Source organism: Lathyrus oleraceus, chromosome 7 (assembly GCF_024323335.1).
Source record: "Lathyrus oleraceus cultivar Zhongwan6 chromosome 7, CAAS_Psat_ZW6_1.0, whole genome shotgun sequence".
NCBI lineage: Eukaryota > Viridiplantae > Streptophyta > Magnoliopsida > Fabales > Fabaceae > Lathyrus > Lathyrus oleraceus.
The window spans coordinates 27,904,740-27,965,687 of record NC_066585.1 but is presented as its reverse complement, the minus strand read 5'-3'; the positions used below and the strand labels follow the sequence as shown (position 1 = coordinate 27,965,687).

At 37.2% G+C, this 60,948-nt stretch overlaps 5 protein-coding genes across 5 annotated transcripts; 4 read left to right on the top strand and 1 right to left on the bottom strand.

Annotated features, from left to right (window-relative positions):
• Window positions 1-2,277: 2,277 nt before the first annotated feature.
• On the top strand, window positions 2,278-5,089 carry LOC127102164 (2-oxoglutarate-Fe(II) type oxidoreductase hxnY). The gene is made up of 10 exons (XM_051039568.1): window positions 2,278-2,428; window positions 2,542-2,830; window positions 3,002-3,053; window positions 3,270-3,391; window positions 3,516-3,616; window positions 3,701-3,759; window positions 4,027-4,083; window positions 4,233-4,278; window positions 4,364-4,443; window positions 4,544-5,089. Exons 1-10 carry the CDS (start codon window positions 2,342-2,344, stop codon window positions 4,632-4,634), a joined length of 984 nt encoding a protein of 327 aa, XP_050895525.1. The 5' UTR covers window positions 2,278-2,341; the 3' UTR covers window positions 4,635-5,089.
• Window positions 5,090-8,180: 3,091 nt separating this feature from the next.
• On the top strand, window positions 8,181-9,077 carry LOC127101831 (uncharacterized). Its single transcript, XM_051039272.1, has one exon. It carries the CDS (start codon window positions 8,181-8,183, stop codon window positions 9,075-9,077), a length of 897 nt encoding a protein of 298 aa, XP_050895229.1.
• A 7,330-nt stretch (window positions 9,078-16,407) lies between these two features.
• On the top strand, window positions 16,408-17,163 carry LOC127101829 (secreted RxLR effector protein 161). The gene has a single exon (XM_051039271.1). It carries the CDS (start codon window positions 16,408-16,410, stop codon window positions 17,161-17,163), a length of 756 nt encoding a protein of 251 aa, XP_050895228.1.
• A 495-nt stretch (window positions 17,164-17,658) lies between these two features.
• LOC127102162 (NADP-dependent malic enzyme) lies at window positions 17,659-22,542 on the bottom strand. Its single transcript, XM_051039566.1, has 19 exons — window positions 22,053-22,542; window positions 20,966-21,086; window positions 20,790-20,864; window positions 20,426-20,577; window positions 20,237-20,342; window positions 20,075-20,140; window positions 19,882-19,977; window positions 19,734-19,805; window positions 19,556-19,639; window positions 19,375-19,473; window positions 19,240-19,287; window positions 19,087-19,140; window positions 18,915-19,013; window positions 18,738-18,827; window positions 18,562-18,639; window positions 18,387-18,461; window positions 18,212-18,302; window positions 18,000-18,128; window positions 17,659-17,898 (listed from the first exon to the last, which is right to left on the bottom strand). The coding sequence occupies exons 1-19, from the start codon at window positions 22,202-22,204 to the stop codon at window positions 17,810-17,812; spliced, it is 1,776 nt and encodes a 591-aa protein (XP_050895523.1). The 5' UTR covers window positions 22,205-22,542; the 3' UTR covers window positions 17,659-17,809.
• Window positions 22,543-28,443: 5,901 nt separating this feature from the next.
• Window positions 28,444-29,094, top strand: LOC127102163 (uncharacterized). The gene has a single exon (XM_051039567.1). It carries the CDS (start codon window positions 28,444-28,446, stop codon window positions 28,912-28,914), a length of 471 nt encoding a protein of 156 aa, XP_050895524.1. The 3' UTR covers window positions 28,915-29,094.
• The last annotated feature ends 31,854 nt before the right edge of the window (window positions 29,095-60,948 follow it).

Here is a 60,948-nt window from a genome sequence, read left to right as displayed (position 1 = left end):
AAAACCGCATTATAATTACAATATCGTTAAAACCGCATTTTAATACCTATTAATTCACAATGTTTTCAATTTGGTTAATCTGATATAATTACATAGTAACATAGTAAATAATCCTAACGTCTTTCTCCCTTTGAAAGGTTCGTCTTTCTTCATTGGAATTATTTCAGAACTCCATTTCCACTTTGCATGAACTCATTGCTATAGTTTTGTTTTTCAGTTTTGTGACAACAAAAACAAAGGATTTCAAGAAGGAAAAATTGCAGTTTTTTCTTGTAGTCCCAAATTATGTGGTGGTAAAAAGGTGATATTGAAAGGTGTTTGTGGTACAAGTCGTCATTTGTGGTTCTTGACATTGAACATCATGTTGGTCCGCATGTTTAACTTAAAAATATGTTTTTTTAATAAATATAAATCTAGGATTTACCATTTGTGTCATAATCTATATATATTTTTAATGAATATTAATCTAAGGCTTACCATTTATGTTGTAATCTAGCTTTTATTTTGTTGACTTTGGTTAAAATGTTGGTTTGTAATATCAATTTTAGAATGGGTTGACTATAATTTGTCTGTTGTTGACCAATGTTGACTCAATTTACTCCACTTGTTATGTATAGGGATGAGTTTATTTGAGGTAGTATGATGAGGGGGAAGTTTATACATTCAGTGAATAAGATCATGATTTTTTGTCCTTTTCTGAGGCATGTGGTTTAATAAAGAGGATGGATCAAAATAACCACTGGATTTTTTTGGATCTGGCCCATTACTCTCGCTGAGGGATCTGGCCCATTACACGACACGTTAGGAAATGGTCTCAATCAAAATAATCACGGGATTTTTTTTGGATCTGGCCCATTACTCTCAATCAAAATTCACATAGTTTTACACACATAGATAATCACACTAACATACTTCCTATTATAGATAAATAGTATGATTTCAAAGATGAAGAAAGTCAAATATGATACATGATACAGTTCATATGAGAAAGAGTGAAAGAATTACGACTCTCAAAACAAAATACATCGTGGGGCCTGGAAAAGATCCAGAAGATCCACTTGTAATTCCTGAAGAGGATACCTCAATAGGTGCAAGTGGAAGCGTTAGGAGAATGAAAAGTTGAAATAAAATTAAAAAAGCTTAACTCAATGAAGACGATGAGGGAAATTGAAGCAGTGATGATATTATGAAGTTGTATTTTGTAATACACTTGTTATGGTCTATTTTGTCTATGCAATGAATAAAATAATTTAGTTGGTTTGGAACAACTTATTTGTATCTTTGCATCAACACTATGTAGGGTGACTTGTTTATCATATCACAAATGAATCATATGGTGCAATTTATTTTAAAATTATTGTCAAATGTTAGCCAAATGAAGGCAAAATTATGCCATATTTTATGTCAAATATTAGCACAGATGAAGGCAAAATTATGTCATATTTTCTATCAAATGTTAGGCCAAATGAAGGCAAAATTAGCCACATTTTATGTTAGGCCAACCATTGTCAAATTTGTGCCACACATTATGCCATCCTATGCATACTAAAGTAGGCAAAAATTATGCAAAATTATTCAAATTTTAAGATTTAGTATGTCACAAACACCAACATTCCCTTAAAATAACAAAAACTCACCATCAACCTTACATAACACTAGCATACATCTACTTCAATAATTACACTTAACTATAATTACTCTTAACTATTAGATACATGTTCACTACAAAACACAACAATTTGATTTTCTCAGCATAAGTCTCTGAATTCAATTTAATCATTTGTTAATAATAAATAAATACGTGTCAAATAATGGTCAAATACCATAGTATGCATCATTCGTCATTTTTTTTTTAAATTATCATCTATAAGTCACGCCAGCTTTCATTAAATCAAATAAACGGCAAAGACAAAAAATATGAAAAAAAATATAGAATGATCATTTTTAAAAGAATTATTTATGGGAACTAAAATCAAATTTTGAATTATTTATAAAAGTGATTAATTACTATGCACTTGTCAATGTAAAAAGATTTACATTGTCGATTCATCACCATCATCCATTTGCATTATTTTATAGATTTTTAAAACAAAAGTCAAACTTATTTCAATATCCAACATCTAGGATTAATTGACAGGGTAAAATCTCTTTACACTGTCGGTATATTTTAATTAGATCCTTTATAAAAACCGCAAATATATTTAAACTTTAACAAATAGAGTTTAATTGTTAGCACTGTGAATATAATTAATACATGGTAATCATTTAAATATATTGCATACAAACGATGTTATTGTCACAGTGTCCCTAACATCAATACACAGAAGAGAGAGAATAGAATATGGAAAAAGAGAGCGCAGAAGCAGTCCTCAATTGTATTGACCTCTCCAAAGTCAATATTCAACAATCCGTTAATTTGCTCAAACAGGTAAAAAAAATCTAAAACAACACATTCCTATTCTTTCACTTTGATTTTACATAGAAGAACCAACTCTCATAACTTTTTTCTTCTCTATTTTCGCTCCAATTTTCAATGAAAAGTCTTGCACCGATTCTGGGTTTTTCTATATTATCAATCATGGAATTAGCCAGGAGTTTATGGACAAGGTTTTTGACCAGAGCCAGAAATTTTTCAACCTTCCACTCAACGAAAAGATGAAGGTTCTCCGGAACGATCACAATAGGGGATACACTCCTCTTCTCGATGAAATCCTTGATCCTCAGAACCAATTACATGGTGATTTTAAAGAAGGCTATTATATTGGAGTTGAAGCTAATGATTCACTTGATCACAAACCTTTTCATGGTCCAAACTTATGGCCGGCATCAGGTAATAATTACCTCGGTAGCACTGACACCTCTGAAAAAAGGCGCGTCAGTGTGTATGTGTATGAATATTGTGTTCGGGATGTCCGTGTTTCATAAAGAATTAGTTGACTCTAGGTTCTTTGGTTGAACAATAAATTTTGGTTTCTCATCAATTATGTCTATGGTCTTTTAGATGTTCTCCCAGGATGGAGGGAAACTATGGAAGAATACCAACGCCAGGCATTGTAAGTTTTGCTTAACTTGTATATTCCATAGCACCGACACTTTTGAAAAAACTGTATTCATGTTAATGTCGCACACCGACACGATACTGAGACTTGTGATTAAGTTAAATTTATTTATTTAGTTAAATTACTACTGGTGTTGATGTGTCAATATCGGTGTATGTCTAGCTTGTTCTTCATTCATTGTTTGTTTATGGTTATTTACGAGGTATTCAGAGAAGTGGGGAGAGCAGTTGCAAAGATAATAGCTCTTGCACTTGATTTGGATGCTAATTTTTTCGATAAACCAGAAACCCTAGGAGATCCCATTGCGATTCTGCGTTTGCTACACTATCAAGGTATTGAAATTAACAGTTTTTATGTGCCTTAATCCTTATAGCTGGTATAATTACAAACTACACAAACACAATTTTGAGTAGTGTCTTCATAATTTCATTGTTTGTATGTTGTCATTCCGCGAAGATAAAATCTCAGAGCCGTCGCAAGGTTTATACGCAGCTGGAGCTCATACTGATTATGGCCTGATTACTTTGTTAGCAACAGATGATGTCCCGGGTCTTCAAGTAAGAATGCAACTGATTTTTTTATCTATACTAGATCACTAAAATTCACCAATAGTTGAAGATTAACAATTTGTTTTTGTGAAGATATGCAAAGATAAGGAAGCTAAACCTCAGATATGGGAGGATGTGACACCATTGAAGGGGTTAGTCTTTGTGGTACTCATTTGAATTTTGACTAATTTGCTATGAAGCACGGACACCAGAAACACGACACATAGATACTGGTAATAATTTGGAAAAATGAATAAATTAAACATAATCACAGATGTAGGTTTCGGATACAGATACAGACTGCCACAGATACACATTTTTTTAGAGGTGTCTGTGCTACATAATTAATTTATGAAATTTTCAAATGTAATCTTGCTTTCTTTGATGGTTTACATTATTTGTATTGTTTATGTTTGTAGAGCATTTATAGTTAATCTTGGAGACATGTTGGAGCGCTGGAGCAACTGTAGTTTCAAGTGAGAAACTTTTCCAATGCAGTTATAGTAGTGCTTTTTAAGTAATGTTGTGTGCACTTGTACAAATATTAGTCCTTTTTTTCAGTGCATCCTTTTTAATTTATAGTGTTCATTGCAAAATTCATAACTTGTTTTACATTTAAACTCAGGTCTACATTGCACAGAGTTATAGGAAATGGTCAAGAAAGATATTCTGTAAGCTACGATTTTTAAGCTGTCTCTTAAAACCGAGTTCGATTTTCTAATGCTGTCTACATGCTACTATCTACAATTTTTACAGATTGCATATTTCTTGGAGCCTGGTCATGATTGTCTAGTGGAATGCTTGCCAACCTGCAAATCAGATGCAAATCCTCCTAAGTAAATGAACACTATTATCTGATTTAACAACATGTACAATGATCTTTCTTTTTAGCATTCTTTATAAGTCTTACTTACATCATTGCTTATGTGTTTTCAGATTTGCCCCTATCTATTACCGGGACTACTTGAGCCAGCGCTATAAGGAAACACATGCTGATCTGCTGGTATATGACAAACAACAATCTTGAGCACATGTGATAGGGCACCAATTACATTTGAGCTGGTTGATGAGATGTTGATTAATCCTAAGAATAATAGGGTGTGATAAAAAGGGCGCGGCACCCTTGAGTTGGTTATAAGAAGTGAGTGGAGAAAATAATGGGTAATGTTGAACATTTTTGTTTGAAAATTGTAGACTGAAAAATTGTTCCATGTGGAGTGTAGGTTGGGTCAGTCTTGTAAAGGGTCTATTTCATTATTTCACAATTCCCTTTCACTTTCACATTTCATTTCATTATTTCAATTGGTTCTGATGGGTCATTACGAGGGGAGCATCCACATTAGATCGAAGACTTTTATTCTGTTAGAAAGCTATGCTTGCATTCTCCATTGATTTAGTTTGTAACTAACTTTTGATTCACTTCATTGAATGAACTCAATGTACAACTGATTGCATTTATAGTTACAATCAGGTAACGTGCAATAGCAGGTTATAAGCTATACACATACCGACAACTGTCAGTTATAATAGTCCAGATAGGTTATAAGTTATACACATACCGACAGTTGTCAGTTATAACAGTCCAGACTAATCAATTTCCATATGTTTTGTTGTTGTGTGTATAATAGGATTGTGGCCAAGTAGAACTGCATATTTGATTCTCACATAGGGTGAAGGATTGCTGAGTGGACACATATAATTCTTTGAGCAAAGTTTGTATCCAAAGCAGATCTGCAGTGAATTATTCTAGGCTCCTATACTCTAAGAACATTCGAAATATAAATAAAATATGCTCTTCACCGAACTTTATTTATTTTAAAAGAGGAAAAGGGAAAATATCGATAAAACCAAAAAAAAAAAGAAATGGTCATCACAACCAAATAGGATTCAGGAATCGGTTATGCAAGGGGAACATATTAGCACCCCTCACATCCGTTGTACTCAACGAGACTCATTTAGTTAGTTTCGTGTTAGAGGGTTAGCATGATATTGTTTGCGATCTTCTAGTTATCGAGTGAGAAAAGAGAAAAGAAAAATATTTTTTATTAAAGGAGTGTCAAACAAGATTTCTCAATCCTGCTCCTACGTATCTCCAGGTGCTATAAAGTACTCAAGACTATGTAGTTCTACTAAAAGAGAACTAATGGATTGATTGCTTTTAGAGAGTGATGTTTAGATCGCATTTGAGCGGTTAAACCTTTACTTGTTGCTCTCTCTTAGAGGTTGAGGACTTTGTTTGTTTCGCTTTGAAACTGATGTAGCATACTCGTCTCTGAAAATATTTTTTGGGTCACACAAAGGCGGAAAACAAGTTTGATGAGTTTGAGTTAATTTTAAGCGGAGACAGGCATCCAAACAGGGAGTTCTACTGCAGTGCTCAAATGCCGGAAAAGGAAGAGGCCTAAGCCCAATCACTCTATTTTTATCCAAAAGTTTGTTATGAAAATGTGTGACGAATTAGGTCAAAGTTTATTTAACGAAAGAAGATTATTCAGACAGGGAGTTCTACTGTAGTGTCCAAATAATCGGAAAAGAGAAGGTCGATATCCAATCAATATTTTTCTTCTATAAGAGAAATAACCTAATTCTGGTAATTATCGGGTTTTAATATGGAAGATGAATGTTTAAACATGGAACTCTACAACACTATCCTAACATTCGAGAAAGAGAAAGTCTAAACCCAATCAGATTCTTCCATTTTTATTGCGAAAAAGCTTTAGAAAACAGGGGGATGACTTGACGTTGGATCAAGTGTCAGAAGTTTACTTATGAAAAGAATTTGGATGTGACGGGGGTAGATACTTGACGTTGCATTCAATTTGGATTTAATTTGAGAAAAAGACTCGATGTTGGATCACCCTATCTGAGGCTGGTCAACAAAACTCTATGCGCTTTAGAATTTCTGAAGTTAAATTGAATTTTTAACTCCGAAATTTCAAGGCTTCCAACAAGATTCAAATATGACTTAAACTTGATCAAGATTGTTAGATAATAATTTCAAAATGGTCGGTGGTTGGTGAAAAAATTGACATCATCATCACTTTAAAGTCAAGGTGGAGAATTATATAAGTATGCTTTTAAACCTCAAGTAATGAAGAGAAGGAAAACATGTTTTGAGATTGTCAAAAAAATTAGAATGCGTAAAAGTAATAGAAAAGTCGATGGAGGATGATAGAGCTACGAGGCGGCAGTTTGTGAGCCGTTTTGTTCACGACGACAGAAAATGACGAAGGCAGAGTCTAGACAATAGCGACGAGAGACAGTGGGTGGTGGAGGGTCTGGTCCGTCATCCAGTAGGTCCGATTTGTGAGGTTAGCGAGTATTGAACTTGATCATTTTAGTTTGCGGATCCATTCATTAATAAGTTGTGTTTTTGACTTGTTATAGATATGTTGTATTTCAACCGTTATGAATATGCATCTCTATCATTCATTTGCTACAACATTCAAAATATAGTATATATACCGAGAGAAGAGGTGACAATCCTAATAAGAAAACATATAAAAACAATAGTAGATTTTTTTTTGAAAATCATCGAATTTAAAAACCTAAAGAAATTGAGCACCACTTTTAAACACATTTTATTGCGTGATTAAGATGATTAGAAAGATTGAAAAACATTTTTGTATAAAATAGGATAATTGATTTTTAATATTTTTTTAATAATGATTAGGATAATTTATTATTTAATATTTTTTATATAATTAATTAATAATTTTAGTTAAGTCTTTTTAAAAATTAATTAATTAAAATTTTGAAAAGTACTTTGAGTCTTAAACCCATCTCATCAGCACTAACCAAATATTCAAATTTGTAAATAGTAGTATTAATGAAATATATATATATAATAACTACATTTATTAAAAAAATCAATGTGGAACTTTAATGAGAAACAATTATATGGTTTGGACTGTACTATCATTTGTTTTCTATTTTCTGGGAAATGGTTTAAGCTCATGTGGGAGAATGTGTTAGAATATTTCCAGCTGCAACTTATTATGCATTAGGTTATTAATTAATTAATATAGTCTATTATTTCCCTTTAAATTAGAATTAGTCAAAGTCTGTTAGTTTGTGCTTGCAGCACGTTTAGGAGTGGGCTAGTGGTCAGTTAGAATCAGCCTAAAATTGTGGGATGGTTGTTTAGCCTGTGGCTATTTATTCTGTCATTGAAATTCAATAAAAAATGTCAGTTTATTTCAAGATATTACACATTGTGGTATCAGAGCGAGGAACAAACTGTAACCTAAAAAAAAGAGTGATTGAGAGGATTTTCATCATGACTGAGAATAGTCATTTTGCACAGGTATGCCTACCTAAGTTCGACGATGATTACGATCACTATAGCTTGTTGATGGAGAACTTGCTCAGATCTAAAGAGTTCTGGGGAGTTGTCACAGATAGTTTCATTGAGCCGGCGCAGGGAGATACGCTTACTCCGGCTCAAACAAAGGCGCCAGAGGATATGAGGCTGAAGGACTTCAAAGCAAAAAATTATCTTTATAATTCAATCGACAAGACTATTCTGAAGACGATCACCAAGAAGAGTACTGCCAAAGAATTGTGGGATTCTATGAAGAACAAATATCGAGGCAATGCAAGAGTCAAGAGAGCACAACTGCAGACTCTTAGGAGAGATTTTGAAGTGTTCGAAATGAAAGACGGTGAGTCGGTGAATGACTATTTTGGAAGAGTCATCGTGGTGGCAAATGCTATGAGGAATTGTGGTGAAACAATGGATGTTGTGAAGGTGGTTGAGAAGATTCTTCGCACCCTAACAGAGAGATTCGATTATATTGTCTGCTCTATAGAAGAATCAAAAGATATTGACACCCTAACGGTTGATGCACTTCAGAGTTCATTGTTGGTACATGAACAGAAATTCAACAGGAAGAATGGTGAAGATGATCAGGCCTTAAAAGCTACTCATGACTATGGTGGAAGAGGTGGAAGAGGCAATGGTAGAGGAAATTTTTGGGGCAGAGGAAGAGGTAGAGGAGCAAGGCCCTGGAATCGTGATACAGTGGAGTGTTTCCATTGCCACAAACTCGGACACTTCAAAAATGGATGTCCTGATTGGAATGCTCAAGCAAATTATTCCAATGCAGGATATCATCATGATGATATGACAGAGGAAGTGCTCCTTATGGCGACTATTGAAGAAGTGCAAAGCAGGAATGAAGAAGTGAGCTTAATGGTTTATGGAGATCAAAGCTTTGAGAGTCAGCAGAGCTGGTGGTTTCTAGATTCTGGGTGCAGCAATCACCTGAGTGGAACCAAGGAATGGTCACTCTTGATGAGAAATTCTGATAGTGCTCAGTTTTTAAGGACTGAGCAAACCTCCTCAAGCAGGTATAAAGAGAGAGAAGAGAGTTTTCTTAACAGAATTTCATTTCATAATCTGCTCCAAGAGCAATTACAGCATATAAGGAAATGCAATAGAGAATCTAGTGAGAGATCTTACAGCTAAGCAAATCCTAACAAACTTGGTTGAGTCACAGCCTTCTAGAAACATACTAGGAATAAGGGAATAAAATGCAACTAGGAAAATATAGTATTCATTAATAAAGCAAGTGGTCATTGTACTTAGAAGGAATCCTCTTAGTACGATTGGGCCTAACTTCAGCAATGTTGGGCTGCAAAACAGTGGGCTGCTCATTACTAATTCCACCACTAGGAGTTGTATCTGTATCAATACCCATCCCTTCAAATTCAACCTTGTCCTCAAGGTTGTAAACTTCTTGCATCGTCTGCCAAGCTTCCCATGATGCCTCCTCTGGTGCTAAACCAGTCCATTGCACCAGAACTTGTTGTTGAGGGCTGCCATCAACTATAACGATCCGCTTATCCAATATAACCAGAGGAGTGAGTATAGGATTATTCCCCAAAGAATCAGCAGGAAGCTGTCCACTCTCAGCAGGTGGTGGACCAACATGAGGTTTCAAAAGCGAACAATGGAAAACATCGTGAATCTTTGAATATGAAGGGAGCTCTAATTTATAAGCTACGGGTCCAATGCGAGCGAGCACACGAAAGGGACCATAATACCTCTTATGCAGCTTATTGTATTTGATACCTGAAAGAGAGACCTGTCGATATGGCTGCAGTTTGACATATACCCAGGAATCAACCTCATAAGCAACATCTCTACGTTTACCATCAGCAATGGACTTCATGGTAGACTGAGCTTTAGTCAAATTCTTCTTAAGAAGGTCTAGGATAGCGTCACGTGAGCTCAACAACTCGTCAGAAGCAGCCAAATCAGACGTGCCAGCCACGTAAGAGGGAATAGAGGGGGGTGGCTTACCATAAACCGCCTCATATGGTGTCAGACCAGCAGCGGAATGGAAGGAGGTGTTATAGTGCAGTTCTGCCCAAGGAAGGAATCTATGCCAAAGAGAGGGTTTGTGGTGAACAAATGCCCTCAAATATTGCTCAATTGTGCGATTAGTAACCTCCGTTTGGCCATCCGTTTGAGGATGGTAAGATGAACTCATGCGAAGGAGAGTGCCACTGAACTTAAACACCTCAGTCCAAAATTTGCTAATAAACACCGGATCTCTATCCGAAACAATGCTCCTAGGCAACCCATGTAATTTGCAAACAATATGGACAAATAAATCAGCCACCTTATATGCAGTGAAATTAGAAGGCAATGCTCCTAAGTGAACATACTTGGAGAAACGATCCACCACAACAAGCAGAACTGTAAACCCATTAGAAGCAGGTAACCCGGTGACAAAGTCAAGGGAAATGTCTTCCCAAATACGTACCGGAATGGGAAGTGGCTGGAGTAGCCCCCCTGGTTTACTTGTCACATATTTAGTCTGTTGACAAGTGGCACATTCACGCACAAACTGTTTGATGTCTTGGCGCATTGCAGGCCAGCAAAAATTAGCGGAAAGGCGCTTGAGAGTCTTGACAACCCCTGCATGGCCTCCAATAGGAGTTTCATGGAATTCCTTAAGCAGCAGGGCCTTGAAACGAGACGTAGAAAGGATCCAAATGCGCCCTTTGTGCAACAATAACCCATTAGAAACAGTGTAATCTGGAGCAAGAGAGGGATCAACAGCAACTTGCTGACACTTAGTCTGATAGTCAACATCCGAACTCAATTCTTTTCGCAAATCATCGATGAACAAGAACTGAGGGGTGGAGAGCACATTCAACTCAGCAACATGGGGTTCTTGACAGCGAGACAGGGCATCCGCAACAGTATTCGTCTTCCCGGGCTTGTACTGAATGTCATAATGGTACCCCAACAATTTAGATAAATAAAATTGTTGTTCTGGGGTTTGTATCACTTGAGTAAGCAACTCCTTCAAGCTACGGTGATCAGTTTGGATTATAAAGTAATGACCAAGCAAGTATTGGCGCCATCTTTTCACGGCACAAGTAATGGCATGAAGCTCTCGGATATAAGTTGAAGCTTTAGAGAGACGAGGACAAAACAACTTACTAAAATAGGTGATAGGGTGTTCATTTTGTAACAAAACAGCCCCCATAGCATACCCAGAAGCATCCGTTTGCACTGTAAAAGGCAATGAGAAATCCGGCAACACAAGAACCGGTGATGTGGCCAAAGCAACCTTCAACTTATCAAAAGCCTGCTGAGCAAGATCAGACCACTCAAAGGAATTCTTCTTAAGTAATGAAGTTAGTGGGTGAGCCAAAGTAGCATACCCCTGCACAAACTTCCGATAGAAACCAGACAAGCCAAGAAATCCACGCAAACTCTTCACTGATTTAGGAGTTGGCCAATCTACCACTCCCTGTATCTTAAGTGGGTCCGGTGCCACCGTGCCCTCAGAAACAATATGGTCCAAGTAAGCAATCTGACTTTGACAAAATGAACATTTTGTGGGTTTCAAGTGAAATTTGTGATTAGCCAAGATAGTAAAGACCTGCGTCAGATGATCCAAATGTGTATCAAGTGAAGAGCTGAAGACCAGGATGTCATCAAAGAAGACGATGACAAATTTACGCAGCAACTCACGAAATATGTCGTTCATCGTAGCCTGGAAGGTTGCCGGAGTGTTACACAAGCCAAACGGCATAACACGATACTCATAATGGCCGTCGTGAGTGCGGAAGGCGGTCTTAGGAACGTCGCCCGGAGCCAAGCGTATCTGATGGAAACCAGAAGTAAGGTCTAACTTGGAAAATACCATGGCCCCACCCAATTCATCCAATAACTCGTCGATGGTTGGCAAGGGAAAGCGATCTGGGACTGTAATTGCATTCAGGGCACGGTAATCGACGCACATACGCCAAGAACCATCTTTCTTTTTAAGCAGAAGCACTGGAGATGAGAAGGGGCTTGTGCTAGGTTGTATCCACCCTGTCTTCAAAAACTTGGCCACTTGGGATTCAATTTCTAGTTTTTGGGAATGGGGGTAACGGTAGGGTCGGACGTTTACTGGTGTGGATTGAGGTAAGAGGGGGATAGTGTGGTCAGTGGGACGATATAGGGGGAGGGTGGAGGGTTCAGTGAATAGGTGGGAGTGTTTAGAGAGGAGAGAGATGAAATTTGGGTCAAGGTGGTCTGTATCGGGTAAGGAAGGTGAGTGAGTGGGTGTGGGTTGAGTAGGTGTATCATATGGACTGGTGATATGAAGGGAGAATAATTGGGCTTCTGGGTCAAGTCTCGTAAGCCTTTGGAAGTGATGTAAGCCTACAGTAGGAGTGGGTGAATCTCCTTTTAACTCGACACAAGTATTGTTGTGAAAAAAAGTCATAGTAAGGGAATTATAATTCATTAAAACTGGGCCTAACCTTTTCAACCATTGGGCTCCCAGCACTACATCAGCACCCCGCAAACCCAAAACAAATAGGTCCATGGAGAATGAGTGGCCTTGCATTACTATTGACACCCCCTGGCAAATATGAGAACACAACAACTCTTGGCCACTACCCACCAAAACCCGGAATGGATCAATTGGGCTCAACTTCAGGCCTAAAGCTGCAACAATAGTCTCTTTAATGAAATTATGGGTACTACCCCCATCAACAGGAACATCCACCGGTTCCAAAGAGATCCGACCCGAAAGTCGAAAAGTGTCAGCAGCTTGGTCGCCAGAAAGAGCGTGCAAGCTCAATTGTGCGGCGTGAATCGAGGTGTCCTCCAGCGTGACGCCGCCGTCAACCAATTCAGCCGCCGCAGCTTCTAAATCACCTGTCACAAAAGAAAAATCATCATCATTAGCTACCATCAAAAAAATACGGGCACCACATTTGTGCTGCTTAGACCAAGGTTGGTCACAATTGAAACATAACCCTCTGCTACGTCTATCATCCAATTCCGCCCCAGAAAGATGCCTAAATCGAGGCTTAGCAGGTGGGGGTAGGGAGTAAGCCTTGCGAAGACGTCGTCGTGGAGGGAGGGTCGGAATTAGGTTTTGGTGAAGGACGAGAACCAAACGTAGAATGCCACGGTGGTGGTGATGGCCGTGGACGAGAAGAACGAGCAATGTCCTGGAATTTATCCTCCTGTAATCGTGCGAGACCGGCGGCCTGAGAAATAGTCGTTGGTTGTTGAGCCAACACTTCACGGCGGACCTCAATCTTCAACCCAGAAATGAAACAACTGAGTAAATCAGCCTCAGATAAACCCTCAAGACGGTTAGCAAGAGCTTCGAACTCGGTGAGATACGCCGTCACTGACGACGATTGGGTGAGCTTGAACAGTTTGCCACGAGGATCATCAAATGCCGTTGGAGCGAAACGAATCTCCAATTTCTTCAGAAATTGATCCCACGACGCGATCTGGCGATTCCGGTACATCCACTGGTACCACGCCAACGCCGGACCATCAAGGTAAAAGGATGCAATGGTGATGCGTTCCTCATCTGGAGTTTGATGGTAGGTGAAAAACTGAGAAATCTTAAAAATCCAGCCATGTGTATCAGTACCGTCAAAGCGAGGGACATCGAGTTTGAGACGAGGACGGTGTTGCGAATCGGCGCTGGAACGAGAACCACCGGAAGGAGCGGTGTCGTCGAAGCGTTTACGCATAGAATCAAGCTGAGTGGTGAGTGTGGCAACTTGACGAGTGAGATCAGCGACGGGATCTGGTGGTGGAGTCATGGAAGAAGGATGAATTCAACACAATGAAAGCACCAAATGATAGTGCTCAGTTTTTAAGGACTGAGCAAACCTCCTCAAGCAGGTATAAAGAGAGAGAAGAGAGTTTTCTTAACAGAATTTCATTTCATAATCTGCTCCAAGAGCAATTACAGCATATAAGGAAATGCAATAGAGAATCTAGTGAGAGATCTTACAGCTAAGCAAATCCTAACAAACTTGGCTGAGTCACAGCCTTCTAGAAACATACTAGGAATAAGGGAATAAAATGCAACTAGGAAAATATAGTATTCATTAATAAAGCAAGTGGTCATTGTACTTAGAAGGAATCCTCTTAGTACGATTGGGCATAACTTCAGCAGTGTTGGGTTGCAAAACAGTGGGCTGCTCATTACTAATTCCACCACTAGGAGTTGTATCTGTATCAAATTCAGGCGATCTGTCAAGTTGGGAAAGGGCGACAAACTTGAAGTTGTAGGCAAAGGCAGTGCAAGGCTGGTAACAGAACAAAAGGTACTTGTGGTTCAGGATGTTTTCTATGTACCCGGTTTGACAACAAATCTGCTTAGTGTTGGCCAAATGCAGGAGAAAGGACTCACCTTTCTTATCAAGAACAATGTATGCAAAGTCTTTCATGAGGAGAAAGGACTTTTACTGCAAATCAAAATGAAGACAAACAGAATGTTTGTGCTTCACACTATGCCAAAGAAAAGTGAGAAAAGCAGCTTAGATCAATGTTTGCAAATTACAGGTGACAAGGAAGATTTGTTGACTCTATGGCATCGTAGATTTGGACACTTAAGCTATCAAAATTTAATGAAGTTAGAGAAGAAGAAGCTGGTTACATCTCTGCCCAAGCTAATCGGAAATTATGAAATTTGCTCAACTTGTATGGTAGGGAAGCAGCAGAGAAAGGCTTTTCCAAAGTAAAGCAAGTGGAAATCCACCCAGAGGTTGCAGTTGCTTCATGCAGATCTATGTGGCCCTATCACTCCTCAATCAAGCAGCGGGAAGAGGTACGTTCTTACAGTGATTGATGATTTTAGTCGAAAGCTATGGGTTTTTTTCTTGAAAGAAAAATCAGAAACATTTGATGTTTTCAAGAAATTCAAGGCTCAAATTGAGAAGGAATCAGGGTCTGCCATTACATGTCTTAGAACAGATAGAGGAGGAGAGTTTACTCTTACAGAGTTCCAAGACATGTGTGCTAAAGAAGGAATCAGAAGGCAGCTCACTACAGCTCTCACTCCACAACAGAATGGAGTAACAGAAAGAAAGAATAGGACCATTATGAATATGGTCAGATGCATGATGAAAGATACCAAGGTACCTACTACTTTCTGGCCTGAAGCAGTTTCCTGGACAACCTACATTCTCAACAGAAATCCCACAGTTGCTAACAAGGATAAAACTCCTCAAGAACTTTGGACAGGTAATCCACCTTCAGTCGAGCATTTTAAAGTCTTTGGATGTGTTGCTTTTGTACATGTTCCAGATCAGCAAAGGAAGAAACTTAATGATAAGAGTTGGAGAGGTTTCTTTTTTGGAATGTCTCAAGAATCAAAGGCATATAGACTGTACAATCCCAACACTAAAAAGGTGGTTGTTAGTCGAGATGTTAGCTTTGATGAGCAGAAGGGATGGGATAGTGAGCCTGAAAGTAGTTCTTCATCAACAACACTGATATGGGAAGGATGTATTGATGAAGTTTGTGATTCAGATGCAGATGACAGCGAGGAGGAAAGTAATCAGAATCCTACAAATGAAGCGGAGGATCACCTTGTGCAGAATGACCCAAATGTGACTGCTACAGATTTGGAACCGAGGCAAAGGAGACTTCCTTCGTATTTGGAAGACTATGATCTGAGTTTCAGTCAAACAGATCTATGTGCAATGCTAGCTTTAGCAGAGGATCCTTTAATTTTTGAAGATGCGGTGAAGGAGGAGAAATGGAGAATTGCTATGAAGCAAGAAATTCAAGCAATTGAGAAGAACAATACATGGCGTCTTACTGAGCTACCATCAGGTGTGAAGCAGATTGGGGTGAAGTGGTTGTTTAAAACAAAGTTGAAGGAGAATGGTAGTGTTGATAAATACAAAGCAAGATTGGTTGTGAAAGGGTACGCTCAGAAGGAAGGTATAGACTACACTGAAGTCTTTGCTCCTGTGGCTAGGTGGGACACAATTAGAGTCTTCCTAGCTTTTGCTTCATACCATGGCTATCCTGTTTGTCAGCTAGACGTGAAGAGTGTTTTCTTATACGGTGAGCTTGCCGAGGATGTTTATGTGGAGCAACCACAAGGGTTTGTGGTTGCTGGGGAGGAATCAAAGGTTTATAAGCTTAAGAAAGCACTTTATGGGTTAAAACAAGCTCCAAGAGCTTGGTACAGTAGAATCGAGAAATACTTTCTCAAGGCTGGTTTTGAAAGGTGCACATACGAGCACACACTATTTATCAAAAGGAAGGGAGCTCATGTGTTGCTGGTAAGTGTATATGTGGATGATGTGATGTACACTAGCAATACTACTTCATTATTGGAAGAGTTTAAGTCATCAATGAATGCTGAGTTTGAAATGACAGACTTAGGAAAAATGAGGTATTTTCTGGGTGTGGAGGTATTTCAAAGTAAGAGGGAATATTTATCAGTCAACAAAAGTATGCAAAGGAGATTCTGGAAAGATTTCAGTTGCTGGACTGCAATTTTGTTCATAATCCGATGGTACCCGGTGTTAAGTTATCTGTAAAAGGTGATGGTATCTCTGTTGATGCAACTCAATACAAGCAGCTCATTGGCTGTCTGTTGTATATCACAACCACAAGACCTGATATAATGTATACAGTTTGCTTGCTAAGTAGATATATGCAAGCCCCAACAAGACAACACATGTTAGCAGCAAAGAGAGTTCTCAGGTATCTGAAGGGGACACTCACTTATGGTATATGGTACAAGAAAAATGCTGGGAATGAATGTCTATTAGGTTACACAGACAGTGACTATGCAGGTGATGTGGATGATAGGAAAAGTACAAGTGGGTATGTGTTCGTTCTAGCAGGAGGAGCTATTTCATGGGCTTCTAAGAAGCAGCCTGTCGTCACTCTCTCCACATCAGAGGCAGAATTCGTTGCAGCATCTCAATGTGCTACTCAGTGTGTGTGGTTGAAGAGAATTCTGGAGGTGATGGGATGGACATCAAGTGTGAAGGAAGGTACAAAGATCTGGTGTGACAATAGTTCCACAATTAAGCTTTCTAAGAATCCTGTTCTCCATGGAAGGAGTAAACATATTGATGTAAGGTTTCACTTTCTAAGAGACTTAGTTAGAGATGACATAATAGAATTGGAGCACTGTGGAACACATGAACAAGTTGCTGATGTAATGACTAAGGCAGTCAAGTTGGATATTTTTCAGAGACTCAGAGGAAAGCTCGACATGCGTGACTTAGCAGAGTTCAATCATGAGGAAGTGAACTGAAGATCTTGGATGAAGAGGCTTCAGTTCAGGGGAGGATGTTAGAATATTTCCAGCTGCAACTTATTATGCATTAGGTTATTAATTAATTAATATAGTCTATTATTTCCCTTTAAATTAGAATTAGTCAAAGTCTATTAGTTTGTGCTTGCAGCACGTTTAGGAGTGGGCTAGTGGTCAGTTAGAATCAGCCTAAAATTGTGGGATGGTTGTTTAGCCTGTGGCTATTTATTCTGTCATTGAAATTCAATAAAAATTGTCAGTTTGTTTCAAGATATTACACAGAATGGTGATCACAGGAAACAAACAGGAAACAAACAACATGGGAAATGGAATACATGCCAAAACCGCATCTCTTACGCAACATGTTGATTCTACCAACAAGTAACATCTTGACTATAAATGGTGTTAAACATGGTTGTGCAGGATATGATAATGCTAGAAATACTTCGCTGGAGCCTTATCTTTATACTCCAAAGAAAAAGCTAGGAAAAAACATAATGGAAATAAGGATATCATAATGGAGAAAACATTGGTTCAAGTAAAGCATAAAATCGTTTATTTTTGCACAAACATAAACAGACACCATACACCCAAAACACCCTTAACAGATCCAAAAGCTTCAGAGTCAGTAGTAAACTGCTCCTGTTCATCTATAGTTGCGGTACAAAGGCGAATACATGCAACTCTCAGCATACTTGACAAGATCCTGAGGACGAGGAAGATGCGTAGCCAAGCCTGCAATGAAAGTCGAAGCAATTTGTTTAGTTTAAAAGGTTAAAACATATCTCCGACCGAGATATTTTAACTAGTGTGAATGAACAAGTTTGAGTTCAGACCTAGTTCATATGCCTTGGCAGCAACATTTGCAGCTATGTTGGCTGAGATTTTTCTGATATCAGAGAAAGGTGGATAAGTCAAGCCCTTTTTGTAGTTCTCTTCTGTCACTTGCTTCGCCAACGCTTCGGCTGCACCATTGATGAGAACATTTTAGTGTTATGAATACATGTTTGTTGGATGTATCGTGCAAAATTCGTCAGTAATAACTTACATGCTGCTAGAAGCATGTCATCGTGTACTCGGATCGCTCCCGACATTACTAAACCCAAACCAAAGCCTGGGAAAATGTAAGCATTGTTGGCCTGTATTGACAAGCAATGAATCATATATATAAAGATTTGGTTAAAAACGAGAAATTGTAATGAAGGCGAAGAAGAGTTTAGAACCTGGCCAGAATAATAAACTTTGCCTTTGTATTCAACAGGATCAAATGGACTTCCGCTAGCGAAAATTGCACGACCCTTTTTTCGTGAATGAGCAAACAGATTGTGTAAGAGATATGAAGCATAACTTGAACCGAAGAAAATATAGAGAAAAAAACGCGGTCGTCTGGTATTTTACCTCACTCCATTGGTATGCCTCTTCGGCTGTACACTCGGACTGTGAGGTTGGATTGGAAAGAGCCAAAATGAGAGGAATCTGCAGGCCCGACATGATGGAGATATAGTTTAAAACTTTCTATTTGAAAGTTATATATATAAATACTCGTTATAAGAGAGAGTAAGATAAGATTTTACCTTATTGTTTGCTGTCATAGCCTCGACTACTTCCTTCGTAAATGTTTTCCCCACTCCTGATGATCCAATCAAAACTGTAGGCTTGATTACCTGAAAGTGTAAAGTGATTATGGATAAGAACGCGTCGAAAGGCAACCTATTGCGTATTGCGAGTCATGAGAAGACATATTTTGATACCTTAACGGCCTCAATGAGAGTGCTAACAGGTTCGTGTTCATGAGCCCAGGGCTTCTTGAAGTGTTGAAGTGAATTCACCCGCGAACTAACAATTAAACCCTGTAAGAGAAGAAATAAGCACTTTAGAACAAATGAATTTTCAAAATAATAAACTTGTCATGTTTTCCACTACCTTTGAATCTACGAGCCATATCTTCTTACGACTCTCTTCAATAGGTGCTTTAGTCTGCCGCAGAAATAATAGAAAAACATCACCAATTAAAATGATCTTGATCTTTCATAAAATAAGAATTACTAATGTATGAACAATGAATAGTTGGTTCACCTGCTTTGACATCTCAAGAGCAATTAGCTCGGCTATACCAGTTCCCGCCTGAAAACATAACGAAAAATGAGTTAGACAACTAACAAGACCGTCTTAAGTATTTCGAGGCCCTGTGTAGGTTAGTTATGATCGTACTTCTCCAGCACCAAGGAAGAGGAATGTATGCTCCGGTAGGGTACCGCCAATGAGCTTCAAGGCTGCTACAACTCCAGCTAAAACAACAGATGCAGTCCCCTGAGAAAATGCATTAATTAATAGTTAAGGCAATCATAAAATTGAAAAAAAAATACATGCTAGTTTTTGTGAAAGATATAACCTGTATATCGTCGTTGAAAACTAGATGCGTTGTACCGTATTTCGCAAGCAACTCAAAAGCATTGTGATTTGCAAAATCTTCAAACTGAAAAAATCTTTCAAAATAATCAGACACACAAAAAGAAGAGAATAAAATAGGTTCAAAAGCCATATAATCTAAGGTTGAAATATTTAACAACCTGAACAAGAACTTTTTCGCCGTAGTTTTGCTTCACCGCAGACATGAATTCGTGCAGAAGGTCATAGTATTCCTAAGAGAAACCAACAAAATGTAGCCTCATATAAGTACAAGTAAAATGTAGCCTCTCATATATATGTAATACAAACCTTCCCAGTTGCCCTCTTTTGTCTAAGGCCAATGTAAAACTCATCATTCAGTAATTTCTCATTATTTGTCCCCACGTCAATCGTAATCGGCAAACACTAGCAACCAGAAAGGGAAAATAAGAAGAATGAACAACAAAAATCATGCATGATACAATGATAAAATGAAAAGAGACATTAGATGGAAAATGCTTACTGCTGAAGGACGAACTCCTCCCAGTGCCGAGTACAAAGCCAATTTACCAACAGGAATTCCCATACCCTGAAGCACATACAACACAGTTAAATCTATTTTACCATAAAATCACGGTGAATCATAAGGTCTTAAGAGTTTGATTATAATCTTGTTGAGAAATACCTGGCATCCGAGATCTCCGAGTCCCAAAATCCGTTCACCGTCTGTTACAACAATAACTTGAATACTCCTTTCTGGCCAGTTTTTCAAAACCTCTAGAATTTTACCTCTGCAAATGTTCAACAGATGTATATAAGCCTGCAATGAATGCCGTCCTTAAAATTGTATACAAACGGAAAAATGCAACCATACTTTTCTTTCAAACTAATGTAAAGACCCTGAGGACGCTTGAATATGCTCCCATATTTCTGGCAAGCCTCGCCAACAACCGGAGTATATACAATCGGGAGTAATTCTTCAACATTGTCGATAAGAAGTTTATAAAACAGTCTTTCATTCCTCTCCTGTTGACCACAAAACAACATCATGCTTCTGTGTTACATTTCAACTTCACATACTCATTTCATATAAATGTCACAAGTCATCATGTATTTGCAATGACCATAAATTGCAGACAACATGAGTGATACTAATAGCACGGCGATGAACAAAACAATAACAAATATGATGTGGCTAATATCATGTAACAGTGATGAGTTGGAGGATGAATGCATGCCTGAAGGTCCATCATGGCCATGTACTTTTGCAAGGGAACCTCGTATTGACGGATGTTATGCATAAGTTTCTTCTCCTGTAGAAAATAAATAATACTATTGAGAACCAAACAAAGGAAAGGAAAACAAGATCATGAAATATTGATTTGATTTATGTATAAAACGCAGAGAAATAAACCTGAAGTTGCTGAGAGCTGACAACAGGAGGTAAGAGGCCACGCAAATAGTGTGCATCCCTCTCTTTTTCGGTGAAAGCAAGCCCTTTATTGTATTGTGGATCTCTCATCAAAGAGTAACCACTGCAGTGTAAACAGACACAAACACAAATTCAAAACACACAAGAGACATAATCATATAACAAGATGTAATCATTGGTTAAAACTAGAAGAGGCCAAGAATCTGGGTTGATTCCCGTTGTCAATTTCAAAAAATAACAGTTTATTCAAATTCCACAGCAATGCTAACTGACAATATTTTGTGTTACACAGCATATTACGGAACAAAACATTTTTTTAGTATAAATCATAGTTTTAAATTGCAGCCGCAATATTTTTGATGTTGTAGCCTCAGCAACCGCAATTGCATGTGATTTATAATTAGAAATTGCATCAAATCCTATGTAGCAAAGCAACGATGCATTTCAAACACCTCCAACATAAAATTCACACCGCAACGACTGCAACGCGCATTGCAGCAACTGCAATGACCACAATTGCAACACGCGCGCAATTGCAGCCGCAATTGTGACACAAATTTAAAATAATAGAGTTTTGTTCAGTTTTCTGCTCACACCAAAACTTCCAAGTTTTCTTTTGTATCTCTCTTTCTACTATTACTTGAGTTTTCTGAGTCTCTTCTCTCTTATCTACTAATACTTGAGTTTTTCGAGTATTTCGTTTTTGTCTTCAAAACTATTAGTCGATTTCGAAAAAGAATCTCTAGTCCACAAAATTATCACTTCACGAATAGTCTCCTCAGGACCATCTTTGAGGGTGCAAAGTGAGTTACCACTCATAAAACATTTGTCACAGTTAAATTGTGATTACATAAGATCCCTATTTATATAGTCATACTTAATTTGCGACAAATCTAAACAGGACCTCCAAAAACTCGGCTCTGAGTCTACTTAACATAACTTTGAGGGTGCAAATGAGTTTATAAACTGTTTGACTTTATTTTATCATGGCTAAAAAGTCAATGATTATCAACATTTAAGCTGAATAACGAACACAAATTGAAGTTTACAGTGATGATTATGGTTGTACCTTGCAACAGAGAAAGTCCAAGGGGTGACAAGTTGATCCTCGGTGGCACGATCCTCGCCGTAGACATCCTCAACACCGCCACCGACGCAGGATCTTGGGCTAAGGTCCAGCACCGACTCACCATCTCTAAGGGGCTTAAGCGTATTCTCCATGTTGTTTGATGAGAATTCACAATAATAATATATGGCACTCCAATTATGAAAGCGAAGTTAAAGTCAAGATATAGAGATATAGATTGAAAGATATTATTGTTATAAGTGTGTGGTTTTGTATAGGAAGAAAAATCAACAAAGTGAGTGCACTACTACTCCTTTATTTGCATTATTGGATAATATAATACTGGTTGGAACTTTTTTATTTTAAAAAGAAAGAAAAGGAGCACGTAACCCATGATTCAACATGCTGGCTGCTTTGGATGTAATGAGTCATGAGAGATAAATGTTAAAATATGGTTAAAAGAAAGTGGTTCTGTTGTTCAAAATACAGTTTTGGTTTATAGGGACAGATGAGAGAAAGTGTATATAAAACAAAATAAGAAATGAGTTGAAAAGATAGGAGGTTTGTCTCGGTGCTAAAAGGAAAGACGGACTGGACTAGGTGCTTATCTCCTATATGGTGTCACTGTCACATACTAGTATTTCCCTTAGAAAAACGTGGGAGACTTTCGGGGTAATGGTCTTATGGATATCATAACGCGGAATCAAATGAGTGGAATAGAATCAAGTTTTTTTGATATTTTGAATTTTATTATTTATGAGATTTTTTTTTAATCTTTTAATGGTATGGTGTTGATGATTAAATTGTTTAATTTTTAATCGAAAAAATTAATATTTTAATTAGTTAAGTATTTTGATAAATTTATTTATTAATTAAAAATTTTAAAATTAAGTTTTTTTACTCTCTCTCTCACACACACATCAATAAATTTACTACACTTTATAAACACAAATCTATTTTTTTAATAAATCAATGTGAGACTTCATTCATTACTCAATGTTATTTTTTCCTGCAACCCTATCAAATTCTTGTTAATTAGTCATTTTTATCTCAATTCGATCTCATTTTATCATCTCATTCTCTCTATATCCTCCAAATCCTCTCCAAGTTAATCATTAATCATCAATCATCAATTCAATAATGGAAGCACTAAACTAGCCATAAAATTATTGAGAAACCAAAACATTTTAAAATTCATTACATCATTGAAATACACAACGTTTAACCAAGGTGTTTTAGAATCAAAGTTGTTATGCATCATGCTGTACCATGAAGATTTTTTTTTAAATTTTGAATTGCATCAAATCTTTTAGTGGTTAGCGAGCTGATATATCTATAGCTTCTAAAGGAACAGTCCTAAGGAAATAGTGTTAGTATTGTCCCTAAATTCCCATAAAATTGGTCTCTTCTTCTTAAATACTGTAATTTTTATGATGTTTTTCTTTTTATCTAAAGCATTTTAAGAATTCCAATTTTCGGTCGTTATAGTTGAAAATTTAAGGTACAGGGAATTACCGTTGTTTTGAACTTTCAAAGTGGAATTGGAGCTGAAAATTAGGGATATTTTTTGTCTAAATTTTCAACCTTTTTTGTGTTAATGATAGTTTGATAAATGTTTTTTATTCATTTATGTTGAATATGTCTTGATTATGATTCAACACTTTTATTTGGTGGTCTTTTTTTAAGTGAAAACAAGCAAAAGCATTTCAATTTCATTTGGGTAATATAGTGTAAATCTCACATCTATTTATTTGCATGTTATGTTAGAGTTTATAAAAGTCAAACATATTTTGACTAGTAGTTTAATGAATTGAGTTAATATAGATATATGGGCCTCTGGCTTTGCGTCCGTGCTGAAATTCTCCGACGAACATTTCCTAAATTTTGCCACATATTCTCGAAGATATTCCGCGTGCCCTTGTCGAATGTTAAATAGACTTATAGTTGACACTTTCCTATGCTTACTTGCCGAAAAATGTTATACCATCCTATTAGTTAAGTCTTGGTAGCTGATGATCGAGAACCTGGGTAGACTCAATACCATCGCAAAACACCCTCTTTAAAGGTCCCGACCATAAGCTTACACTTGAGTGAGTCAGAAGCCCCTACTATTGCCATTGGATTATTGATGGCAATAATATGCTTATGTGGATCCGTTTTACCATTGAAAGATGCTAGCGACGGTGGCTTGAATCTCTTCGGGACTTGATCATCCCAAATAGCTTATGATAACGGATGAGAGTCCAAAGACTCCTTCTTTGTATCCCCTTCTTAGAGACTTTGTGTTTGTAGGACTTGGACAATGTCTTGCAAGGCTTCATTTTGTCGACGAAGTGTTTCCACCACCGCGAGAAATTGAGCCATATCTGGTGACGGGGGTGAATCACTTTGACTGGGAGATGATCCCGATATTGTCCAGCTGAAGTATTAACGCTTTTGATGATGATTTTGTGTAGTATGGGAAAGTTTTACCGATGTCCCACGGTGGACGCCAAATCTTCTTGTTAAAAAACACTAAAAGGTTGACTTCCTTGTTTTTAGTTAAGGAGAGTCTAAAATGATTGGTTTGAGTGTCTATTATGTATGTTTGTCTCGTTTTTGCTTGTCCTTTACCCTTCAAACATTATCCTATTTATAGATCTTCATCTCTTTTTCTCTCTCATTGTTTGACTTCCCATATTCTTCATAAATACCTCTGCCAATAACGTCTGACGTTCTTATAATTTCCATGTAACGTCCGCCTCTTCACTAATTATAACTTCTCTGCCATAATGTATCATCCTATAACTGTTCCTTATGACCTTTCAAATGACATCTTAACTTTGTCATCAAATCCGACTTATACTAACCAGATCGTTCCCGCTTATAGGAGGTCGGTTCCGTCTTGCTTATTCTGATACCCTAGTCGGATTCTGATTAGCAGATGACAACCCGGTTGTCCGGTCTGTTAACCTTATCATACTCGATTGTCATACCAACTCGACCTCAAAAAACTCGTGTACACAAATAGACTTCATCGATCTAATATTTCAATTTTGATATACTGAATTTATGGAATATATATATATATATATATATATATATATATATATATATATATATATATATATATATATATATATATATATATATATATATATATATATATATATATATATATATATATATATATATATATATATATATATATATATATATATATATATATATATACTGTAAACTTTTTTTGACATCATTAAAACATAAACTAATTATTGACCTAAGATAGACCACACTCACAAAGTGTCATCTAAACGTATTTGATTTGGTTTATCAAAATATTGTTTTCCCACTTGAAAATTGAGGCAATATACATTACATTACAATGCCTAGTGACCTTTGTAGATTTTGTATGTTTTGCATTTTTTTTCTTTTCAAGATGAGACTTCTTGTAAAATTGTGATGTTATTTTTGAATTTCCATCTGGTTTTATATATTTTACATCTATTATTAGAGGGTGTAAATTTAAAGAGTGAGAAATGTATGATGAATTTACATCTATTTTAAACGAGTGTAAATAGATGGTATATTACACTCTTTCTTAGAGAAAACGAGTGCAAATTGATACATATATTCATTTAAATCAAACGAATTACACCCCATTTAATAAAAATCGGATGTAAAATGAATAATACTTATTATGAATGTCAATAAATTTACACCTTAATTCTTTAAATAGGGTGTACAAATATAGTATATTATAACCTATTTTAGTTATCCTGGGTGTAAAACATTTGATAGTTATATTATATTTAATTTTATTTATACCCTATTTCATTCAACCAAATATTTTTGTATACCGCTGAACATTTAATAAACAAATTATTGTCATGCATAGCACATCTTGAATTGGATGAAATGAGTCAAATAAGTAACAATTATATAACTTATAATAACCCTTATAAATATCCTCATATTTACACTCGTGTCATTACATATAGAAGTTACAAATCAGCCATTGAAACGAAAGTCGGGATCCTCTGATGCTGGTAATTAAAAATATAATCATTTCAAGGAGGCATCGCCTATATATTATAACTGATTTTCTGTCATGCACATATCTTCATTAACTCTTTCTGTTAATTCCTCAAGAGAAATCTAAAACAAACATGGTGAATGATTAAAAAATGTACTTTATTCAATATGAACATACAAAAAATGTGAGATCCTTGATCCACTCTAGTTTATCATTAACATCCTTCCAAAGCAATCTTGAGATCAACACAAACCCAGACCATTCGAACTCTCTCGATAAAATAGGTGCTCAGTCATCAATGTAAATCACACTCTTCTTAGTATATCTTAACAAATTAAAGGTGTGTCATCCAACCAACTCATCAAACAACTCCATATTATGCATATTACTATCATATTCAAACATCACAATTTTATCCAGCTTCTCTTTTCTCACAATCCAGATAAAAATAATTGAAATCTTTAGATGGACTATCACCGTTGAGAAATATGTGGAGTTCCTTTTCGGCACATTGATGAGTCTCAATAAATCTGATTCCGTCTCATCTGGAGATAAAAAAAAATGAATAGTTTATTTCAAGAAAATCACCCAAAAAGCAATAATATCTAATCAAATTAAAAGATAGACCCTAGTGTTCATTTATACATAAAATGAGTCAGAAACAAACAAATTTATAACTATCCTAATCATCATAATTACATGAGTCCTATCCATGATAGCCCTATTCACATTAATTCCAACAACATGCATGTCAATGAAAGATGAAACTTCCATAAACTACAAAGGGAGATGAATAGAAAAACATTGACAAGAAACAATAGCAATTTTTTAGAATTGAACATTTCAATAAAATCTCAAATGAACCACCACTAATTTAAAGAAACTTCACATTTCGTCAGACATCACATGCTAATAATGTAGTTAGGCCACACATCATTACACTTATGTACTCCCTCCGTCTCACAATGAATGACCCATTTAAAATAAAATAGTGTCTCAAAATGAGTAATCCATTTTAATTTTGAATAACTTTTTTTCCAATTTTAACCCTACAAATGTTTAATGTCAACTCAATTAATAACCTAAAAAAATAGGCTATATTTGCTAGGCATCATAATTTTTTTTCTTGGGAGGATGTAAATAACACCTTTTCTAGATTCCGTATAGATTTGTTTATAGCACATCTTTAGCAGCCAATGAACACATAAGTATTTTCTATGCCATAAGTATATGGCTACTGTAACGTTTTTATCTGCCATACTAGTACTGGTATTACTAGTAAATGCATGGTTGTATGACATACTAGTAAAACAAATCTAGATGCATTACTAATTTAATTATAAAGTCATTTAAAACTACACTACAAACTTCGTATTTAATTTCTTTACTAATGTTAAACTAGATTTACTAACATAAACACATTTTCTATTAATATTAAAATTAACATTAGATTTCATAAAATTACTCTAAATATTGAAGTACATTTTGTATTAATGTTGCATCACATTTTAATTGAGTGGAAAGTTGTTTTTGACCTTCCAAACTTTCCGTACTTAAATGTGGAATTTTGTACTTATGACAACCTCTTTTTTTCATGATTTCAATCATATACATCTGCAAAGTTGAAAAAATTTGATTTGACTTGATTGTTGAAACTTCTTCAAATGATTTTTCAACTGCTTTTACAAGTTAGTCGATAGAATTAGGAGACTCCTTATGTTGTAAGGATTGAATAGCATTAAAAAATCCAAGATCTAAAACATTTAAATCTGGAGAGTTTGCCGGTTGACACATTAAACGAATATTAAATCCTGATAGGGTTAATTCTGACTTGGTTAGTTTGTTAGAATAAATGTCCTATTTTATAGGGCTGTTAGCATAGCAGTTGGATTCCTTTTTGATTTAGTCTTTATTAGTTCCTATTTTCTAGCTAAGATTTAGGATAGTCAGTTTATGTAATAAGCTATATATTAGCTTTTCTATTATTCAATAAAGTAAGTCAGTTATCAGAGTTTCCTAACAATCTGGTATCAGAGCTAGACTTCATATCGAGAGAAAAAAAGGAGAGAGAGTTCGTAAGCAATGGCTGAAGGAAACAGTGGTTTTTCCCAACCCTCTATTCCGAAATACGATGGTGATTATGACCATTGGAGCATGGTCATGAAGAATCTACTCCGATCCAAGGAGTACTGGAGCGTTGTGGAATCTGGCTATTCATAACCAGGTGCTGATGAAGTGCTAACAGCAACACAAAAGAAGACACTGGAGGAAGCGCAACTCAAAGATCTAAAGGCGAAGAATTACTTGTTTCAATCTCTTGACAAGTCAATTCTTAAAACGATCACTCAGAAGGAGACATCCAAGCAACTTTGGAATTCCATGAAGATGAAATGTCAAGGGAATGCTCGAGTTCAAAGGGCTCAACTCAACCGCCTTCGCAGAGAGTTTGAGGTCCTAGCTATGAAACAAGGTGAAGCAATTGGTGATTATTTTAGCCGAGTGATGATGATTGCAAATGATATGAGAAATTACGGAGAGGATATGGCTGATGTCAAGATCGTAGAGAAGATCTTGAGAACCCTCACTAAAAAATGGAACTATATAGTTTGTTCCATAGAAGAGTCAAAGGACATTGATGAGCTCTTTTTTGATGCTTTGCAGAGTTCTCTTCTTGTCCATGAACAAAAGTTTAAGAAAGATGGAGACGAAGAACATGCTCTCAAGGTGTCCTATGATGAAAGAAATGGTGGAAGAGGACGAGGAAGAAGCACTTTCAGAGGAGGAAGAGGCAGAGGCAGGGGTCGACAAAGTTACAACAGGGCGACCGTCGAATGCTACACATGCCATTAGCTAGGACACTATCAGTACGAGTGTCCAAATTTATCGAAGCAAGCAAACTATGTTGAGCTTGAAGAATCAGAAGAGATGCTGCTTATGGCATATGTTGAATCTTCTAGAATCAATCAACAAGATGTGTGGTTTCTGGACACTGGATGCAACAACCATATGTGTGGTGATTCTTCACTATTCATGGATATGGAGAATGGATTCAAAAGAGATGTCAGATTGGGCGACCATACAACAATGAGTGTTGTTGGAAAAGGAAGTGTAAGACTAGTCTTGGAAGGAGTTTATCACATTGTCAAAGATGTGTTCTATGTGCCAAATTTAAAGAACAATCTTCTTAGTATTGGACAACTACAAGAGAAAGGTCTAGCTGTTCTGATAAAGGACAATCAATGTAGGATCAACCATCCTACAAAGGGTCTAGTCATTACCAGCAAAATGACAGCCAACATAATGTTTGTGTTGGTCACTAATACACCTTGTTGCAAGTAGACAACAAGTGAAAAGTGTTTTCAAGCTGATGTCCAAGATCTCGCTCAACTTTGGCAATGTAGATATGGTCATCTGAGCTATACAGGTTTGAAGACTCTGAAAAACAAGGAAATGGTGAAAGGGCTGCCACATTTTACTGAAACCAATGTTTTATGCACGGGCTGTTTAAAAGGGAAGCAACATCGAGAAACTATTCCAAAGAAGGCGATATAGAGAGCTTCAGAAAAACTAGAGTTGATTCATTCTGACATTTGTGGTCCAATCTCTCCTACTTCCAACGGACAAAAGAGGTATCTCATTTGTTTCATTGATGATTTTAGTAGAAAAGCTTGGGTGTATTTTCTTGCATATAAGGCCAATGCCTTTAGTGTCTTTAAGCAATTTAGAACGTGTGTAGAGAAAGAATCCGGTTTGTCCATTAAATGCTTAAGAACAGATTGTGGAGGTGAATTTACATGAAATGAGTTCAAAGAATATTATAGAGGGAATGGCATTAAGAGGCAGTTAACCACAGTCTACACACCTCAGCAAAATGGTGTTGCAGAACGAAAAAACAGAACTATAATGAATATGGTGAGATGTCTGCTGGCTGAGAAAGATGTGCCAAGAAATTTCTGGCCAGAAGCTGTGAATTGGGCCTTCTATGTTCTAAATAGATGTCCAACATCATCAGTCAAGGACATGACCCCTGAAGAAGCTTGGAGTGGGGTGAAACCTTCAGTTGAACACTTCAAAGTGTTTGGTTGTGTAGCTCATGTTCACGTCCCTGATGCTAGATGAGCTAAACTGGATGATAAGAGTCGCAGTTATGTTCTGTTTGGGGTAAGTGCAACATCCAAGGGATATAAACTTTATGATCCTTTGAACAAGAAAGTCATAATCAGTAGGGATGTTGTCTTTGAGGAAGAAAAGAAGTGGAATTGGGATGAAAGTTACCAAGAATTCATTAGACTTAATCTAGAGGTGGGAGAAGAAAATGATGAAATCACCCAACAGAATCATGACACACAAAGCAACGAGGAAGAAGAAAAGGAGATGACAAGTGATGCAATTGAGGCTGTTGTACCTAGTGCCAATCCTACAACTTCCAATGCAAGATAACTCAGAGTTAGAAGAGCACCAGTATGGATGAATGATTATGTTATTGGTGAAGATGTTATTGGTGAAGAAGAAGATGGTCAAATACATTGTGCTTTCTTTGCTAGCTCTGATCCAATCAGTTTTGAAGAGGCAGTGCAAAGTGAAAAATGGAGACAAGCAATGGATGATGAAATAAGTACAATTGAGAAGAATGGGACATGGCAGCTAACTGATTTGCCAAGAGGTGCTAAAACCATAGGAGTCAAATGGGTATACAAGACCAAACTGAATCAGTTGGGAGAAATTGAAAAATATAAAGCTCGCTTAGTGGCGAAAGGATATGCTCAGCAACAAGGAGTTGATTATGATGAAGTGTATGCTCTTGTAGCTCGTATGGACATTGTACGTATGATCATTGCTCTTGCAGCTCAAAGAAGTTGGATTATTTGTCAACTTGATGTGAAATCTGCCTTTCTCCAAGGAGAATTATCGGAAGAGGTCTATGTTGAACAACCTAAGGGTTATGAGTTGAAGGATAAAGGGAGGAAGGTCTACAAGCTTAACAAAGCTTTATATGGACTCAAGCAAGCACCGCGAGCATGGTTCAGTCGAATAGAGTCATACTTCAAGCAGACAGGATTCGAGAAGGATGCAAGTGAACAAACATTATTTACTAAAGTGAATAAACAAGGTAACTTCTTAATTGTTAGCCTATATGTTGATGATTTAATTTATACGGATAATGATAGTGCTATGATGAGAGAGTTCAAACAGTCCATGATGAAGGAGTTTGACATGTCTGACTTGGAAAAGATGAAATACTTTCTTGGTACAGAAGTATTACAGTTTGATGAAGGGATATTTATCATCCAGAAGAAGTATGTGAAAGATATGATAAAGAAATTTGGAATGGAAGAAAGCAATTATGTGCAGAATCCAATGGTTCCAGGTTTCAAAATTCACAAAGATGAAGATGGTGTGAAAGTGAATAGTTCAGTCTACAAGCAGCTGGTTGGAAGCATGATGTATCTGACAACCACAAGACCTGATGTGATGTATTCAATTAGCCTCATTAGTAGATACACGTCAAATCTAATTGAGCTTCATCTTATGGCAGCTAAAAGGATATTGAGGTATTTACAAGGAACCACTAGCTATGGGATTCTCTATAGGAAGACTGGAAATACAGAGCTGATTAGATTCAGCGACAGTGATTATGCTGGAAGTATGGAGGACAGAAAGAGTACATCCAGGTATGCATTTATTCTGAGCAATGCAGCTGTAGCATGGTCTTCAAGGAAACAACCTATTGTCGCACTGAGCACCACAGAAGCAGAATTTGTAGCTGCTGCATCCTACACATGTCAAATGATATGGATGAAAAGAGTGTTGAAAAAGCTTGGCTATGATGGTAGTAGCAGTCCAGTTATATTTTGTGACAATAGTTCAACAATTAAGCTATCTAAAAACCCTGTGATGCACGGAAAGAGTAAGCACATTGATGTAAGGTTCCACTTCCTGCGTGATATGGTGAATGAAGGAGCTGTACAACTGAAGTTTTGTGGCACTGAACAACAGATAGCAGACATTTTCACTAAGCCTCTCAAGTTGAAGACATTTCAGCATCTTAGGAAGAAACTTGGAGTATGTGATGCACCTAAGTTAAACTAGTATACTGTCTAGTTTAAGGGAGGAAATGATAGGGTTAATTCTGACTTGGTTAGTTTGTTAGAATAAATGTCCTATTTTATAGGGCTGTTAGCATAGCAGTTGGATTCCTTTTTGATTTAGTCTTTATTAGTTCCTATTTTCTAGCTAAGATTTAGGATAATCAGTTTATGTAATCAGCTATATATTAGCTTTTCTATTATTCAATAAAGTAAGTCAGTTATCAGAGTTTCCTAACAAATCCATCACGTGAAGCTACTCGACAAAACTCATCATCTTTAGTATCAATGTGTATTCTTGCATTATCTTATTGAATATATATTGGAGATCCTATTTCTTCTCTTGACCATTTTTTCTTTATGGCGGATAAAACCTTCTCAATCAAATCTGACCTTATCACTTGTTTATTCACCAAAGTTATTGGTTTTGTTTCTAGTGTTTCCGCAGATCTATTAATACTACTTCTTTTAGCATGCTCATGTGTGACCAAGGGAAATGCACCAATTTTTCTAGAAAATAGTTCACGCCCCTCTGCATCAAATCTTGGATGAGCTATAGCAACTAAGAACATAACGTTTTCAATAAAAAAATTACTTTTACAAGTGCGTATTGAATCCTCTTCATCTTGTAGCAAATAGTAATTCTTAGACTTCTTTGTCATATAAAACCACTTCTCATCTATATGAACAATGTTATACATTCCTAAAAAAGTTGGTTCATGTGGCAAACTAGTACCATCAAGCATTGATATACAAAATTGCAATCTAGATCTAGATCTTTTATTCTCTTCCTTCAAAAAAGGTTTTATAGCATTTGAATGTCTTCGTATAACTTGCGATTTTAGATACCTATGCAAAGTGCTCTTACTTATATCCATTGCAAAAGAAGTAGATCTAATAGTCGTCCTTTGACGCAAAGGAATATCACGAATTCGATCAAAGTCAACTTGGATTCTCTTACGACCATAATTTTTTGTTAATTTATGGGACACATTAACATGGATACCACTATTTTTTTCTTGTCTTCAAATGCGCTTAATTGTGCTTCTTAAAATTGAAAATTGTGATCCCACCATATCAATCGCCCCTCTAATAAGTTTTTCTTCAACACTCTTACTCAAAAGAATATTATATATTACCATTCTTTTTGCATTACACAATTTTTTCTTTCTCGTTGGTGCTTCTAAAATTTGCGAATTTGTAACAATATTTTCTTCTAAAAATAATAATTACAGTACATAAAATAAATAAATCAATAAACTCAAATGAATAGAATTAAGAACGTAGTGTTATCATATAACCATATTTATACATACTCAAATGTGAATTTGATGTTGATGATATATCTTCTATCTCATCGTTGAAATCATGAGGAAAAGAACGTGATGAAGAATTTTGAAAAAATGAATCATCAAAAACTATAAAATAAATATATAAATATTGTTAGTATTGTGCATCTAGAATAAAAATCAATACTAAAATATAATCATGCTTACATCTATTTGAATTTGATTGTTGCAATATTTCTCTAATTTGTATAGGAGTATCGTTTTTTATGAATGGTTCTTCGTTTAAATCAAAAGATAAAGGACTTCTTGAAAGAGAAAATTGATTAGAGCCAACTTCTAAGTCTTCTACATTAGCATTCAGATCCGGTATACAATATTGTTGTCTTTCTTCGTTACCTTCTTCATTATCTTCATTTGAGTTGATAATACTTTCATTTATATCTATTTCTCTCATACACATTTTCTGAATTTAATTTGCATATGAGATGTGTCACGTGAGCTCCACAATAACTCATATTTATAAAGTCATTTTAGAGGAAATTTTGAATTAAAATTTAAAAAAGTTGCTCAAAGTTAAAAATAAACGAGGTCCATAGAATTTGGAATTAGTGAGTTATTGTAAAGTAGGAGTAAAATGGGAGACTGGCAATTCCATTTTATCAGAACAATAGTATTGGAACATGCAAACAATTAGTATTGAAACATGCAAACAATCATTACTTGTATTAGTAGCTTTAATAAGGGCAATTTAGTAAAATTAATACTATCTCTCTTTATTTTTACACTTTCCTTAATATATATGAATTGGTCAACTGGATCGGAGGGAGTACATGCTAAGACACGCCAGATAACACTGGTGTTATCATAAATACTCCCATTTCCAAAATATTCGCATAGCCTTGTAATTTCTTGCAATCATTACTACAAAGATTTGATTCATAGAAGAAATACATGCATCAGGATCAATTCATGAGTTATTGATCTCCATACATTAAAAACTATTGGAGGGCATTATAATTCATTTTAAGATGAATCTGACACATATGTTATGGTTCCAGAAGTGTCTTTATGAATCTCTGAACTTTTGGTCTGTGTGTTATATTATTTCTCGTTTGGGTGGTGCAAAACCAACTTAGCTATGTACTTCCTCCGTTCCATAATGAGTGATCTAGTTGATCATTTCACACATATTAAAAAAAATGAATAAATATAAGAGAGAAAATGATATTTTTATAAAAATACCCTTATCATGTATTGAGAATGATGAAAGTAATATTAATTAAAATGTAAAATTGAAAAAGATGCATTGAAAACTGAAATGACTCATTTATTTTAGGACATTCATTTATTTCAAATGGATCATTCATTTTGGGACGGAAGGAGTATGAATTTAATAAAAATTAGAGACCAACTTCTTGTTTTACCAACACAAAATGATCCTGAATCATTAATTTCTAAAACCAACTTGACCAAAGAATATAATAGAGACTTAGACTTGTTTAACATACCATAAATTTTTAACTAAGTATTAAGAAATTACAATAAATTAGGTATTTGGTCAATCAACAATTTAACATTTTATGAGAGACTTCATAACACTAAGCAATTTAGCATGAGAGTTTCTTTGATCAAATGAAAATTTGTATATATAAACATAGTCTCTTCCGGGAAATAAATAATAATACCGATTTACAAATGGGTTTCTTATACAAACACAAGTATATATTTCAAATTAGCAAGTATCGAAAACACTCCAAAACCAAAACAAAATTATGTGTCTTTCTGTTTTAAATCAACAACAAAAAAGTTTAGTTATAAATATTGAACTGAATTTAAAAATAAGAAATGTGTAAAGCCAAAAATCTAGCCTAAATTCATGCTTATCCTCAACAAGAGAGGCAATGTGGATTATTCAAAATTAGTTTTTAGCTATTTCATTGTTATTGTGAAAATTAATAAGTTCAATTTTGTATTTTGTTCGACTAAGCTCCATGGCCGGTCACCTTCAGATATACTTTTACTACTTCTTTCAATTTGTTTTGAAATTATTTTGCTTGTGCTATATCCTTGTCAGGCAAAGAGGCTATGTGGTAGATCTCTACTCGCATAAAGTTAAGTTTAAAGGTGATATTTGATGTTTATCGGTGACTTCAAATCTATTTGCTTTCCTGTTGAAAGGTTGGGTGAGAGAGGTGCATCCAACTCTTTTGGGACGATGGTTGCTTGTTTTTCTTCTTCTAATTTTATCTTTAAGATGAAGTTGGTTGATCTTTCTCTCTGACGTAGGAAGTTCACATGGTTTCACATTAATGGTGGTGCTGCTATCAGGTTGGATAAGATCCTTGTGTCATATGGTTTGTAGGATTCTTTTGGGGATGATGTCTTAACGGGCTCTCCCTAGACATGTATTTGATCATTGTTTTATCATTCTTAAGTATTCTAATCAAAAGTGGGGGTCGAAACCTTTTAAATTTAACAATCATGAATTAAATCATAGTAATTTTTTTTAAGTTGTTCTTTCTTGTTGGTCTAATTCTGGTACTCAAGGTTGGGAGCCGTTTGTTTTGTTGAAATTTTTTAAATCTCTTAAGTTAGTGTTGAAAAGTTAGAGGAAATGCTTTTTTTTAATATATTTTAATTTAGAGTTCTAAATTGATTATATTAGGGAGGAGGTTAGGTAGTTAGATACTTTGACTCACCGGATACAATTATATGAGGAGGAGATTCCGGTCTGATCTAATAACATTTATGAGCTTTGATCTTTGTTAAGGATTAAGGACTGTTAAATGTTTCAAATATCTAAGTCTAAGTGGCTTAAGGAATGTGACTCAAACTCTATTTTTTCCCACACTTCTATCAAGAGTAGGAGTAGGAGGAACGTTATTTTATCCTTGAAGGTCGGTGAAGTTTGGTTGGAAGGGGTGTCTGAGAGCAGGCTAATTATTTTTCGGAGATCTTCAAGGAGCCAAATTTCAATAGACCTCGTCTGAATGAGTTAGTATTTTGCACTCTCTCTGTTGAGAATAATCTTCTATTGATTGTTAGTTTTTCTTCTCATGAGCTTGACATTGCTATTACCTTGTGTGATGGTAAAAAGAGTTATGGACTTGATGATTTTTCCAACTCTTATTTAAAAAGGTTTTGGAATCGAATTATGGAAGATTTGAAGGTTATGTTCGATCATTCTCATTGGTTTTCCTTATTACCATATTCCTTTGCTTCTTATTTTGTGATCTTGATTCCTAAGAATAACTCTCATGTATTCATTTATGTGATTTCAAACATATTTCTTTTGTTGAGTCTCTTTATAAGTTAATGGCTAAAGTGTTAGCTGCTAGACTAGGTGAGGTCATGGGGAAACTTGTTTCTCCAAACCAACCTGCCTTTCATAAAGATAGAATGTTAGTGGATGGTGTGGTGGTTATTAATTAAGTGATTTACTTGGATAAGAAATCCAGGAAGCCTTGTCTCATTTTCAAAGTGGATTTTGAGAAAGCTTATAACTCTATGAGTTGGGACTTTTTGGAGTATATGCTGGTTACATTTTAGTTCCATGATAAGAGAAGGTCTTGGATTGAGGCTTGTGTTTTTTATGGGAATATCGTGGTACTGGTTAATGGTTTCCCAACATAAAATATCAATGTTAAAAGGGGCCTGAAGCAAGGGGACCCCTAGCTCATTCCACTTCTTGCGTCTGAGAGATTAGACGGCTTGATTAGTAAGACCATTGAGTTGCGTCTCCTCGCAGGGTTTAGGATAGGTGGTTTCCCATATGCAATATGCAAGCGACATTGTCATACTAGCGGAGCCATCAATTTAGAATCTCTAGACTTTAAAATCCATCCTAAGAGATTTGAGCTTTCTTTCGGCCTCAGGGTGAAAATTTTCAAAAGTATTTTGATAGGAGTCAAAATGGATCCTGCTTTTTTAGTTTCTGTTGGTGATTTCCTTTGTTGTGAAATTGAGGACCTTCCCTTTAAGTAAATGGGGCTTCCAGTTAGGGCTACTCCTAGACACAAAGCTAAGGAACCCCTTTGTTAATTTCCCTGGTAAAAGACTTAATAATTGAAAGCATAAATATGTTAGCTTAATGAGTGATTTTTCTTAATTATGTGCTTAACATTTTCCTTATTTTCTACCTTTTTTTTTATAAAAATGGTTGTAAAGGTATAGAGGAAAATAATTTAGATCAAAAGAATATTTTTGTGGGGTTGAGTTAAGGGTCAATCTAAAATCTATTGGGTTAATTGGAATGATGTTTGTAAGCCTAAGACAAAAGGTGACTTGGGAGTTAGAGATCTTCGCCCGATGAACTTAGATATTTTGGTTAAATGGAGGTGACACCTTATCTCAGGTGACTTTGGTCTATAGAAATATATCCTTTGCACCTGGTATGGAGACTATATTGTCTATTTTCTAAGGGTCGACAAAGATCCAGGCTTTTGAAAATTCCTTCTTCTGGTTGAAAGGAGTATCCCTCCCTGGGTTTAAGAAGGAAGATCAATCTAACTGGTTTGTGGATGGTATCTCTATGAAGATTGGATTTGGTCATCAAACATCTTTTTGGTTTGACCTTTAGGTTGACAATATTCCGCTCAAGGATAGGTTGCCCAGGCTATTTAAAATCATAGATTATCTTAATGAGGCGTGGGAGAGGTGGGTAGGTGTGAAGATAAGACTCTTGTTTGGGACATTAGGTGGAAGAGGTCTTTCTTCATTCACGAGAAACCAATTGTTGATGATTACCTCTCGGTTATTCCTAGGCATAATTTTTCCTTGGACATATACAAGTGACTTTGGAAGTTTGCTAAGGAGGGTTCCTTCTCGGTATGCTCTGCTTATCATTCTCTTGTGGCTTATTCCAATTCATCTTTTATTGGAAATTTGTCTCTTTCAAGTCTTTAGGGTAGTTGGGCACCCTCTAAGGTGATTGTGTTTTCTTGGTAGATTCTCTTAGATAGGTTCTCTTCTAGAGAAAATTTATACAAGAGAAAGGTGATTGTTGATTCTTGTCTTATTTTGTGTCTTTTCAGTGATGATTTTTTTGAATCAACATTTCACATGTTTGTCATGTGTGACTTAGCTAGCACAATCTAGTATAAGATTTTTAGTTGGACGGAGTGACATTTAGTCCTCCCCAGGATTCCAGTCTCCTCTTCAAGACTTTTCTCTTCTTGGGAGATATGGCAAAATCTATGGGTCTTTCTAGGACCAGGCATGCGTTGTGTGGACCATTGTGTTTTATATCTCTACACCAAACATGAATGAAATGGAGGAAAATAGTTTTTTTTGCTTGAAAATGATTTTCGGACAGAACAGAGAAAAATTCTTGCACCTTCATAGATTGACTTTAAAACTCTATCCTTTGAATCCAGCAATAACGGTCGAGATCTCAATTAAGTTAGGGGTGTTGTGTTTCTTTTCTTTTCTTTAGTTGTTTTGATCTGGTGTTGATAATAGTTTGATATCTAGCTTGTTCCTCTTTTGACACGTAGATTATTAACAAAAGTTTCTCTTGAAGTTTATTTTTATAGCTTGTTTATTCAATTGTTTTTCTTTATTGTCGTAATTTTTCTTTGTAGTATTTGATGCTCATTGTACCATTTGATATTATTATTATTATTATTATTATTATTATTATTATTATTATTATTATTATTATTATTATTATTATTATTTAATGATATTGATATTTTAACTTATTATATTTTATTTTATTGCGACATTTCCTTCTATTTCACGTGTTTACTTATTTTAATAATTTCCAGACCTAAAGAATATTGCGATTTTAATAAGTGTGTTTTTCATACAAGAATAACAATATCAAAATTAGTAACCTATATTTAGCTCTTTCCACAATTATTTCAATGCATACACTTATTTGTTAAGTTTCTATTATTCAACATTTTCATGCTAATTTTATAAATGTAATTAAAGAAGTAATCTTTATATAATTCGATAGTGACTTTATTTATGAAAGTAATTAATTATAATTTTGTAGTTACATTGTAAAGAAAATCATGTGGTAAGATTGTTGTTTTCAATATCTTATGTCAATAAATGAAGTTAACAAAACCTTTTTGAGTTTGTCAAGAAACTAAAAGGAGAACAAGAAACATAAATCAAAGTGTGAAATAAATTACGACGCACAAATAAATTACGACGCACAAATAAATTATACGATTATTTATAACATACATTATTTTTTAAAATAATGGTGACCAATCCTTAGGCAAGCAGAAGCAAATTGATTCAATGCATTTCTTAGATTTAGGAGGAAGACACCAACCAGATGGACAATCTATGTCTCTTGTACAATCCCAGTCTGCCAAGTCAAATAACAATAAAGAAATATTATATATTCAAAAAAGAAAATAAATGTAAAAATTATATTCAAAATTACTTACCAACGCTGTTTACAACAAGAAATAGTGAAAGAAAAATGATTAAAGGACAAACAAATTTGAAAATTTGATCCATATTTTTCCTCCTTACATGCAATAAATAAATAAATATTCTTTCAATACTTTATAGGTAAAACTTCCCACTTTTTAAACTTGAATTGAAATACCTTTTAGCTCTTAAGAGTTGTGAGAAATCATTAATAAATTGGAGATATTGTTAAATGTCTTTAAGATATATAAAAGTGTTTTCTTTATTCTTTTTATGGGTTGGGTGTTCACTTAACCTTTGTAAATATCTCAAATAAGAATCTTGATGCTCATCAAAGATTCATTCATTTAAAAAAAAAATTATATTATCTTTTCATGATAGACAAAGACAAAAAATGCTAAAAAATAAATAATATAAATAAATAATGAAAATATATTTTAGAAAAATAAATCATATATATATATATATATATATATATATATATATATATATATATATATATATATATATATTAAGAATAAAGTAAATTTCTTTGTCATAGGATAAAACTTGTGACACCCTAAATCTAAAAATAGAATATTTGATATTTTTAATTGATTATTGAAGTTCATTTAAGATAAAAATACATTTTTTTAAAATATTTTAATTAAACTAAAGATATCACGAATCTACACAAAAATAATAATCAAGTGTCTATCAAGTGCGTAAGAAATTCACAATAACAAAACAAAGCTTTATACTTGAAAAAAATATAACATTTTTTTCCTAGATGTATGGAACATACCTTACATTATAAAGAAGAAACTCATGATAACCGAATATTTTATGTTTTATTGTACCAATACCATGAATTTTACAAGTCTTATTGTCACCAAGGCTAACTTCTCCACTTTCCTCTAACTTCAAAATATCAAAGTATTCTTTTCTTTGACACATGTGATAAGAGAAAACCCAACACTCTCCATTTTCTAAACTCAACACTAGTAGTGCACTAACACACTCATCTATTCTCATCTGAGCCATCTACAATCTGAGTTGAATCATCATATCCTCTAATCTCGGGAAAATCACTTATGGAATTACCTTTTACTGACATATAAGTCATTTTAACCTTGAACTTTCAAAGCTCTATAATTTGGACATGCCTTTAGAATTACTCCATCTTCTTCAGATACTCAAGCCTTCACCACTTTCACCAATCTTCAAATCTTTTACCTTTGAAAATTCCTTAGATATCATAGCCATGTGGACTTAATTCAAAGTAATAGTACCTCTATTATAATAAAGAATTATATCCTTGACGTTGTTGAAAGTATATTTCGTGTCGGGTTTTTGTTATCGTATCCACAGGGATTGTAAGATATCATCGCCGTTCGATGGTTGTATTAATCTTAGCTCAATGTAACAATAGGGTTTTGGTTTTAATCAAGTTATCTTGCATAAAAAGTAATAAATTGCGGTAAAAGTTATGGTTTGATTAAATGAGAAATATTGCCAAAGTTAGGTTTCAATGATCACTTTGCATGTATTTGCTCGGTCAACAATCTTATAAACTCCTTTAGATGATAAATCATTTCACAAAGTCCTCTCAATATGTTTCTCTCGAACACACATTGTGAGTTTTGCCATTTTGATCCATTGTTTCTCTCGAACACAATCTATCAAAATGACAACTTTTTGGTTCAACCTTATGGTGAACAAAATCATTCATTACTATCTCTAGCTAACAAACAAGTTTGGATGAAAACCTAGGTCAAGAGTCGGTAAACATCTCTCGATCATAAACCAACACAAAGAGTTTTAAATAGAAACAAAGTTTTCATCATATATTTACCATTAAAGAGTTTACATATGAGGATCCTTACATTTACACACAAAGCTAGTAATCACCTACATCTAACCTTGACAAATGGATGACTTAGCTACTCATTTTCATGGTAGCTTGGTCGGCAAGTAAGGAAAGAAGGTTGATCAACATCCAAGTCGGATAATCAAAGTTGGATGGGAATCCACCTTCTTTTTGTAGAAGATGGTTCTAAGATGAAGAGAAATGAAAATTAGGGCATAAAAGATCCCCTAGAACAATGCTGTAAAATATCTCTCCAAAGTACAAAAGTGGAAAAAGTTGGTAAAAATGAGGTCTGGTGCTCAAAAGTGGCACCTGTTACTTATAGACCTCTGTTGGGCTGTCATGCTCGCTAGGCGAGCAGAATGGCTCGCCTAGCGAGGGTCTAATATGGGCACATAAGGCACCTGCGCCCAGAGAAACAGGGTCTGCTGAACTGTCATGTTCGCCTAGCGAACATACCTTCGCCTAGCGAAGGACACGCTTCAACCTTCGCCCCAACGAGGTTGAGAGGTTTTGCTACTGGAATGCTCGCTGGGGACTCGCTAGAGCTTCGCCTAGCGAGTGAGTGCTGGCTGCGCTTTTCACCAAAACAGAACGAACTCGCTACCACCTTCGCTGTCAGCTCGCCTGGCGAATTTATTGACAATTTACTGGAGCTTTTCGCTTGGCGCTCGCCTAGCGAACCAGTGCTTCGCCACAGCCCTCGCCTAGCGAGCAGGCTGATGAATGCTTGTTTGCTTTGGTTCCTTTGCCAACTTTCTTGTGTCTTCAATTTCAATTATTTCATGCCTTCTGTCATACCCCAAAATTTGCCCATTAATATTTCAAGACATTTTTCAGGGCACTCCGACTCATTTTTATGACACTGATCTTAAAGGAACAAAGGCCCAGCTCACGAGTGGCCCAATCCAGAAAATGGCCCAAACTGGCCTGCTCGCTAGGCGAGCAAATCCTTCGCCTAGCGAACGTTCGCTGCACGCTCGCCTAGCGAACGTTCGCTACACGCTCGCCTAGCGAAGCTGGCAGATAACAGAAAATTCTGGGCTTCACTCTGAGCCCATTAGGTCATGAAAAAAAGGCATTATAAATACCACAACTCCAGTCAGAAAAAGGGAGGACGAAAACAGACGAAGACGGACGGAAACCCTGGCATAGAAACCCTGGAGATCAACTTGAAGGATTCCGAGTAAAGAAACCCTGAAGGCCGCTCATCCGCTCCGAAGCTACCGCCGCCCAACTCCACCCGATACCAAAAGCGATCTGCCAGTCCAGTGTTACAATTCAGCTGCAACAGGTTTGCGCATCACTATTGTTTTATACTTCCAAGTTGTAATCTCTAAATACATAATGCATCATAATCGAATTTTTGGGTATGTAGTTAGATTTTGCATGTGAGTTTAAATATGCCTGCCTATCCCGAATGTTTAACCATATTATTTCTATAATTGAATACCATAAGGCTTGCAGCATGCTGAGATTATACTGTTCTGAAATTCAAAACCCGCAGCCGCTCGCTAGCACATCGCTAAGCGAGCCTGTAGCGAATATTCGCTAGGCCTTCGCTAGGCGAGGCAGAGGCGAACGTGACAGTCGCTAATATTTTGGTCGTTATGTCCTATGCTTATCTGATCTATTCTATGTTAATTCTACGTTGTTTGCCTGACATGCATACTGCTGTGTTCGTTTTGCGGTGTAATCCTCGATTGCACCTTGATTTGGTATTCTAACCCGTTTGCTGAATGTTGCAAAGGTTCACACACCCCAGGAAAAGATTGTTGTGTAGGTCTTCCACTTTATTTGTGGGATACCCTTGTGAAGATCTACCCTAAATTGCTTAATTTTAATGTAGTAATTTTAATGTATTATTTTTAATGTATTGATTTTAATGTGGAGATTCATCCTAATTACCTAATTAACTTTAAAATATGGACTTTAAATATGTGATCTTGGACCTCTCTTTTGCCCTACGAGTACGGTATTACGGTCATGTCCCGCGAATATGGGGATACCCTTAGCAAAGACCCTTCGGTTAAATCATCATAGTCCCTCGAATGTTGCCTTTGTCCCTCGATGACCCTTCGGTGTAGCCTACGGTTAAATGATGATAGTCCCTTCGAATGCTAAGGTATCCTCACAACTGTTGCCTTCGATGATCAATGACCCTTCGATGACCCTTCTACATCCAAAGGATAAAACTACTTACTTCTCAATAGTAAGGACAGTTTTACCCTCATAAGGATAGGAAATGCCCGGAAAGACCTCGGACAGGTATAACCCTTAATTGCTCATTCATAACCTAAAATACTTTTCACACCTCACACATTTCAAAACATCTTAGAAAATCACCACTTGGCATACATTCGTACTAGAATCATTGCCGAATTATATTTTTCTAAACTATTTTCAAAACTAAACGAGATAACCACTTTGTATACATTCATACAAGAATCATTATAAAGTTAAATTCTCCTTTTCAAAACATTTCCTACACATTTCTCAAACACTTTTTCAAACTAGAAAAACATAAATGATTGAGCAATTAAGAGCCCATGGATAACCATGGATACAAAGGGTGCTAACACCTTCCCTTTGTATAATGTACCTCCCGAACCTAAGAATCTAAATTAAGGTCTTTCCTGTTCTTTTCCACCTTTCCTTATTGGATAAAAGAAAAGTCGGTGGCGACTCTTGCTAACCGCGACATTGCGATTAAAAACACATTAAAGTCAGTTCACCGTATGACAGAACTGGCGACTCTGCTGGGGACTTACAAAGAGAGAGGTCACCTTAAAAAAAATCATTTATGTTTTCAAAATTGTTCCTTCTTTTAAGGGTATTGTTGAGTGAAAGATCCTACACCCGGATCTAGTGTACCTTAGGTAAGTAGCAATAGATCATCGCGACTATCCGGCGTATACTGGAATGGTTAAAATGATGGCTACGGTTAATGTGACACTTTGGATGTCCTGATGTTCCTCATGTTTACTTGAGAAAAAATTTGGCATCTGCGTGGTGTCATTAAAGCATTAACCAAACCTTTAGAACCCTAATTGACTCATCCTAGCCATTAGAAAGTAGTGAGATAACTGACTTCGGTTCCGACTGGGGTTGGTTGATACTCGATACTACACTCTTTGAGATTGGACTTTAGGGAAGCTTCGGTCAACCATTTGGTGTTGCACTGAAGTGGACTTAAGGAAAGGTCGATGATTTGAGATCCTTCTAGAACCCGGTTACTATTCTAGGACAGGTTGAACCAACCAAACTTCAGTGGGGAGGGTACTTACCTATGGAACTCATGCAAGCCTTAAAACCTAGGAATGATGGTTGTGTGACTTGCTTGTGCTTGTTGTTTACTTAACATCATAACATCATAACATCATGGCATTGTACTAACCATTTCGAGGACTTAGGGATTTAAATTTGCTCTGTTTTGTAAAAAAAAAAAAAAAAAAAAAAGCTTCCTTTTTTTGTTGGTTTACGTAAAGTTAAATTCCAAAAGTCCTTGAAAACATTTCATACCTTGCATAGCATAACATAACATTGCATAACAGGTACTCTAAAGGGATCAATGTTCTCACGGTTTTCCTCCAAACAGAAAAATGGACCTCGAACAAACGGTCAAAGATCTCCATGCTCAGAATGCTCAACTCCAGGAGATGATCTTGAACTTATCCAAGGGGCAGGAGGAACTGAAGGCTCTCTTGCGCGAGAAGAAAAAAGATAAGAAATCTGTGAGGCACATTAACCCGGGAAAAAGGCAGTTTACGAAGATCAATACGACTTTAGCACAAGCACTGCAGGGTATGCTAAAAGCAAATTTAATTACCCTCAGAGATCCTCCTACGAATCCCAACACTACTTCTCCTAGTTATAATCCCAATGCCAGGTGTGCCTATCACTCCGATAGCCCCGGGCATGATACAAACGATTGTTGGTCGTTGAAGAACAAAATTCAGGATATGATCGACGCTGGAGAATTTGAATCTGATCCGCCTGAGACTCCTAATGTCATCACTGCTCCTCTGCCTAATCAAGACGAGACTGTCAATGCTGTGGAAGATACTGATAACGATTATGACTTGGATAGCTGGATTTCCCCAACAATTGGTGACGGACTCGACAATTGGAAGGCTGAAGACACTATCCCGATTTCCTTTAGTCGAGAGTAATTGTTATTGCTATTTTTGTGTTTCAAAGCATTGTGTCTATACCCGGGGCATAATAGCTAATTTTAAGGGTTTGTCATTTTCATAAGCATATTCATATTCAATAAATCAATGGACTTTTTGCATTCAAATATTGCGCTCTTTATCTTTCCTGTCATTTTTCAAACAAGCTATGTTTTCTTGCACACACTCACGTAACAATTTGCCGATCCATATCCACTCTGGATCCTGTTGGTAATAACTCTGCTACTGTTCATTATGACTTTGAAAATCCGATCTACCAAGCCGAGGATGGAAGTGAGGAAGATTGTGAAGTCCCTGGAGAACTTGCCAGACTGGTACTACAAGAAGAAAAGACCATACAGCCACATGAGGAATCAATTGAAATTGTAAATCTGGGTACTGAAATAGACAAGAAAGAAGTCAGAGGTTTCTTGGGACACTTGAATCACATTGCCCGATTCATTCCACATTTGACTGCTACTTGCAAACCCATCTTCAAATTACTAAAAAGGAAAAATCAAGAGATGGTATGGAATGATGAATAACAAAATCAGGAAATATCTCCAAGAACCTCCAATTCCGATGCCACCAATTGAAGGAAGACCTCTAATCATGTATTTGACCGTGTTAGAAAATTCAATAGGGTGTGCTGGGGCAACATGACGAGTCTGGTCGAAAAGAGCATGTCATACACTGCCTTAGCAAAAGGTACCGACTGTGAAACAAGATACTCATAGCTCGAGAAAGCTTGCTGCGCTTTGGCTTGGGCTGCTCGCCGACTAAGACAGTATATGTTGAATCGTACCGCTTTATTGATTTCTAAGATGGATCTTATCAAATACACATTTGCGAAATCTGCTGTCTCCTGAAAGAGCTATCACTGATAATGGTGCTAATTTGAACAACCAGATGATTATTGAACTCTGCACGCAGTTCAAAATAAAACACCATAATTCCGAAGGGGCGACTTGGTAATAAAGCGTATCATTCTACCACAAGGTGACTCTAGAGGCAAATGGACTCCCACATACGAAGGGCCATTTGTAGTTAAGAAGGTATTCTCTGGTGGAGCCATGATGCTTGTTACAGTGGATGACGAAGAGTCCCCGCATCCCGTGAACACGGATATAGTTAAAAAATACTACGCATGTACACCCGGCAAGTCGAAAACCTGAAAAGGCGGCTTGGGCAAAAAAGGGTATCCTGGTGGACTGAAAACCTGAAAAGGCGGTCCAAGCAAAAATTAGGGATTAAAGCGTATGACTATGTCCCGTTCTCGGTCAGCTTCACCCAAGTTCAAGGGACTGAACAAGCCAATCGCTTCTATCCGACAGCAGGAGATGAGAGGCTTGAAGACATAATGACAGTAGTGGAATTAGAATCAATAGGACTTTTTCTGCATAGCTTTCTCTTCGTTTCCTTGGCAATTTCCTCTTACTAGGATTTCTGTCTCCTTGTACACAAAATTGCCTGTCCATAGGCCCTCTTTCAAAATCAATACAATGTCATTTCCAAAAAGGTGTTTTGTTTTACTTTCTCTGTTTTGCTTGCATAAACGTCCATTGATTTAATTTGAATTAATATATGCATGTGAATATGATCGATGTTTACCGAAAATGCATGCATAAAATAGAAGTACCAATTACGAAAGACTTCAGGATCGAGGAGAAGGTCTAACCAGGCTTTCCAATGAATCCGTTGCTAATTCTATTCCCCAGCAAAGCCAGTTATTCCCCAGAAGCAATTGGCATTACTAGGCAAATTGGTCATCTCTTCCACCCCCAGCCAGGCTTCTGTAAATATTTCTACCATCAGACAGAAATCAAGTATCCCTAGATGAGAAAGGGTCATCAATACAAGTATCTCCAACCAGAAGACTGAGATTTATTTCCCCAGTAGAGTCCTCGGGAAGAACTTGTCAGATGCATAATTCATTCATTACATCATTTCATAACATACGCATGCATACAGTGTTCGTATTTATTTTCATAAGCATAAAACATCTCATGCATCATGACATGGCATGAAGCTAACTTTATTTTTCAGGTTAATTATTCCCCTGATACAGTCAAAACAAAGGTCCATTCAGACGGACATCCTCATCAATTACGTTCAGGATTCAACTACATCTTTCAGATATACTCCATGTCAACATTCATTCTGACATCCTCCCAACGATGGCATCTATAAGCCCATCCCAGACATTTATTGCAGATACAACATATACAAATATCATCGGATATAGCCTAACGTACGGTTCATTCTGATTCAGCCCAACATATGATTCCTTCAACTATCTCAAGACGGTCTAGCGTACGACCTATTTGGATGTTCATCCCCTCAGATGCTACCTAGCGTACGGTACATTTCTGAAGTGTAGTCTAGCATATGACTACCCCCTTCATAATCAGATTCAGCCTAACGGACGGCTCATTCTGCTGCTCAAGACGGTCTAGCGTACGACCTATTTGGATGTTCATCCCCTCAGATGCTACCTAGCGTACGGTACATTCTGAAGTGTAGTCTAGCTTATGACTACCCCCTTTATAATCAGATTCAGCCTAACGGACGGCTCATTCTGCTGCTCAAGACGGTCTAGCGTACGACCTATTTGGATGTTCATCTTCTCAGATGCTACCTAGCGGACGGTACATTCTGACGTGTAGTCTAGCGTACGACTACCCCCTTTCAATCAGATTCAGCCTAACGGACGGCTCATTCGGCAACTCAGATACGATCTAACATACGATCCATTCTGACCTTCAACTACTCCAATACGGTCTAATGTACGACCCAGTTAGATCTTCAAGCCCTCAGATGCTACCTAGCGTACGGTACATTTCTGAAGTGTAGTCTAGCATATGACTACCCCTTTCACCATCAGATTCAGCCTAACGGACGGCTCATTCTGCTCAGAGACGGTCTAATGTACGACCCAGTTAGATCTTCAAGCCCTCAGATGCTACCTAGCGTACGGTACATTTCTGAAGTGTAGTCTAGCATACGACTACCCCATTTATAATAAGATCCAGCCTAACGGACGGCTTGTTCTGCTCAGAGACGGCCTAATGTACGACCCAGTTAGACCTTCATCTCCTCAGATGCTACCTAGTGTACGGTACATTTCTGAAGTGTAGTCTAGCATACGACTACCCCCTTTATAATAAGATCCAGCCTAACGGACGGCTCGTTCTGCTCAGAGACGGTCTAATGCACGACCCAGTTAGACCTTCATCTCCTCAGATGCTACCTAATGTACGGTACATTTCTGAAGTGTAGTCTAGCATACGACTACCCCCTTTATAATAAGATCCAGCCTAACGGACGGCTTGTTCTGCTCAGAGACGGTCTAATGTACGACCCAGTTAGACCTTCATCTCCTCAGATGCTACCTAGTGTACGGTACATTTCTGAAGTGTAGTCTAGCATACGACTACCCCCTTTATCATCAGATTCAGCCTAACGGACGGCTCATTCTGCTCAAAGACGGTCTAATGTACGACCCAGTTAGACCTTCATCTCCTCAGATGCTACCTAGTGTACGGTACATTTCTGAAGTGTAGTCTAGCATACGACTACCCCCCTTTCATCATCAGACACAGCCTAACGGACGGCTCATCCTGCAACTCCAATACGGTCTAGCATAAGACCCATTTGGATCTTCAACTCAGATACGATCTAGCATACGATCCGGTCTGATCTTCTATCCCCAGTGAAATCACCCGCTTAATGGAGGTCTCATTTTGCAACTCAGAGACGATCAAGCATACGATCCATTCTGATTTTTCATCCTCGGCAAAGTCATCCGCCCAATGAACAACTCACTCTGGGATTCAGATGCGGTCTAGCATATGATTCATTCTGATCCCTTATCCCCAGCAGCGTATAGCACACCCTGACTCCCCAGCGAAGTCAACAGCCTAATGGATAACTCACTATACGGTCTAACGTACGACCCGGTATGACACCCATGTCTTCAGATATCGTCTAACGTACGACACAATCTGAAGCTCTCATCATCAAACTTCCTGGATGGCATCTTTAAGCCCATTTCCATCAAGACTAATTGACAAGTGCAAATTTTTGGGGACATTCTAGTGTTCAATAATCTTCCACCTCCAGACCACGAATGGCATACTTGTCATCCTAACTCTCTCGGTTCAAGAATATTGAACAGGGGCAGCTGTCATACCCCAAAATTTGCCCATTAATATTTCAAGACATTTTTCAGGGCACTCCGACTCATTTTTATGACACTGATCTTAAAGGAACAAAGGCCCAGCTCACGAGTGGCCCAATCCAGAAAATGGCCCAAACTGGCCTGCTCGCTAGGCGAGCAAATCCTTCGCCTAGCGAACGTTCGCTGCACGCTCGCCTAGCGAACGTTCGCTACACGCTCGCCTAGCGAAGCTGGCAGATAACAGAAAATTCTGGGCTTCACTCTGAGCCCATTAGGTCATGAAAAAAAGGCATTATAAATACCACAACTCCAGTCAGAAAAAGGGAGGACGAAAACAGACGAAGACGGACGGAAACCCTGGCATAGAAACCCTGGAGATCAACTTGAAGGATTCCGAGTAAAGAAACCCTGAAGGCCGCTCATCCGCTCCGAAGCTACCGCCGCCCAACTCCACCCGATACCAAAAGCGATCTGCCAGTCCAGTGTTACAATTCAGCTGCAACAGGTTTGCGCATCACTATTGTTTTATACTTCCAAGTTGTAATCTCTAAATACATAATGCATCATAATCGAATTTTTGGGTATGTAGTTAGATTTTGCATGTGAGTTTAAATATGCCTGCCTATCCCGAATGTTTAACCATATTATTTCTATAATTGAATACCATAAGGCTTGCAGCATGCTGAGATTATACTGTTCTGAAATTCAAAACCCGCAGCCGCTCGCTAGCACATCGCTAAGCGAGCCTGTAGCGAATATTCGCTAGGCCTTCGCTAGGCGAGGCAGAGGCGAACGTGACAGTCGCTAATATTTTGGTCGTTATGTCCTATGCTTATCTGATCTATTCTATGTTAATTCTGCGTTGTTTGCCTGACATGCATACTGCTGTGTTCGTTTTGCGGTGTAATCCTCGATTGCACCTTGATTTGGTATTCTAACCCGTTTGCTGAATGTTGCAAAGGTTCACACACCCCAGGAAAAGATTGTTGTGTAGGTCTTCCACTTTATTTGTGGGATACCCTTGTGAAGATCTACCCTAAATTGCTTAATTTTAATGTAGTAATTTTAATGTATTATTTTTAATGTATTGATTTTAATGTGGAGATTCATCCTAATTACCTAATTAACTTTAAAATATGGACTTTAAATATGTGATCTTGGACCTCTCTTTTGCCCTACGAGTACGGTATTACGGTCATGTCCCGCGAATATGGGGATACCCTTAGCAAAAACCCTTCGGTTAAATCATCATAGTCCCTCGAATGTTGCCTTTGTCCCTCGATGACCCTTCGGTGTAGCCTACGGTTAAATGATGATAGTCCCTTCGAATGCTAAGGTATCCTCACAACTGTTGCCTTCGATGATCAATGACCCTTCGATGACCCTTCTACATCCAAAGGATAAAACTACTTACTTCTCAATAGTAAGGACAGTTTTACCCTCATAAGGATAGGAAATGCCCGGAAAGACCTCGGACAGGTATAACCCTTAATTGCTCATTCATAACCTAAAATACTTTTCACACCTCACACATTTCAAAACATCTTAGAAAATCACCACTTGGCATACATTCGTACTAGAATCATTGCCGAGTTATATTTTTCTAAACTATTTTCAAAACTAAACGAGATAACCACTTTGTATACATTCATACAAGAATCATTACAAAGTTAAATTCTCCTTTTCAAAACATTTCCTACACATTTCTCAAACACTTTTTCAAACTAGAAAAACATAAATGATTGAGCAATTAAGAGCCCATGGATAACCATGGATACAAAGGGTGCTAACACCTTCCCTTTGTATAATGTACCTCCCGAACCTAAGAATCTAAATTAAGGTCTTTCCTGTTCTTTTTCACCTTTCCTTATTGGATAAAAGAAAAGTCGGTGGCGACTCTTGCTAACCGCGACATTGCGATTAAAAACACATTAAAGTCAGTTCACCGTATGACACCTTCTTTCTGCACAATAACACACAAATCAAAGGCACCAAGCTTGTTTATCAATGTAATGCATTTCATCAAAAACCAAGGTGATTTTGACAATTTTAGCAGGGAAATAGAGTGAAAGATGCCCACATATGATAGCTCAAATAAGCACTTTTGGGCATCTAACAACTCTCCCCAACTAGATTCTTGCTTGTCCTCAAGCAAAGTATGCCTCTTGAAGGACAAGAGGATTTGCTTTAAGAAAATGGTTTCTCCGAAGTTGGATAAACGGCTCAAACACAAGCGAAATCAGCAAATACAAGTTTCCAACGGTTTGAATAAAATAATACACAAGAACTAAAACTTAAATAGCAATGCAAAATATTTATCTATCTACAACAGTACTATTCTGAATGAATCATCCTATCTCTCCTCTTCGAATAAGGAATGAAGATTTTACGCGTTTGCAACCGCGGGATTAATCTCACTCTCTAACAAACAATGAAGAAATCAAATAGATTCATACAATGTCTAACAATTATAAATGGTACTGTGGAAGCATAAAGATCACTAAGGCCTTTTCGGTTGAAGCTTGGTTAGGTTAACAAACAAGGGTCATTTCTAAGGCCATTGAAACGAAAGTGCCGATGCAAAAGAGACATTCACAGTATTATTCACACTACTCGACTTTGTTTCATTTGTTTCTTATTTGAAACCTTCACAACACATATTCCACAACTCAATTTTTATTTTTCACTATTTTTCTTCCAAGCAAGCATTCATTTTCATTCTTTCTATTTTTGTTCTTTTCTATCACATCAAATATACAAAACAGATGTTTTTTTTTCTATATTTTCTATACATATATTTTTCTATGCTTGCTCGGTTTTTCTTTTCTTTTTCAAGAGTTGTGGTACTTACCGATTCTTTTTCGTTCTCCCCAACTTATTTCTTACTCACCCTAAGTGAATGCTCTTAACTTTTTACGGCAAAAGAACAATAATCAAGATTTTCTGGGTTGTAAAAAAAAGATTTTTGAGATCTCGCTTTATTTCAAGCCGAGATTCAACTGTTTAAGCTCAAAGGGGTTAACAAATACTCTCTCTGCTCACAGGCAAGTTGTTTTTGGATGTAGTTGTGCTCAAAAGAAAACAAGTGCCTTGATCATTTCTAATTGCTTCCACAATTTCACAATAATAAAAGACAAAGCATGAATCTCATGAATCAACAAAACTTATTAGAATCCAGCATTTAAGTGTACAATGGAGGTTTCCTCACAATTTGTGGTTTTAAGTTCTAGATGAAACATTCATTCAATTATGTTGCAAAAAGACAATATTCAATTTACCAAAAAGAGTAAAGTTCCTAATGCATTCTAAAATTCTAGCCGAAGGTAACCATGTACCTTAGCCTCATTCACTTGTTTATTCTTATCATTGCCATCCAAGCTCGGATGCACCTTCATTGAGTACTTCTTGAGGAGCAACCAATCTAGAAGGGTTTGCCACTCAATCAACCAAAAATTTATTAAACACACAAAATTAAAAACATAAATAAATAACATTAACTGAAAATATAAATTTGTTCATGGGGGACAAAACACCCCAATAGTACAATGATCGCGACTTTATGAGTCGAATTTGGTATACAAACTGCAAGTGCACAGTTCTATCGCGTAGTTTTAAAAGATATCGATCCCACAGGGACTTATGAATCGATATACCGTTATCTAAGGTTACTACGTAAAGCTAAGGTGAAAAATGTTTGATTGTTTGGGGAAAGACTAAAGGCTAAATTAAGATCTAGCTTAAATATTAATAAAACGGATATCGGTATGTAGTTCGTCAAAACTAGGGAATCAAGTCTTTGTCGGTTTCTTGGTTTTAAAATAAATCGTTTCGGTTAACTTTATTGGTTAAAGGTTTTATCTCAAACTCTCGCTCTGTTGAATAAACCATGATTTTATATTAATGTAGCTGTCACTTATAATTAAGTCAAAAACCACTTTTTGAAAGCAATAAAGTTGCAGAAACTCTTCTTAAGAAAATACTGACCGTTTTAAACACCCTTATCTCAAACTCTCGCTCTGTTGACTTAGGTTATATAATTAAATCCAAATGCTTAACTCTCGTCCTCACATTCAATCTTTAAAAATACTTTTTGGAAAATGTCAGAATTTAATTAACTCTAAAACTTGCTCTCGCCCTGATCTAGAATTAATGCCTAACTTACACTGTCCAGTTAAAACCTCAAACTCTCGCTCTATTGATTTTAACTTCTTTATGTCCTTTACTTTTGTAAAAAATCTTGTTATTAAACCTGTAGGTTGAGACCGTAAAAAGATTGATTTTAATTTTAAGTTTAAATAGACTGACTCAGTCTTGATCCCTTATTCTACTTACTTTACATACCGATATCTAGGCGAATTAGCTAGACATGCTAAATGAACCAGAATACATATCATGCATAAACAGACTCATTCCAGGCAGATAATATAAATAAATAATAAAACAAAACATTAAATAATGATTAAAGAACCTGAATGCGTAATACAATAGTCTTGAACACTCCACCACAAGCCGGTAGGATTTGTTCTTGGATTCTTCAATTAAACAATAAATTAAACCAAGGAAATAAAACTAGAATCTAACGTAAGGTTAGATCCGATAAAAAGTTACACAATAGTTTCCGGTGTAGAAACTATTATGCGAAAAATATCTAAATGCTAAAAAGGGAAAGGTAAATTGCAAGGGAAAAAAAACGTAGAACTTGCAAAAGAAATAAATAAATAAACAATGTTAAGTTGCTGGAAAAGAAAATTGCAGAAGCGAAAAAAGAAAGAAAATTGGAAAAGCTTCGGCCGTGTGAGCGTGGAAAAACCGAGGAACCCTTTTAGGTCTTTGAAGTAGCTATTTATATTGGTGTTGGTAACTGCTTTTCGTTTCCCAAGCGTCTTCAACGTGGCTAAATGCATGGCGTGGATATAGGACACAAACTCCTCAACAAACTCCTCAACGTCTCTTCAAGTCTTCTGAGGGCGTTACTTGCGCCAAAAAGATAGTGGAATGGTGTGACGCTCGTCACACCATGTGTGACGTCCGTCACAAGGCTGCTTTGCGTGACGCTCGTCACGCATCTTGTGACGTCCGTCACAGGTAGTGCCTTTATGTTTTGCGCTTTGGGCTGGGCTTTGGCATTTGGTTCTTTTTCTCTCCTTTTTGCACCTCCTTTTCTTCCATTTTCACTTGTTCTTCAAAATAGACTACCTGAGACAAATAGGAAGAAAATACCACGTAATATCTCATAAAATGCAGTAAACCGAAATAAATAGTCATAGAATTTAATGGAATTAAGTCCTAAAATATGATATAATTTCGTGTTATCATACAACACCGAAATCAAGATACAAAATCCGAAAATACAAATAGAAATGACATAAAAACTGAAAAAATACAAAAACTTAACCCACTAAGGGCTCAGGACTCCTCCTCGCTACCGGCCTCAGAACCGGTAGCCTCATCGTCAACATCATCATCATCATCAGCATCATCAGCATCAGCGCCCACCCCCTCACTATACACTGGCGTGTCCACAGGCCAATTGGCGTGTAGCAGAAACTGCTCACGCGTCATCAAAGCATGAGCACCACTTCCTTGCAGCTGCAACCGCTGCATAGAGTCGTGCATATCCAACATGGCTCTCTGGGATGCCGCCATCCATTCCAAACTGTAATTGCACACAGCTTGGACGTACGGATCAATTCTAGGAGTAGAAGTACCAGGACCATCAGAAGCCCGAGTACTTCCTGAGGCAGCACTGCCACTGGTAGTCTTTGCTCTACAATATTTGGCCACATACCGATCATCGATAGGTGACGGGATCCTTACCTGCCCACGAGACGGAAGTCTCACCCTTGCCTGAACGCATAAACTCATGATCAAACACGGGAAAGCTAGGGGACAATTAACACGAGCCCCCGACTTAAGCCCGCTCTCGACCACGGACTTCAGCTCATTTGCGATGATCCTCGCCACATCGATCTCGACATTGGTGAGGATGGAATGGACCAAATGTGCCACTGGGATCGGCACTGTAGAGGTGTGGGACTTTGGCTGGATGTTGGTCAAAACCAAAAGCAGTATCAGCTGAGCCATGGGAGTCATGTCCTCCCGGCGATACCTCACTGGAACCCCAGATGGGTTCAGCTCAACTGATTTCCCGCTTAATAGCAGGGCGGCAGTAATGGCAGGAACATCACGGTGAAGCCGTAGGTCAGTATGGTACGTGTCCCTCTCTTCAGCTCCCAACTGGAGCGGCTCCCCAAGGATTCGGTTGATAGCATCCCGGTCAAATGGAATTGGACGCCCGGCAACTCTAGATACCCAAGTAAAGGGCTCGTCGTCGTCGGGTAGTGCGTTAACATAAAATTCACGCACTGTCGCTATGTCGTAATGCTCTAAGGGATTAATCAACCTATCCCATTTCTTCGCGTCAATCAACCCGGCAAAATTTCTGTAAGTGCCCTGTGGGTTGATCAGAAATCGCTTCTCTGGAAGTATTTTTCGCTTCTCCAGAGCGATGTACCGTGCAGCCTGTTTTGGACCGACAAACTTGTCGGTATCGAATTGAATAGGCACGGTCCGGGAAGTAGCCGCTCCCTTTCTCTTCTTAGTTGCTCCAGACCTAGATTCCATCTGCAAAGTATACAAGGAAACAACACACACCAAACAAACAGATTAGACATCAAAGCATAATTTAAAAAAAAAAACTGCCATGCTCGCTGCTGCTTCGCCTAGCGAAGTGGCAGCGAACGCTCGCCCCCAGGCTCGCCTAGCGAGTGCTAGCGAACCTTACGGGTTTTGGGGTTTTTCAGCATGCTTAGAGATTCTCCCCCAAAACCCATACTCAATTGGTTCCAACATCAGAACCTAATGATTTCTCAAGCAAATAATCGTTCTATGCTATTGGGGATTACCTATTTGCATGCAAAACCTAAAAATCCCCAATTCCTAAACCTAAAATCCCAATTTGCAAAACCCTAAATACCACATGCAAAGCTAAAGTTTCCCATACTCCACTCATCCTAATTGCTATTCATATTGGAAATTTAGAATTCAAACAACAAGAAAAATGTAGTAGGGCAAACCTTAGTTACACGGATTCGGAAATGTGAAGAGAGTAGAGTTTGCAAATGACCGAATAGAGCAAGTGTTGGTGATAGAGATGCAAACGAGAGAGTGTGAAGAGCTTATCAAAAATTCCTCAGCAGAGCCGTACAGAAAATTTTTGAGTTTGGGGCAAAATGGTTGCCCTGCTGAGATTTAAATACAAACTGTCATGCAGCGCTCGCTGCTGCCTCGCCTAGCGAGCAGCTAGCGAACCTGCTCGCTACTGCCTCGCCTAGCGAGATGCTAGCGAGCATGACAGCAAGTGCTTTTTTCAAATGCAGCACTTGCAAGTTCATCCAGAACAGTTTTATCACAAGGTAACCCAACACAACACAACACAAAAACAGTAAATACTTACAATGTTGGGGTGCCTCCCAACAAGCGCTTGTTTAACGTCGGCTAAGCTCGACGGTGCGATGCTCACAGAGGAGCATCGAGCGGTAGAGCACAGCTCTCGCGATCCACATGACCGCCGAGATAAATTTTCAATCGTTGGCCATTCACTGTCCAACTATCTTTCTGGTCTATGTCTTCAATGACAATAGCCCCATATTCCTTTACTTCTTTCAAAAATTTTGCCAGGTGAAGTTTCAAAACACACATCAATTCGTAATAGGTTGCAGGTGGATTTTGTTTAGAAGCAACTTGAGTTCAATCTTGACATCAACAACTACCGTTACAACTTAGATAACCCTAGCTTATGCAAATCAGTTCAAGTAATGCCATTATAGCTATCCCAGTTCCTTTACTTTTATTTCACCCGCTTTCATTCTGGCGAAATCACATTAAGCCCTTTATCTTTTCGCGCACATAGTGGAGTAACCGGTTAGTGATTCTGATCCCCTTTTAGCTAGAAGTTCTGGTACATAAGTCGGATAACTTCGTTATTCAGTCCATTGCAAATTGTGGGGGATCGAACCGTAGTCCGCCCTACCGAGTTCAGTACCAGATACCTACTGAACCAACTCATAATGGATCTTTCATATTGTGTTTTTGCATGATCTGCGACCTTTAGATTAAATGATCTGGTAAGGATCACCTAATTTAATCAGTGCATTTCCTGATATATTCATATATTTTATGTTACTTTGGGGATCATTCACTTATATTCATCGGCTCTCCACGTAGTTTGCTATTAAGATGGTGCTGACTTCTCGTATAAACTACTCGGGGTTACTATAAAACTAAAAGTTCAAGGGATTGGTATAAGAGGTACTTATCCTGATCTAACATGTTGAGGTTCTCAGAGCGTTGTTATGGTAATGATCTTTGTCTTGATTTCACTCGAGTTTTATAAAGTAAGCAACTTTTGTACTTATTGGGTGTGTTAAATTTTTGTTATGGCTCATGAAAATTTTTGAGGGGATAGATAATAGAAATTTTCACACTCGGGACTTAACTTAAAAATTTATATATATATATATATATATATATATATATATATATATATATATATATATATATATATATATATATATTTTTTTTTTTTTAATAATAGAGGGAAATAACATTAAAAGGAAAGGTACATACTTGAAAAATGGAAATAGGAAGAACAAGTTTTCCCCCCCATACTTAAATTAAACATTGTCCCCAATGTTTTAAGGGAATGAAATACACTATGGAAAGGAAAAAGAAACTACAACTAAGGTTGTCTTCCGCCTCTGGTTCTTGGGCCTGGTGATCTCGGACGTAAGTCTAAGTTGTCGAACCTGCTGAGCAACTCAGTAAACCGCTGGTCGGTTATGGCATTCCTAGCATCCTGTTGCTGTTGCATTTGACGCATCATCTGCAGCATTTCGACATTCTGTGCCTGCATACCATCGATAGCATCCATAATGTCGTCGTTGGTTGCAGGCCTTCTTCGTCGACGACGTTGGGAGGATGGGCCAGTTGCATTATTGGAAGGGTTGAGCGGGACTGACTGTTGTGTAGGCGGATGATCACCTTGTTCCATTGCTTCAAACTCATCTGTTTGTGGGTTTGTTTGTAAAGGCTCGGTGGTTTCAGGAGCGTTTAGATCATAGAGGTGGCGGTCGGGGTTTGTGACATCAGTTAGGGCGATATTTGGTAGAACAACACTTGGGACTGCCTGGTTGTTCACCATAAGATAATATCCTCCGCCTACTCTGTTCTTAATCAGGCGGCTGGAGCGACAATAGCTGATATCCATAGATAGGGGAGGTAGGGATTCTAAAGTTTGGAGTTTATCCCCTAGGTTTAGGCCAAGTGCTATGGTGGTGATTAATCCACCAATTATAAAAGGTTGCCGGCCTCTAGCACATAAGGTGCGGATATGATGAAATAGAAAGGAGGCGGCGTTTACCTGAGTATCCGGTTCGAAGACGCATTGGAGGAAAAATAGCTCCTTTGAGTTGACCTTGCTGTTGTTTGGCCTTCCAAAAACTGTGTTTTGCAGGATGCGGATAAAGTACCGGATAGTGGGGTTATGTATATGGGAGAGTAGGAGCTCTTCCCAGTTGTAGGTATCTATACCGGTAATTTTCTTGAAAAGGCCGAAAACTGCAACTGTGTTCCAGTTTGAGGCCGGAGGGATTCTGGCGTGCAGCAGACCTTCTGTGGGAAATTGTAGCATGGTGCTCAATTGGTTTTGGGTTAGGGTGTACTCGGTGTTAAACATACGGAAGGTTGCGGTACCGGTTAGAAATTCGTCTTCACCGGCGGGAGTGGTGTAGTCGTATGAACTTAAGAATTCTAAGGTTAGGGATGGGTAGGTGGGTTGGTTATGAGTGCAAAGGAAGGTTAAGTTGGCTTGACGGAGCATCCATTCGATACCTTGGAGTAATCCTAATTGGTGTAAACAAGGTAAATCGGGGTACCTGGTGGAAACGATGCCGCGCTGTTGGAAACGCTCGAATTGCTCTCTCTGATAATTGTCATCTTCGGATCGGAAGATGATAGTTCCGAAATTCTGATTTCCCGCCATTGTGATGAATTTTGAAGGGGTGATTTGGAAAGAAAAAGAAATGTATTTGATAGGAGAGAATGGTTTGTGGTGAATGAAGGGAGGTTTGGTGGGTATTTATAGGAGAAGAATTTGGAAGGTGGAAAGAAAAAGTGGTTGAAAAGTAATTAAGTGTGGTTAAATGAAAAATGAATGGGGAAGGTAAAAAGTTAAAGGTGTAACGTTCGTCTCCAACGGCTCCTTAACGTTCACTAGTCTGAGGAGTGTTACGCTCGTCACAGGAGTGTGACGTTCGTAACATGCAATAGGCGTGCCGTCCGTTATGGAGTTGTGTGACGCTCGTCACACATTCCTTTTTGGCAAGGCTTCTGTAGCGTTTCACAGAATTACTTTGGTAATGGATTTATAAATTTTTTTTTTTGTTTTGTTTTGCTTATGATTGATTTATTCTGCAATTTAATTTATCGTGCACGCTTATTCTACTTTGTATAATAATAAGTCATAGGTAGCAACAGTAGAGCATAATAGCTATTGCATAATAAAATTAAATAAACAGCTTCAATAAAATGATCATAATGTAATACAGGAAAGGAAAACAATGAAATGAAAGAGAAATAAATGTGAACATGAATTCAAATAACATTAATGGAAAATCTAACTTAAAACTAAATAACTTAGAAAAATAACTAAATTCTATCCCTCTGAACGATCTCTGGCCGGAGGAGCAAAAGAGTTAACACGATGTACCAACTCGTGAAACTGATTTGTCATACTGCTCATGTATCTTAGAACTTTGTGTCTCATGTTAGTAAATTCTCCTCTAAGGGCGTCTTGTTCTGACATCAAAGCTTCAATGGCGGTGTGATAATCAGTTCCGGGCATATGATGCCGGAG

What these genes read in the sequence shown, in the direction of transcription:
- LOC127101829 (XM_051039271.1), top strand. Translation starts at nt 16,408, where the DNA reads ATGGTACCCGGTGTTAAGTTATCTGTAAAAGGTGATGGTATCTCTGTT.
- LOC127102163 (XM_051039567.1), top strand. Translation starts at nt 28,444, where the DNA reads ATGAAGATGAAATGTCAAGGGAATGCTCGAGTTCAAAGGGCTCAACTC.
- LOC127102162 (XM_051039566.1), bottom strand. Translation starts at nt 22,204, where the DNA reads ATGGAGAATACGCTTAAGCCCCTTAGAGATGGTGAGTCGGTGCTGGAC. An exon ending in GAGGAGTTCGTCCTTCAGCA is followed by an intron (nt 19,978 to 20,074) that starts GTAAGCATTTTC and finishes TCTGGTTGCTAG; the next exon opens with TGTTTGCCGATTACGATTGA. An exon ending in AAAAGAGGGCAACTGGGAAG is followed by an intron (nt 19,806 to 19,881) that starts GTTTGTATTACA and finishes GGTTTCTCTTAG; the next exon opens with GAATACTATGACCTTCTGCA.
- LOC127102164 (XM_051039568.1), top strand. Translation starts at nt 2,342, where the DNA reads ATGGAAAAAGAGAGCGCAGAAGCAGTCCTCAATTGTATTGACCTCTCC. An exon ending in CCGTTAATTTGCTCAAACAG is followed by an intron (nt 2,429 to 2,541) that starts GTAAAAAAAATC and finishes TTCAATGAAAAG; the next exon opens with TCTTGCACCGATTCTGGGTT. An exon ending in GATGTGACACCATTGAAGGG is followed by an intron (nt 3,760 to 4,026) that starts GTTAGTCTTTGT and finishes TTATGTTTGTAG; the next exon opens with AGCATTTATAGTTAATCTTG.
- LOC127101831 (XM_051039272.1), top strand. Translation starts at nt 8,181, where the DNA reads ATGAAGAACAAATATCGAGGCAATGCAAGAGTCAAGAGAGCACAACTG.